This window comes from Myotis daubentonii, chromosome 2 (assembly GCF_963259705.1).
Source record: "Myotis daubentonii chromosome 2, mMyoDau2.1, whole genome shotgun sequence".
NCBI lineage: Eukaryota > Metazoa > Chordata > Mammalia > Chiroptera > Vespertilionidae > Myotis > Myotis daubentonii.
In genome coordinates, this window is record NC_081841.1 from 139,557,206 (window position 1) to 139,629,294 (window position 72,089).

Sequence of the window (72,089 nt, forward strand, 5' to 3'; positions counted from 1 at the left end):
GATGGAGGGATCAGAGCCCCTACAGGGAAAAATAATGTGACAAGCTGTCAGAACATGGCGAGTGGGTGACTCCTGTTCCCTCAGTGGCAAGGGGGCCCTGTCGAGCCCTGCATCCTTCAGGGCTGGGAGCTGGGAGGAGGGAACAATATAGGATGTGTGATGAATTACACACCTTTCCATCAAACCCCAGTGGAGGCGTTTGCTGACTTCTGGAAAAGAAGGAGTGGAGTGGCTTTTTCTAGGAGTGGAATGTTTTGAGTAGAATATTTGGGAGAGGGATTTTAACGATAAGGAGTCATGGGATCTGTAGGGATCAGAAAGGCTGTCCCCTGAGGTCAACTCTAGAGTAGGCCACTAGGAGGAAATTCAGGGGTCAATAGTAAAATATAGCATGTTAAGTCTGAGTAGGAGTTATTTAACTTGGGACAATTGTATCAGTCTGGATGGACCAGGTTGTGCTTCAGTAACAAACAACCGCCAAATCTTAGTGACCTAAAACACCAAGTGTATTCTTTGCTCACTCTGTATGTCCATCACAGTTGGGCTAGGGGATGTGCTGTATGCTGTCCTCATATGGGGACTCAGACTGATGGAGTAGCCACCATCTATCTACAACTTTCTCCTGCTGCGGCAGAAGGAAGAGGGAATGCAGCAAATTGTATTTTGGCTCTGAAAGTTTCCACCCAGATATTACAAACATCACTTCTGCTTACATTTCTTTGTCCATTTCAAAGTTCTGGTAATGAACTCATTCTAATAGCCATTAGAAGGCAAGCGTAAGGGAACAGAGCAGGAGAGCTGGACAAAGCCCTTAAACCAGTGGTCGGCAAACTGCGGCACATGAGCCACATGTGGCTCTTTGGCCCCTTGAGTGTGGCTCTTCCACAAAATACCAACTTCTGTGCATGGGCCACGAAGTTTCAATCGCACTGTACGTGCGCGCCCGCACGTGGTACTTTGTGGAAGAGCCACACTCAAGGGGCTCTTGCGGTTTGCCGACCACTGGCTTAAACAGACTGAGTGCCAGGGCATGTTCTGTGAGCTTTCTCTTCTTAGGTTTTGGACAAACAATTACTTTTTTTTTTTTCTTCATCAGGAAAATAGCAGTTGGGAGAATTGCTGGTCAAAGGCACACATGTTTCTAAATTTAAGGAAGGTCAAAAATAAGTTAGAAGTGTTCTCATGTGACACATTCCTTAAAGTATAGGCTAAATTACAGTTTTAGACTAATTAGTGAGGAAACCCCCCAAGAGTGAAAGATTGATTATTGGTAATGGGAGTACATGTCCTTTTGCTTATATTTGGAAAAAACTTGCACAAAATTGTCTTCATTAATCAGAGTCCTACGGCTTTTACTTTTATCAACTAATTACCAGGATCAAAAACATTTTACTAAGCCTCTTTCAGAGTGTGAAACTATGTTCTTTGGAGTGCTTTACAGTTGGGTTGTATCACCTGCTTTTAGGGGCTCACAATCATGTGGATGGAAGTACTCAGGCAGCTAAACAAATATGGAGAACAACATGAATGTGAATAAATGTTTGCTTGTTTGTTTTTCTACCACCTCCCCCCCAAGTATTCAGTAGAGAAGAGATCATAAGCAATATTTAGGAAGAATGGAACCAGGAGAATTTAGTTCATTACTGTGTGCCATACGCAGTACTAGGCACTGCATATAGGCTCTTGCTCTCTAGGACATTACAGTCAGTGGGGAAGGTAGCTGCACAACTTTAGTGATAAATTTAGTGACAAATGCCCAGGAGAGAGGATATGATTCTAGGAGCTCACTTATGAAGAGGAGGAGATGGCTTAGGGAACTCCTTGTGAGAAGGAGGAGGCTATTTTAGACCAAACATTGGACTTGGGATTAAGTATAAGGCAGAAATAATTGCCATTGTGTACCTCCAAAACTCTATTTATAACTACCAATATCCAAAAGACCCAGGAACTAAAATATCTCCTGTTAGATATGAATATGATCTAATATTCACATTTTTTTGAAGTAGGTGGGATATAAGTAATTATAAAATAACTAGAGGCCCGGTGCATGAATTTGTGCACCAGTGGGGTCCTTTGGCTGGGCCTGCGGGATCGGGCTGAAACTGGCTCTCTGACTTTCCCTGAGGGGTCCTGGATTGCAAGAGGGTGCAGGCCAGGCTGAGGGATTCCACAGATGCATGATCGGGACCGGGGAGGGATGCAGGAGGTTGGCCAACTAGGGAGGGACCATGGGAGGGCTCCAGGGAGTGTCCGGCCCATCTTGCTCAGTCCCTGATAGGCCAGAACCCATCAGCAAGCTAACCTACTTGTCAGAACGTCTGCCCCCTGGTGGTCAGTGCACGTCATAGCGAGTGGTTGAGCAACCTTAGCGCATATCATTAGCATATTACACTTTGATTGGTTGAACGGATGACCAGACGACTGGACACTTAGCATATTAGGCTTTTATTATAAAGGATACAATAGTTCCATGTAGGATTTAGAGAATTTGAGGAGACAGGATGCGATGCTGAGATTCTGGTCTAAACACTGCTTCCAAATTTATTAAATGAAGTGGAAGATGCTTGCTCTACCTATCTCAGAATTGAGGTGAGGGTTCTATGACATAAGAAATGCAGAAGCATCTTGTGACTGTAAAACATTATATACATCAGCCATAGTGCTGATAGGATGCTTAAACTAGAGGGAGATGGAGCCAGCTTTACAGATGTGTGGTGAGTGGGAGATGATGAGGGAAGGGAAGCAGTGTGGAGTAATTGCTGAAAGGCTAGAGAAAGGCTAGATCTGAAGTTCATGGGGGCAGATGCAAAGGGAAGAAGGGTAGAGCTCAGTCCAATTGGGGACAGTAGGAGCTAAGGCTAGACATGGGTTAGAGAAGACTTTGTCATTGCTTTATCCTCAGTGCCTGCCATAAAGAAGTCAGCAATAAATATGTGTTGGTCTAATTGAATGTGTCTGAAATAACCATCCCCTTCAGTTGTACCAGGGGCATGAAAAAGACTCCCTGACCCACACAGGCAAGAGACTCCAGGTTAATTTTTTTTTCAGTATGCATGCATATATTTATTTATTTAGCTTTACCCATCCCTCAGCCTTGTCATTTGGCAACCATCAGCTTGCTGTATATATCTATAGGTTTTTTTTTTCTTTTAGATTTCACATATAAGAGAAATCATACGATATTTGTCTTTCTCTACTTGACTTATTTCACTTAACATATTACCACAGGTCCATCCATGCTGTTGTAAATAGCAAGATTTTTCTTTGTAATGCTCAGTAATATTCCACTGCATATATATGTCACATCTTCTCTATTCATTTATCTATCAATGGACACCTGCATTGCTTCAATATCTTGGCTATTGTAAATAATGCTGCCATAAACATAGGGGTCATTATGTATTGAATTAGTATTTTTGTTTTCTTCAGATAAATACCCAGAAGTGAAATTGCTGGGTGGAATGGCAGCTCTATTTTTAATTTTTTGGGGAAACTTCATATTGTTTTCCATAGCGGCTGTGCAAATTTACAATCCCACCAACAGTGCACATGGATTCTTTTCTCTATATCCTTGCCAACACTTGTTATTGGTTGATTTTTTTGATGACAGTCTTCTGGTTAATTTTAGAGAGTGTGAATTGAGAGAGGTGGCCAGGCAGACCCAGTGTCCAAGATTCAGCTCAATGAGCATCTCAAGACCAGTCAGGCTAAGACAGGAAGCTGCTGCAGCTTGGACAGCACTACTGGGAAGTCATGATGCCACAGACACAATGCCCCAGTTCCAGACTGGAATGACACCCTGCCTGTTCTGCTTGCTCCAGGTTCCATACCTATACACATTTGGCTCCTGTTCCCTGAGAGCCCCCAGACAGATGCCAGTTTCCTAAGGCGGGCCTGGCTGCCTACCATCTGTCTGCTCAACTCCGGGCTGGCCAAGGCAGCGTCAGCCTCTGGGCTTCATCAGCTCTTCCTTCTTCATCAGGATCTCTGTGGCATTCCTCTTTCCAGCCTTCAGCTCTCCTGACACCCAGCCCAGCTCAGACGTGATTCTAGCTCATTCATAGATAAGCTTATATTACATGTCATTTATCAAAATCACAATTATATAGTACATTCTGTCTCTAGGACAAAGGAACATAGTTCTAGCACACATCTTGGGAAGGTTGTTACTTATCATACATCCTTTCAATATGTCCTGGCTGGCTTGTCTTGTCCTGGTCTAAAGGCATTGTCCAAGGCTGCGGACACAGTCTGCTCCTGATAATAATCGCAAAACTATTTCCAATACTGGTCACAGGTGTTGAGCACTTGATTTTTGCCACACATTGTGCTAGGCAGTTCACATACTTAACTTATTCTCTCATCAGTTCTGGAAAGTAGGTACTATTCTGACAATTAAAAAAATTAAATAATGTCTGCAAGGAGTTCTAGGTGACGAATGGCAACGAAAAACTTAAATCCAATTCTGCTGGTGCAAAAGTTCACGCACTTTCAATTGTATGAAGCTACACCCCAGTTTCACCACTGTCTTGCTCTCCAGGGAACCAGCCGCTCTTCGGTTCCTCTGTTCTTCCTCAGAGGCCCTCCTAGGTTTTCAAATGTGCAGGACTCCAGCGTTTCCATCTTCAGCCCTGACCCCTCTCCTGAGCTCTATTCTGTGCCTTTTAGTGGGACATTGGGTTTGCTACCCAGCTATAATTTCCCAGGCAGCTGGCAGAAAACAAAATTTATCCCATCACTTCTCCAACTGCTTCTTTTTTTCTGGTCACTGTTGTTGTCAGTAGCACACTGTCTTCAGTTTTGTTTTGTTTTTAAGGTTGTGTTATGCTCCAAAATGCCACTCGCATCTAGTTCCAACTTCCTAGCTTATGGTCTCCACCCTTGGTCAGGGCTCTTCCACTTGGGCCTGGATGATTAAAAAGCTTCTAAGGTGAGCCGGCTGCCAGAACGCACAGCACCTTAGTGTATGTTAGAAAAAGGCTCCATTTTCTCTGGAAGAATGCAGTCCCATGCCAGGGCACATGGCTTGGCAAGCAGGGCCATTGCTGGAATTTGGTTCCTCAGGAGGGAGAGCTTGTGCAGTGAACAACCTGCACAACTGTGCATGGTGACCCTGGGAGAGAGGCCTCTCCCTGCCTCGTGTTTCCCCTTCCAAACATCCTCCAGGGGAACCAAGATGGTGGCATAGATAAATGCCTGTACTCGCTACCTCTCACAACCACATCAAAATTACAACCAAAATACAGAACAACCATCATGGAGAACCGCCGGAAAGCTTGCAGAATGGATGTCCCACAACTAGAGAAGTTAAGAAGAAAGCACACTGAGGCTGGTAGGAGGTGCCGAGGTGCAGAACGGGCGGGTCTGGCACCCAGTGGGCCACTTTTTTAATAGGGAGGGAGATTGTCTCTGTGGAGGCCACCCGGAGGAGCAAGGGATCCCAGTCCCACACCAGACTCCCAGTCAAGGGTCCCAGAGCTGGGAAAAGAAGTCCCCTTAACTACGGGCTGTAAAAACCAGTGTGGATTGGAGCTCTGTGACACAGAAGCTGCTGGAGACCCAGCTGTTCCTCTTAAAAGGCCAGCACCATAAACTGAACTTACAAGGTCTTGCCTCCTGAGCTCCAGCACCAGGGTGAGGCTCTGGGGGACACATTTGTCTGGCATCAGGGCAGGAACTTGGGGGCGGCTTTCTCCCAGATGAAGGTACTCCCAGGGATCATTGTTCCTGTGCTGGGACTTCCCCCCTTGGCAGCCATTTCTGTTTGCTCTACCCTGTTGATTCCTTAAGACCCCACCTCAGCCAATTTACAACCCCACCCAAGCTTCCTGCAGCTGCTTTTGTATATAAATGGCCTGTCCTTGAAAATCTCAAACAAGCTGCAGCTGGGTCAGGGAGCCCCAAACCTATCAATAAAAGGCCTAAGGCCAGCACCAGTACCCACCTGCCTTGCTTCACAGGTGGGTCTCGTCTGGGCACTTCCAACACTGATACAAACAGGAGGAATCTGCAGATTTTTCTTTAGCTCCTGCTGGGTGGCCCCAGGTAGTGGCTGACTTTGCACCTCCCTGGAGACCCAAGAGCCAGTGTACCCAGTGGTCAGTGTCAGACCATACCAGATTACAACTCTACACATCCATAAGTGACACACTCTAGGCACAGACTCAGTGAGCACCAAAGCCCTACTGAAGCAAGTCCTGCTCCATAGGGGTGTCTCCTACATAGCAACTCTTCCACTGTAATAGCAGCTGTTCTTCACAGCAAATTGTCCTGGAGGTCAATTCCTCCCAATGACACCAATAGAAATCAAGTCTCGACTACAACAAGACTGTGCTCACAGCCCACAAAGGGGTGCACCTAGAGTGCCCAGCTCAGGTGACTGGGGAGGCTGAGCCACTGGGCCCTATAGGACACCTAATACACAAGGCCACTCTACCAACTCAAGGAGACATAGCTGCTCTACCCAATACATAGAAACATAAGGAAGCAGCCAAAATGCAGAGACAAAGAAACATGTCACAGATTAAAAAAAAAAAAAGGAGGAAAGCAAACTGCTGAATATAGAGTTCAATACCATAGTTATAAAGTTACTCAAGAATCTTCTAGAAACCTCTAAGGGACTTAGTGAGACTTTCAAGGATCTTAGTGAGAATGCCACACAAATGGAAAAGGACCAGTCAGAAATTAAGCTTACACTGACTGAAATAAAGAGTGGTATACAGGGATTCGACAGTAGAATAGAGGATTCTGAGAATCAAATCAGTGATTTGAAATATGAGGAAGCAAAAATCCCCAACCAGAAGAGCAAAAAGAAATAAGAATCCAAAAATATGAAGATAATGTAAGGAGCCTCTGGGACAACGTCAAGTGTACCAACATTTGTATTATGGGGGTGCCAAAAGAAGAGAAAGAGCAAGATATTGAAAGCCTACTTGAAGGAATGACAGAAAACTTCCCCTACCTAGTGAAAGAAATAGACTTACAAGTTCAGGAAGCCCAGAGAGTCTCAAACAAGAGGAACTCAGAGAGGACCACACCAACATACATCATAATTAAAATGCCAAGGGCTAAAGATGAAGAGAGAATCTTAAAGCAGCAAGAGAAAAGCAGTTAGTTACCTACAAGGGAGGGGCCATACAACTGTCAGCTGATTTTTCAACAGAAACTATGCAGGCCAGAAGGGAGTGGCAAGAAATATTCAAAGGGATGAATAGCAAGGACCTATAACCAAGATTACTCTATCCAGCAAAGCTATCATTTAGAATTGAAGGTCAGATAAAGCACTTCACAGACAAGAAAAAGCTAAAGCAGTTCATCACCACCAAACCTGTATTATATGAAAAGTTGAAGGGTATTCTTTAAGAAGAGGAAGAAGAAGAAAAAGATAAAAAATATGAACAACAAAATGGTAACAAATACATACCTATCAACAATTGAATCCAAAAATCAAAATAAATGAATAAGAAATGTGATGAACAGAATAAACTAGTGAATAAAACAACAGAATCAGAGGCATGGAAATGGAACAGACTGACGATTCTCAGAGAGAAGGGAGATGGGGAACAGGAAGAGATTAAACAAAGATCTTATATGCAAATATGCATTACCTATAGTATCCAAAGGCCTGGGGTGGGGTGAGAATTGCCTGTAGGGTGGCAATGGGGGGCGGGGGAGGGGAAAGAGGGACATCTGTAATACTCTCAACAATAAAGATTTAAAAAACAAAACAAAACAAAAAGAAAAACATTCTCATGTAAGGTAATTTAAAAATATTCAGCAACTAGTCTGACATGGGCATTGACCAATCAGAATGGAGACTGGCCTTAACCTAGGAGCAGAATCTACAGGCTTCCTGCTGAGTCAAGGCATTGCAGGATGGTGGGAGAAGTTGAAGAGATGGCAGGAGAGGGATTAGGGTGGTACTTGGGAATTCACTGCAGTGGATGTTTACCAGCCAGCATGGCAATGTTCTAGTATTTTAATAGCTGGCACAGGCTTCTGAGTATGTGTGTAGGCCAAGCATGTCAAACTCATGGCCCGTGGGCTGCATGCAGCCCACAACAAATATCTTTGTGGCCCAGCCAATATAATGGTATGTAAGAAACATTTTAATAAAAATTTTGTAACTTAATTTTTACAATATCCTGTTAAACATAATTACTAATAATGAACTACAACGTTCGCTAATGACTGATTACTATAATTGTGTTGCATTCATTTCCCTGAATGCATCTTATGCACAGGTGCACCATTTCTCTCCACTAATACTAGCAGCGAGTATTTTAGCAGCCGATTGCCATGTCATTAGTCTTGGACTGACTTGTTTGGTGTGTGCAACAGGAAATATTTCACTTTTGGAGAACAAGAAAAATAGGTTTATTTGCATTACACTTATTAATTTATGCAGTTTTTCAGTGTCTAGTAAATTAATGTTCAAGGAAAAATATTAATTTTTATTAAAATGTTCTATTATTTTATATGAATGATTTGTGGGAAATTGCCTATTGTCTTCTCTAGCAGAGAGGTGTGGACAAGGAGCCCGGAATGCTGGTGACCCTTGAAGCCCTGGCAAAGGTCAGGGCTAGGCACATACTCTTTAGTCCAGACAATGGTAGCTAAAGCAACTTTCCCACCAGATAGTCATGTAAATCCTTACTAATAAGATAGTCCATCTGTTACTGGAACTTGCTTGCCTGAGGGCTATAGGTGTATCCCAAATTGAATAAAAGGATGGCAAGGCCTGAGCACAAGTGGAGTCCTTACTCTTGGGATGGGCTTGCCTGGCCCCCCAATTTCCAAATTATTGTTTCTTGTCTTGTCTCTTTCATCTGCGTGCGGCCCCTCTTCCAGAGCCTGAACCCTGAACCACGCAGGACGTGGGATCACTTCACAATGATTGCTCATTTATTTCAGTCCTTTGTATTCAGCATGTCTCTATCAAAATAAACCTATGTTTCTATGAAAATTGAAGCTTTTGTTTTTTTTGTGGCCCACTTAAACTTAAACCTTGCTTATTTGGTCTGTGTTAGCCTTTGAGTTTGACATGCTTGGTGTAGGCTGAATATTAACTCTGCTAATCCTACTCTGAGGAACTCTCCACAGATCTTGGTCCAACTCCACTCATCCACAGTGTCTCGATATTTGCCACTTAGCAATCACCAATTTCTCTTGACAAGGAATACAAGATCAATGACTGCTTTAGCATAGGCTTAAATTTAGGTGTGGTTGTCATCAGAGCGAGGTCAGGCTATTTCCTGACTTACCTCAAGGGGTCGCTCAAGATGTCTACTTCTTCCCAAAGGACCCAATTTACTACTCTATCCACTCCACTTTCCTCCCTGCCCTCCAAAAGCAAGAAAACCAGCCTGGAGTCAATACCTAAAGGTATCCACAGAGTCATGCACATGGGCTACAGAGTAGGGGAGATACACAGAATTAAGTTTGGCAGATGTTTAACACAGATGCTATATCTCTATATCTCTCTACCAAATATTAAGTTTTACTCTTTTTCTTAATATTTCCCATTCCAATAGGTAGTCAGACTCTTGGTATTTTCTTGACTGTGATGTTTTTTATTGGGCTGAAAATAGAAACTGCTTGAAGAGCAGAGTGGGTGGAGAGATAGAGGTATATTTCTGGGGGTGTGGCTGGAGTTTTTCCTGTGTTAGGAAGGAAACAGGTGGCCATGTCCTGGGGAGAGGGCAAGACCTCAGAGGAGGTGGCACATCTGGGAAATCCGGTTCTCCGGCTCTTCCAGCCTCACCGGAAGGGACCCCATGGTGTCTTAGGTACTTGGTATCTGCAGAATCTCCTGGGACCTTTGCTCAATCTGGGAGATGGTCCCCCGTACTGATTACTGTGAATTTCTGACCAGTTCAGCAGGATGGTGTTTTATTTTATTTTATTTTAAAATATATTTTTATTGATTTCAGAAAGGAGGGGAGAGGGAGAGAGAGAAACATCAACAATGAGAGAATAATTGATTGGCTGCCTCCTGCATACCCCCTACTGGGGATCGAGCCCACAACCCAGGCATGTGTCCTGACTAGGAATCAAACTGTGACCTCCTGGTTCATAGGTCAATGCTCAACTACTGAGCCACACCAGCCAGGCAGCAGGATGCTGTTTTAGAGTTAGATTTAATAAAGAGAATAAAGTGATGAATAGTTCTTTCACATCTGTATTTACAAATAAAGTTTTATACCTGCCTTAAAGTTTTCTTCAGGTCTCTCGCATCTCTTCCTATCTCTGCCTCTGTCTTCCAACTCATCTCCTTTTTACTGCTTCTTCTTCCTTCTGTGGCTGGTGTGATAGTGTGGATTTGGATTGTCTGTCTCAGAGGGGGGCCTCTGTATGAAGTGAGCAGACACCAGCTGTGAGTGGTGAGGGGCTCAGAGCACAGGAGCATGGAGCCCTGGGCTGGGAGCTCTGCCACAGTCAGTGTAGGGAGGGGCTCCCCTTAACTCAGGTCACTTTCCATGCCTTCTCCCCCTGTCTGAGGATTGACATCTAGGGGCCAAAATCAGTCATGATCCTGGGGTAGAGACCAAGAAACCCAGTCAGCCTGTCTCTGTCCAGCCCGGAGTCTGATGCCCAAAAGAGGGTCTCTCCATAGCAAATTGATCTCCAAATCCCTCTCCTCTTCTTTCTTCGTAATACAACCTGAAGTTTTATCTGGGCACATGACCATCTGGAATTAAGACTACATTTCTCTGCCTTTCCTGTAGTTAGGTATGCCCACGAGACTAAAGTGTGGCAATGGGATGGATATCCTGTGTTATTTTGGGGAAATGGCCTGAGTTGCTGTAACCTTATTTGTCCTTCTTTCTCTTTTTGTCTGGACTAGCAGTTGGCATACTTCTGTAAAGAACCAGATAGTAAGTATTTTCAGCTCTGTGGGTCATGTGATCTCCGTTTTCAATTCTGCTGTTGAACTTGGACAGCAGCTACAGAGTATACATAAATGAATGGGTATGGCTGTGTTCCAATGAAACATTATTTGCCCAAACAGGTAGAGGGTTGGATTTGGTTGTGGGTAGTTTTTTGCCTATCGCTGGTGGTGGCTGGAGTGAGAGCAGCCATATTGGACCAAGAGGTAGAAGTCATGTACAGCATGGCAGGAAAATAAGCTAGAAAGACCCTGAGTTCCCAGTGTTCACAGAGCTACCCTATGAGCCCTCTGGATTTCATTTATATGAGAGAAATAATTTTCTATCTTGCTTAAGCTACTGTCAGTTGCAAATGAGCCTAATCCTGACTAATACACCATTCATGTGTGGTTAAGTCCAACTCACCAGATAGGAGTCTATTGAAGAATATGGCACGAAAGCTCTAGCTAGGAACGAAGCAGGCATTTTCCAGCAGTGCATTCCGTACTCTGTATACCTCCAGAATTCTCCACCCATCTCGGGTAAGCAAGTCCACAAATAAAACTTTGCAGTTGATTTTGTGAGACCCACGGGATGGGGAGGGGCATGCAGAGAAAGTCCATGCAACTGACAGGCCGAGGACTGGCAGGATGGAACATTTCATGGCGGCAGGCAGCCTCTGTCAGCTCCGCACACTGGCACCCAGCTCTGACACATGCTCATGAGATTTACAAGGTGCAAATGCAAGTGCACTGAGTTTAGCGCTTTTTTGGCTGTCAGCCGGAAGCTGTCCTTAGAAACAGTAGTATTGGGAGAACCTGTGGCATCCTTTAGTAATTCTTTCAATGATTTGGTTTCTTGCATCCAAGGGACTGACTCGGTTGAATTCTTTGGGGGAAATCCAAGGCCCAGTTCATAGGATATGCGAGTCTGACACAAACGGAAAGAATCACAGGGTACTAGGAAAAAAGCTATGAAAAAACTTGGCTCTGATTCCAAAAAATGTTTCATTTCCCTTAGTGGTTGGAAAGTTGTAGCTGACCCCTTGCTAGGAGCCTTGTCCACTCTTCTCATTCCCCAAGCAATGCTGCAGTGGCTTCTGGGGGCAGACTTGCTTTATGGAAGGCGTGGGGTTGTTATTTCTGGAGAAGAGAAGGCAGAGTGGTATTGATGTGCCCACATACTATCTTCAAGCATTTAAAGGTGTATGTGTGGTGTTTAATGAAGCAGTTGTGGGCAAATTATTGCCTGTATTTCAGGAAAGCGGGGATGGAGGAGTTGGGGGGGGGGGGAGAAGGAGGTGAGGAATAGGCTACTTTCAAAACAAAAGACATAGATTTGAGTAGACTTAAAGAAAAAAATTTTAGCCTTCAGAGTGATGAACTGCTCCACTGGGAAGCTGAAGTGAAGGTGCCAAATTCCAGATCTGATATGGCGCTGGGCTCGGAGAGGAGCACAGACTTCAGAATCACTCACATCCTGGCACAGTCTCCCGTTTGCTGATTGGCCTTGGACATGTTGCTCTGTGCCTTAGTTACCTAACTCATGGGTGGTTTTGTGATAACTGGCGACTCAAGCTTCTTCTATCTTGTTTTTCTGCCATCCTCAGTAGGTACTTTCATCTCCTGGTCCAAGATGGCTGCTCTCGCTCCAGCCATTACACATGCATTACAGACAAAGAATCAGAAAACTACTATCCATAAGCCAAATCCAATCCTCTATTTGTTTTGGTGGGTAGATAATATCACTGCTAACTTGCCAGGGATGACGTAAGGAATGGATGCAATAATGTTCATCACAGTGTTTTATCCAGAACAAATGCTCAGAATATATGAAATGACAGGTGAAATCCCATCAGCCATGTGAAGTTCACATGTTCAGCCCAAGTGAGGCAGCGTAATGACTGTCTGGTGTCTGTGCAGGCTGGATTGCATTGAGGACCAGGACAACTTCTATTGTGAAGGCCTTTCTGGCTTCCTTCCTTCATGTCTTCATCTTCTGGATCTCAGGTCAAAGCTTTCGCTGGAAGCCTTTCCTGGCTTCCCTGGCTTGGTCAAAGCCCTCACCAAACACCCTCAGCACCCCGTGGACCTTGCTTTGTGGCACTGTCATTGGCAGCTGCTATTCATGGCTTGTAGGATAATTTAGTTGATGCCTGTCTTCCTTACCATGCTCTAAGTTCCCCGAGGTCAGGGCTATGTTTTTTCTCATCACTGTATCCTTAGCAGCCTGCAGAGCACCTGGCGCATAGTAGATGCTCAATAAATGTTTGTAGGATGAATGAATAAGTGAAGGCTGTGTCCTTTGGGTTGTATTTACATTGGTTCTTTCTGTTCTCTCAGATCGATTTGCAAAACTATTTTCTTAACATGACCGGTTTGCCCTTGGCCCCCAGCTTCAGGTGCCTGTCACGGGGGCTTGTACCTCAGAGAGCTCCAATACATCTGGCTGTGAAGGCAGGAGAGGCTTCCAGAGGGTGTAGGGTCAAAGGCTGGAGCTGCCAGGTAGCTGGAGAATTTTGCTTTAGCTGGGCTGCTGCATAATTATTTCCTTTCAAAGGTTTTGGGCTAATCAGAATTTCAAAGGATACTTTTAAATGTAATACGATTCTACCTGAAAGAGCAATGAGTGAGGCGGTGGAGCTGTTTATTCCTCTAGTTGCTATTCTAGGCTTGTAGCAAAGAGAGCTAGGGCCTGGAGACTTTATTTTTATTCCTGCACAAAAATGAAAAATCAAATGGGATGGCAGGGTGGCGGTGAAGGCAAGCCCACAAAGAAATACTCCACGGGCACCTTGCCTCAGTTATTCTAAGGAGAACAGAGGCGCACAGAAAGCAAACAGAACAGCGTCATTCTTAGCCGGCTGGTTCCATGAAGCAGAGGTCGAGTTTCCTCTTCATCCTCCAAAACAGCCTTAGTCGGTCTTCGTGGGTTAGATAGACCCTCAAATATAGACAGGATTCCACGTAGAAAGTGTTGAAAATCCACTTGAAAGTTAAAATCACTACTATTAGCACTTTTCATTGTTTTTATAATTGTGTCTTTTGACCATAGTAGGCTTGGGGGAAATTGTGTAGAAGATAAAAACACAACCACCAAACAACCCCTTCTCAAAATTGTGGCAGCGGGAGTAGGGGACCTGGGAACTCTCCCAGTAGGCAAGTACATATGGCATTTGAAAAGATCTGCACCTGCTTTTCTCAGAGCAGCTGGCAGACTATTCAAAGAAAAGTACTGTTCTTTCTGGAAAATACTCAGGACTGAGAGCATCTGCAAAGGGCTGATAGAAGCTTTCTGGGATCGATTGCATGAAGATTGTGCCAACTGTCATTTTAGAAATTTGAACAGGTACTGTGCTTTAAAGAGTGGTGTTGAGGCTTTGACACCCTGTACGCTTTGCATATTCCCCAAAAATGGCAGCAGCAGCACACGGCTGCTTCACACACAAAATTGTCATTTCCAAACTCAGTTGCTTTATAACCACGTTCCAGGTGCTACCCTGAGATGCAGTGGAACAAGAGTGTTGATCGGCCCCTCTGAACAGCAAAACATCAGGCAACAGCCGGGGAGGTGGCCTGTGCCAAGTCCTAAGTGGGCCCTGTCCTGCTGTGCCTCCAGGCCCAGCATTCAGAGAGTCAGTTCATTGCAAGAGGCCTCCAGGTGACCCGCCTCTCACCCCTGGGCCATCCTGGAGCCTGCATCCTTGATTCTGCTTCTTGGAGTCTAACCTCGTGGAGACAGTTAACTGAAATTTAATGGAAAGCACATGAAAAGAATGATGTATTTAGGCCAATTCAATAGCTATCTTAAAAAGCTGTGCCTGGGCATTATTCCTGAGAAACTACACTTAATTCTCATGGAGCACACTCGCCTGAAGGGTACAAAATAGCCAACACTGCTACTTAGCACCGCCCAGGGCTCCTGCTGTGCCTTTTGTTGAGTGCAATTGCATTACCTAATGAATAATCAATGTTTAGCTGACACCTAAGGGTCTAAATACTAAGTCTGAATTAAATTTACTGATTTGTTTTCTGTTGCTAATCTTTACCTTATTCTCCTAATGTTGAACCCCTCTTTTGGCACTGACCTTCAGCCCACCAGTTTCAGTGGACATCCAGAGACCCATGTGACTGTGGATGTTACAGTTTAGGAAGGATATGTGCCACACACACACACACACACACACACACACACACACACACACACACACACACTATTGGGCCCACCTAGGACTTTAACCTGCTATTACCAGTAGCTGCTTTATTTTTTTCTCACTCATTCATTTATACCCTCATTCAACAAATATTTCTTTGCCAGGGACTCAGCAGGTGCTGGACCTGAGGAATGATTTATTTTCTGTCCCTGCCTTGGGGAGTTCGAGGTCCTTGCAGTCCCAGGATGTAGCAGTAACTCACCTCGGCGTTGGGCTTTTTCTCTAGGTTTCAGATGCTGGCATGGACCAAACCTGGAGACGTAGGGTCAAGGTCAGACTGTCTGGGATATGCAGTTTCTCCATGAGCTCAGTGGTGTCGCACTGCCCGGTGGTGGCAAAGTCCTCACTACAGAAGCGAATGTTTTCATCTTTTCACTCGTAGAAGTCCAGCATGGCATGTCAGAGCACCAGAGGAAGGACCATCTTCTATTCATCTGTGCTTTCTCAGCTCTGGCACAAAGCCAAGCATGTAGTAGGAGCTCTCAAAATGAATAAAATGTGAACGGATACATCTGCTCAGAGTGTAGATCTTACTCCGGGATCAATGCAGTCATCTTCTCAGATGAAGGGAAGCTTTATTGTTCCAATGGATTCTTCAGCTTCTGAAATGCAGACAGGAAAGAGCTATGCATCAGCTCCCCACGGATGCTGCCAAACCGGATGTGGCGAGAGGTGCCACCTGGCGGAGTTCTCTGTTCTGTAGGAAGTCCATGGACATTTGCTGCAGATGGAGGTTGGCAGGAAGTGGCTACACTTAAAGACTGATCGGAAGTTTGGGCACCAAAATGGACACCAAAATGGTCACTGGTGTGGAGTCCCTACTGTACCTCTCTCTCTGGATCCAGGATTTCATTTGTTCAACAAGTAGCATGTGAGGTCTGTTCTGGTTATTGGGGATATAATTGTGAGCAAAACAGACACACACACAAAAAAATCCCTGCCTTCATGGAGCATTTCATAGAGCATTCATGTGAAAGTGTGTGTGTATGTATATGTGATCAATAAGCATAATAAATACTTAAAGGAGTGTAGTAGAAAGTTTCAAGTGGCAAGAGGATATTTTAAATAGAGAGGGCAGGGAAGTCTCATTGAAAAGGAGATGTGTGGGGAACAGATCTGCAGATGGGAGGGGTTGAGCCGCATAGGTTTCAGGGGAAGGAGATGGCAGGCAGAGGAACAGGAAGGGTTAGCCTGTTATAGGTCGTGCCTCAGTGTTCAGGAGCAGCAAGGAGACCAGTGTGGCTGGGGGTGAGGGGAGGCAGACCAGGAAGGGCCTTTGTGGGAAGGAGAGGAGCAAACATCACCCATGAGTCTCTCCTCACCAAATTCCTGCAGCTTGTGTGAGGACCTGCACAGGTCGGTCATCAGGGAATCTGAATCAAAATCTGCCAAAAAGAGAAAAAGAGGCAGTCGGTGGCCTGAGATGGGGACAGAATGCTGTGATTTCTCTGCTCCCAGGCTGGTGCTGTGTGGGTTGGGTCTGGGAAGGGAGGTTGGCACCCTTAAATTAGGGGCCTTGAGGGGTTTAATAAAGGGCCACTTACAAAGTGAGGGTAGAGGGTACAAAAGTGAGAAGGGAAAGTGCCGTGTCCAAGAGGTCAGCCATATCGGGAGCCCATACCACTCCTACGCCCAGAGGAGCAGGGGAGGGAGCAGCTGCTGGCAGCAGAGAGGACAGCCGTGCGGTGAGGCTCACCTTGTAGAGCCGCGATCTTCAGTTAAAGGCATAGTCAGTGCATGGTGACTGACACGAGACAGTGGAGGTAATAGTTGCCCACACTCATTTTCTGCTTTCCTGCTAGTGCTTCCCATGGGCTGACTTTGATGGACACTGGAGGGCAAGGGAGCTCTGGATATGGTCCACATGGGTCCAACTTCTGGGTACAGAGCTGGGTGGAGGAGCATGGAGAGTGGATCTGAGCGGGTGAACGGAAGGCATCTGACATGCACACTCAGGGCTCAAGAGAGGAGGGGGATATGGGGCGAGTATAAAGTGACACAGAGAAACCACAGTCTCTGCCTAGTGGCTAGCCTCTTCCAGGTTGCTGCTCAGAAGCCAAGTAGCCTGAGGTGGTCTCACTGCTGCCCAGGAGGACCACCCGTCACCTGATGCCCAGTGAGCTCGCCTTTGGAGTGATGCTCCTCTATGCAGAGACTGTCCAATGACCCATCTGCTCATCATGTATGGAAAACAACCAGTATACTTGTTTGTGCCCACATATGGGAGGCAGAAGATTTAGACCCGTTTTTTAAACTTGCTTTTTTTTGGTTAATCTTCACCCGAGGATATTTTTCCATTGATCTTTTAGAGAGAGTGGCAGAGAGAGGGAAAGACAGAGAAATATTGGACGTGAGAGAAATACATTGATTGGTTGCCTCCTGTAGGCACCCTGACCAGGGCCCGAGCTGGGGAGGAGCTTGTAACCAAGGTATGCGCCCTTGACAGAATCGAACCTTGACAGAATGCACTCTAGCCACTGAGCCAAACTGGCAAAGGTTTGTTGTTTAAATTTAATTTAATTAAAAAATAAAAACTGCATATATTTAAGGTGTACCACATGATAATTTTATATTCATATCTGCAGTGAAATGATTACTAGTCAAGCTAATTTACATATCAACTCCACATAGTTACTTGTGTGTGTGGTGAGAGCTCTTGAAACTATTATTCTAGCAAATTTCCAGTGCCCAGTTATTAGAATACTGTATTATTAGCTATATTCGCCTGCTGTACACTAGATAGCTAGGTTTTCTTGAGAGGTAATGCTATCATGAAGGCAGAGCCTCATCCCCAGACCAAGCACATTTAGCAGAACTGCAGTCAACTATGCTGTTTCAGGTATCGGGATGTAACCAGGCACATTCCTGGGCCAGACAGGGCAGCTCAGAGCTGCACTGGGGGAGGGTTATAGTTCCTATAAATTGTCAATGGCATTAGGGATTAGGTAATGTCTCAACATCGTGGATGTATTCTCTTTGGTTACAGAACTGACTTTGAAATTGATGACATGGAGGACTGGAAACCTTTCACATTTTATTACTCCAGATAGAACCCCAAATCCTTAGTATGACCTGGCCCCTACCTACTTCACCACAGCATCGTGTGGCACACTCCCCTTGCTCCCTGCACTCCAGCCGCCTTGGGGTCTTATTGCTGGGCCTGCAAAAGCCATGTTCCTTTCCACCTCTTGGTCTGATTCCCTCTGCTTCCTCCTTTGTCTCCTTCTCTAGCCACTTTGCTGCTTAATTTCTACTCAACTCAGAGTCACTTCTTCGTGGAAGCCCTCCCTGTCATCCTGGGCAGGACTGGGCCATCACTTGCATGCTCTCAGAGCATCTTTCCCATCTAACACTTCTCACAATTGTCATTAAATCATTAATTGAATAATTACCGTTGCTTAAGGTCTGCCTCCCTCCCTCCCCCCGACTTGATTGTAAGCTTTGATTTGCTGTGCCCAGTGCCTATGATAGAAGAAGGCACTCTGTAAACATTTGAGGGAATTACTGACCTAAAGTTAAAAATGAATTAGAAGTGGGTGTACACACTCTGCACAAAAAATAAATAAGAAGAAAAAGGACATACTCACCCGCCCTCTCCCCACCCAGCCTTTCTTGGTGCTGGGAATGAGGAGAAGTCGGAGGCAGTGATAGAAAGCAGTGGAAATGGGGAGCAGACACAGGCAGAGTTGCCCAATCAATTCCCCAGACACCTGGGGACGGTGAAGAAAAGCTGTTGTCAGATGTATCAACACTGATCTCCTGTTCTCTAGCAAAAGAAAACCCAGCCGAGCAATATCCACAGAAGAAAGCTTTAAGAATGCGAGACTAGTAAACCACCCACTCTGCTGACTGATTTGCAAAGGTCTGGGCTAGCGGCCTGAAGTGATAACAGGTTCAGGCCATCAGAAATTATTTTAACTGGTGTCCTGACATCTGGGGAATTCAAGAGCCAGCAAAACAAAGTGGGCTATTTATAAACTGTTTGTAGCTCTCTAGACCATCAGAAAACAAACACATCACGGCAGCCGTGTATTGTTGCTAGAATTCACCCAAATTACAAAGTAGTCAGGAAAAAAAAACCAAAAACAACCACAATAAAATGGCAGGATTAAAACTTAAATCTTCATTTCTTGATGGCAGATTTATAGTTGTGGGATGGAATGGTCTCTGTGGAAAGGGTCACATTATAAACTTAGGCCTGACAGGCTCTAAAGAAATAATGCCTGGCCCCAAAGGAGGATAGAGTTTATAGGGAGCCCAGAGAAATGATTTAGGGCACCTATGAGAATGTCAAGAAAGAGACTGGTAAAATAGGTAAAGAATGCGGTGGGAAAGGGAGTGGGAATAGGAGAGTGAGGCAGATAGACAAAGGAGACAAAATTGACTGACAGGTACATGGTCATTGCAAATTCTCATTCACGCATGCAGGCATGCATTCATTCAATTCTTGTTTTTCCCTCCTACAATTCTGTGTTTAAAGCTCTTTATTGGGGTATGATGAGATACAGAAAGAATACTAGTAGATATTTAATGTATATAACTTGATGTGCTTGGAGATTAGGATACAACTATGAAACCATCACCACAATCTTATGTCATAAGCATTCAGCACTTCCAAAAGTTTCCTCTCATTCCTTTGTTGTTGTTGTTTTATTGTTTTCCTTTTGTGGGTAAGAGTACTTATCGTAACATTTATCCCCTTAGAAAAATTTTAAGTAAACAATACAGTACTGTTAATCATCAGCCCAGTGATTATTCAGAACATACTTATCTTACATAATTGAAACTTTCAACCCTTTGATTGAGACAGGATAGAAAGAAGTTAGAGAAAACTCCCAACAAGTGGAATGAGGAAGTAGGAGCAGACCTCTGAGGCCAATAAGTACTAGGTTCTCTCATCAGAGCCCCCACCTCCACACATGATCAAAGGAAAGTAGTTTATGGCAGGAAACTCCCGTGGTGGTGGAAGAAGTCAACAACAGCAAGGACTGGCTGAAGCCAGATTAATCAAAGATGGAGGAAAAACTGAGCAGAGACTGACCCCAAAGCTCATTGTTACAATGAAAACTGAGATCACAAATGGAAGGGGCTCAGGGGGACGGATGCCATGAGACTTCCTGAACAGACCATCACCCTCATCACAACCAAAAGGGGAGTCAGAATTTGGTGCCACAACGTTCAGAAACATCCTACCCTTGGAAACACATAAAATCCCCCAAACTGATGATCCCGGTGTGCAACCTGTGAGTTTTCCTGCATCCACTTGGATATGTACTTTTGTATCTTTCATAGCTGCACATCCTAGCCTCTTTTTCTTTATCTACATAAAACTTGTTTTCAATCTCACTTGGACTCATTCTTGAGTTCTTTCCTGCATGAGTCAGGATCCTGGAGGTCCCTGACACTGCTGGGGCAGCCACTCTGCTGGGGCAGGCATGCCTGGCTCAGAACCTGTCCAGGACATGGTCAGCACTCCTCATCGCCTCCTCCCTCCTGTCCCTGAAACCACCATTCTACTCTGCTTCGATGTGTTTGACAAGCAAATTCCTTTATTTTTGCTTTAGATTTTGAGTTTATGTTTACTAATCATGACAATGTTATTCCTTTCAGTTTACATTGACCTGCTAAAGGGCCTAGCGTCTAAGGATTGATTAAGATCCTTCTGTCCCTTTTCACTGTGCTGACTCTTGGGACTGCTCCATTCTCTGCTCATTTCTGTTACAGGCTTTTTTTCCCCAAAGCTGTAATAAAAAAGGCTCTGATTTACAATAGTTGATACAATAATATACAATGGATTAAAAGATATCATATCAGACCATCTGCGTAGTTTTAACACATTATAATAAAACAGAATTCAAGATATAAATAATATGCAATAGAATACATAACAATATGCAGTAGAATGTAAAAATAAAGTCTATTCTTATTTATCTCAGATAATATGGTGAAGAGGAAGTTCTGGTAAATTGAAGATTTCGGTATCTTCAGAATTGGAATCAGGCCTGGACACCTCCATCAGCTGAGCAAGATATCACTTGTATGTGTGACTTCAGCAGATAGTGGTAGAAATTTCTACCCCCAAATTCAACCTCCATAGCCTTTGATTTAATCTTTTTGGGTCTCAAGTCTTATTTGGGAATCGTTAGTAAATTCCATACATCCTGGAGTGGGGTCACGACTTCAGTATTTATTCCATGACCCTTTTATTACCACTTTCTACCTTCCACGTTCCAGTTCTCATTTCCTATTTCAAACCGGAAAATTCACAGTTCTTACTCCTTCAGGTGCCTCTGTGGAAGTATGGGGGGAAGAGGGAGAAAACTTGAATATATTTTTTCCCACTTTGACTCAGTGCCTAGTACTTTTCCCCTCCTAGCCTTCCCCCCTCTCCTTTCCCCAGATTCCAAAGTATATAAAACTGCTGGAGTCTTTTGTTTGGGGCTCTCCCAACTGTGTGACAATTCCCATATCTGCTCTGATGCACCTGACTCTCAACTGGTGAACCTTTTCATGGGGAAAAATAAAACTCCTTAGCACTTCCTTTAGTTTTAGCTTCTTGCTTATTCCATCACATTGAATGATTAAAGACTTAACTCTTTTATTTTTATTGTTTGTTGCTTTAATCTGCCACTCCACTTGACAGCTCAGATCTCTCTCTCTTCCAGCACAGCTGAACTCCTGACATTCCCTCAAATACTTTTTCTTCCCATTCTTATCTTCTTCTCCTTACTAGAGGCCGGGTGCACAAAAATTTGTGCACTCGCGGGGGTGGGGGGGTGGGGGGAGGATCATTCAGCCTGGCCTGCGCCCTCTCGCAGTCTGGGACCCCTCGGGGGATGACCACCTGCTGGCTTAGGCCCATTCCCTGGGAGATGGGGCCTAAGCTGGCAGTCAGACATCCCTCTGGCAGCCAGGGAGCCCTTGGGGGATGTCCACTTGCCAGCGGGGAACAGGCCTACACTGTAGTCGGACATCTTTAGTGCTGCTGAGGATGGGGGAGAGGCTCCTACCACCACCGCTGTACTAGCAGCCATCAGCCTGGCTTGTGGCTGAGCAGAGCTCCCCCTGTGGGAGCGCACTGACCACCAGGGGGCAGCTCCTGCATTGAGTATCTGCCCCCTGGTAGTCAGTGTGTGTCATAGTGAGCAGTTATTCCCAGTGGTTCTGCTGTTAGGGTCAATTTGCATATTACCCTTTTATTATATAGGACTAGAGGCCTGGTACACAAAAATTCGTGCACTCGTGGTGGGGGGGAAAGGGGGGTTCCTCAGCCTGGCCTGTGCCCTCTCACAGTCTAGGATCCCTCGGGAGATAACGACCTGCTGTCTTAGGCCCGCTCCCGGGTGGCAGAGGGCAAGCCCAATCCCTAGGTGCCTGCCCCGCAGCCCCTGGTCAGGCTCAGAGCAAGGCTGATTGGGGAGTTGGGGCACCGCCCCCTGTCATGCACAGAGCAGGGCGGATCAGGAGGTTGCAATGCCACCCTCAGTCACGCTCAGGGTAGGGCTGATTGGGGAGGTTGTGGCGACACCCCCTGTCACACACAGAGCAGGTTGGATCAGGGGGTTGTGGTGCCACCCCTGTCACATACAGAGCTGGCCGATCAGGGGGTTGGGGCGCTGCCCCCTGTCATGCACAGAGCAGGGCCCATCAGGGGGGTTGGGGTTCCGTACCCTGTCACACACAGAGCAGAGCCCATCAGGGGGGTTGGGGCTCCGTACCCTGTCACACACAGAGCAGGGCCGATCAGGGGGTTGGGGAGCTCCCCCCTGTCACACACAGAGCAGGGCCGATCAGGGGTTTGGGGAGCTCCCCCCTGTCACACACAGAGCAGGGTCAATCAGGGGGTTGGGGAGCTCCCCCCTGTCATGCACAGAGAAGGGCTGATCAGGAGGTTGTGATGCCACCCTCAGTCACACTCAGGGTAGGGCCAATTGGGGGGTTGGGGCGCCGCCCCTTGTCACACTCAAGGCATGGTCGAAGGGGAGGTTGGGACACCACCCCATCATGCACAGAGCAGGGGCGATCAGGGGGTTGGGGAACTCCCCACTGTCACACTCAGGGCAGGTCCGATGGGGAGGTTGTGGCTCCACCCTGTCACACACAGAGCAGGGCCCATGGGGGGGTTAGGGGGCCACACCCTGTCACACACAGAGCAGGGCCGATCAGGGGGTTGGGGTGCCTTCCCCTGTCATGAACAGAGCAGGGCAGATAGGGAGGTTGTGGCCCCGGCCCCTGTCACACACAGAGCCTCAGGGTGATCAGGGGGTTTGGGCGCTGCCCCCTGTCACGCTGATCCCGGTGCTGGGAGGCATATTACCCTTTTACTATATAGGATAGAGGCCTGGTGCATGGGTGGGGGCCGGCTGGTTTGCCCTGAAGGGTGTCTTGGATTAGGGTGGGGATCCCGCTTGGGTGCCTGGCCAGCCTGGATGAGGGGATGATGGCTGTTTGCAGCTGGTCACACCCCCTTCAGGGTGGGGGTCCTCACTGGGGTGCCTGGCCAGTCTGGGTGAGGGGCTGAGGGCCGTTTTCTGGCTGGCAGGTGACTGAAGCTCCCAACTGCTCCTTTTTTCCTTTTTTTTTTTTATTCTTGGATTTATGGCTGTCACTGGAGCTGAGAGCCGGCTTTAGCTGTGAGATCTCGCTGCTGAAAGCAGGTTTCTGGCTTTGTTTACTTTCTGTATTTGAAACTTTGTTGTGACTCCAGCTCTGAGATCCCGGCTGACTGAAAACAGGTTTCTGGGGTTTTCTTTAGCTTCTATATTTGTAACAATGTTTCTTAGCAGCTCAAAGCCCAGCAGCGGCAGGTGGGGAACGTTGGAGTCCTCTGTCACTGAAGCAAGCAAGCCTCCTGTTCGTGTCAGTAGCCTGGCTGCCGGCCGCCATCTTGGCTGGCAGTTAATTTGCATATCGCCCTGATTAGCCAATGGGAAGGGTAGCGGATGTATGGCTAATTACCATGTTTCTCTTTTATTAGATAGGATGGCACTCCAATTACACCTGTTAGAGTGTTTAATATTGTCCTTAGATCTCTGAGGCTTTTATTTAATCGCTCTTTTCTTTAGATTGGATAATTTTTGTTGTTTATCTTCAGGATCATTGCATTTTTCTTCTACTACTCTCAATTTGCTGAAAACCATGCAGTAAATTTTTCAGTTCAATTATTGAACTTTTCAGTTTAATTATTGTACTAGTTTCAATGGTTTCCATTTTCTCTGCAGAGATTATATACCTTTTCATTCATTAAAACTATTTTTCTTTATGATTTGGACATATTTTCCTTTGTTTTTTTGAATATATTCATAACAGCTTATTTAATAAATTACATATATAGAACACCTCTAAGTTGGTTTCTGCTACCTGCTTTTTTTTCTTGACTATGCATTACATTTTACTTTGGAGTGTGTGTCTAGTAATTTTGATTGTATACTGGATGTTGTGGGTGAATCAGTGTAAAGACTGGATTTTGTGATATTTCTGTATTAATTTTTGTTTTAATAGTGAGATTTCTGGTAGATCACCTTGAACTTATGTAGGACTGATTTTATGTTTTTTAAGAGCATGTCTGTGAAAATTCCAACATATTTTCAAAGAAAGCCTTTTTAACTTGTTAGACTTAATCTCCAATCTCTGTTTCTTCTGATATTATAATCTTGTCAAAGCTTGGTTTTACACTTTGGTAGGTAGGCCTATTGTAAGCTTTACTCTGGAATATGATTCTTATTCCCAAGGAGCTGTATTTCTGGTGTTTCAGTTGGATATCTGGGCTCTGAAGGGGTGTTATCAAGGTCTCTCCACTTTTTTTTTTAACCCTCACCCAAGGACATGCTTAGAGAGAGGAAGGGAGAGAGAGAGAGAGAGAGAGAGAGAGAGAGAGAGAGAGAGAGAAGAGACATTGATCAGTTGCCTTCCCTACATGCCCCAACTGGGGATTGAACCTGAAACCCAGGCACATGCTCTACCCAGGAACCAAACTGACAATGTTTAGATGACAGTTGAGCATCTCAGTTGGAGACACTCAACCAACTGAGCCACTCTGGCCAGGCAGTTTCTCCACTCTTACTGACATTGTCCCCCAACACTTTTTAACTTCTCGTATTTCTGTTCTGCTCTCAATCCCAGAATAGCCAAGTTCTGTTATGCCTAAACTCACCCTACATATGTATAGTTCAATCTTGGCTAAGTACCTGCATGACTTCTGAGGACCCCTCCACATGTGCTTCCACCGCTCTGCCCCACCTCCCAGAATCCACCCACTCCAGTTGCCCAGACGCTGACCTCTGCCCACTCAGCTCACCAGGATTTCTGTGCTCTGCTGGGTCTCCAGCCTGCTGCCACCAGCTCGGGACTCAACTTGTGAATTTCCTTTCTCTCAAGACATCAGTTTTGTGATTTCTTTATGTGATTTGTGAAAACTATGACATCATATGTTTTGTCCAGTTCTAAGCTGTTTTGGCAGGAGGACTAGTCTAGTATTAGTTATAGGAAATAGAAGTCCTCACTGTGGATTCTTAAACAAGAGGTAATGAAAGGGTGTTGATGGATAAGGATAATGGCAATCTAACACAAAATGGGTTATAGAGGGGAGAGCTTAGAGTTAAGACCCTGAGTAGGAGGCTGCTCAGTCTTCTATGCTGAGAACTAAGGTAAGGATGAGGTTAGCATATTAGCAAACAAACAAAAGGGAAAAACCATGACGGAAAAAGAACTATTGTTAGTTATTGATAAACGAGGGTCTCAGCGCGAGAAATCATGCGAGACCTGGGACCCAGAGTCCCTTGGCTTGGCGGGACCCAGAAAGAGTCCCATGGCCGCTGCTGCCACCGTGGGAGGTGGGGCCCAGAAACCTGCCCGCACCTCCGGTCAGGTCCTCCAGAGTCAAGTCCCCGCCCACCTCACACATGCAGCCTCCTGCTCATCAGTCCTTATGGCCTGATGGCGTGCCAACCACAGGCTTTTTATATAATAGTTTGGATGTGAAGAGTGAAGAAGCTCAAAAAATGGTTCCAGAGTTCTTATCTGAAGATGAGATAAGAACTCTGGAAGATTAATACTAAAATATTTATGGATGAATTGATATAATGCCTGGTATTTGATTCAAAATAATCAAATATAGGAATGAGGGTGGGGAGAAGGAGGAGCTATAGATGAGACAAGACTTACCATGAGATGATAATTGTTGAAGCTAGGTTATGAGTACATGAAGATATAGTATATGGCTTTTTCTACTTTTTCAAATATATTCATCACCTTCAAATTTAAAAATTAAAAACAACAACAAACAAACATATGACATGACCAGGGTTATGAAACTGGAAGATGTAGTGGGGAGGAGTGCCCAGTTTGAGGTAAGGGAAAAGGGATAAGCCAATGGCAGTTTGTTAATGTCTAAAACAGGCTTTTATGCAAAAAATGTTTTTAAAAAATGCTTTGCTCACTCTGGTTCATTCTGCTCCTTTAGAAGTGTCATCAAGTGCAGGATGTATTTGATTATCCACTTGAAGATGTGAGTCATATGGCACATGCTGAACAAAGGCCATGGTATCTAAACTGCTCATTTACCCAATTTTGGATTCAGTGCTGGCTGCTTATATTCACTGTTAAAGCCCTGTGTGGTCCAGTTCAGACAAGAAGGACAGGCTTGGTCAGACTCTGGCATACATCTCCCTGAGTGGTTCCTGCAATGATTTCTGGAGGCATTTTGCTGTGCTCCCCTTTCTGCGCCACCTCCCTGGCTAGCTGTATATGCCTGGAGCCTCCCTGAATCTTTCTTGCTCTCACCTGCTTCCTCCAACTAACTGTGGACTCCATAATTGAGCCCAAGAGAGGGGCCTGTTCCCATAGCCTAAGGAGTTTCAGGAGAAGTAGAGAGACTTTTCTACAAGTTAAGAAAAGAAAGAAAGAAGAAAAGCACTCATTCTCCTTTCTTACTTTTTGCTTTCTTTTCTCTTTCATTCAGCAAGTTGTTTTCCATGCCTGCTATGTGCCAAGTGTTGTGTTAAGAATCAATTGGGGTCTCAAAGGTAATTAAGACACAATTCCTTCCTCAAGGATCTACAGCCTGGGAGGGGAGGGAAGACATGCAAACAGAGTGATAGAGAAGTTACAAGTGCCATGCTCAATGTTTGTACAGGGACCAGTGAGGCATAAGGAAGGCATGGACAGTCATTACTAAATTCTCTCTCATTGGGTTTGGGTTTTCATACTGTCCTTGATACCTATGCATAATCTAGAGCAGTGGTTCTCAACCTTCTGGACCTTTAAATACAGTTCCTCATGTTGTGACCCAACCATAAAATTATTTTCGTTGCTGTTTCATAACTGAAATGTTGCTACTGTTATGAATCATAATGTAAATATCTGATATGCAGGATGGTCTTAGGTGACCCCTGTGAAAGGGTCGTTCGACCGCCAAAGGGGTCGCGACCCACAGGTTGAGAACCGCTGATCTAGAGTATCTTTGAATCTCAATTTTCTTATTTTTAAGTAAGACTAAGAGTACACCTATTTAGAGCTATTAGAAGTGTCATATTAAAAAATATCTAGAAAGATTTTTGCAAACCATAAAAGTTGATAATGGGTATTGTTACTATCATTCCTTCTTCCCAGGCACACCAGTGATAGCCAGGAGTCCATTTCCCACCCTCTCCCCCTCCCCCCCCCCACCCCCCCCAGGAGACAGTCAACAGATCATTGTCACCTACTCACTGAGCCAAATGAAGAAATGCTGGGGACTGCAGCCATTTCCAGGGAAGATCCATAAGTAAAAGAAAACTTCTTTCTCCATGTAGGTAATAAATCTTCTGCCTATTGACTTTTAAAAGTGTACAGCCAAATGTCCCTTTTGTCTGTTAATACCAACCACCACCTTAACATTTGTTTTTCTGCACAGTTTACAAAGTACTTCTACAGCCGTAAATCATTCGTGTCTCATAATAACCTTTGACCTAGTAGAATAACTTTCATTTTGACCCTTTCTTATAGATGTGGAAAATATGGCCTAGAGAACCTAAAAAATTTGCCAAGATTCACAGTTAGTCCAGGCAGAATTCTGGTCTTCCTAATCCTTGAAGCCATCAGCTCCTCCCGTGTAAGTATCTATAGCATTCAGGTGTTTCCCTGATGTCTTTAAAAGGTTTCAAAATATTTTTTTTAAATGTTTAAGAAATTATTTGTATCTTGACACATCAGAGATACCTGAAGCTCCCAGCCCCTCCTGCTGTCACAATAAATCAAACAAACAAATAACCATCTCCATTGTTTTGTGGATTATTTCCCCATGAGGCAGATGTTTACTTTTTACAAATGAAAGCTCATTGTTGTCAGGAACATTTAAGAGGCTTAACCTGTCTCCTCCGGCATATGGCACAGGCTTTTCATGATAAAACTGGTTGTGTGCAGCGGCACACCACACAAAATTGCGAGCCTCTCTCTGAAACCTCATCAGTTGCGATTGCACAGCAACATTGCTTTCCTATGCAGGAGCTCGTCTGGGCCTCTTCCACCGTGAAAGGGGAAAAAACAACACCAGGCTGTTTCCTTTGGAAGAAAATACTCATATTTTAATGGGTATGATGTCATGAATTATTAAACTAGCTTAACTTTAAAGCTGAGCTGAAAGAACACATAGTGAAGAATGACCTTGAGACTCTTGAAAAATGGGAACGTTGGCGGTGCCTGCAGACTCCGAGATGGATTTCTACTTTAGTTTATATTTATGCAACTGTGAAACTTGTTCCCTTGTTCCCAGAGAAATCCTTTGTGCAGCCGTGTGGAGAAAGTTATTACATTTTAGTGCGGAGGAGCTGTAAAGTTTCTTTCCTTGTGTCTCATGAAAACGAGAGTGCAGGCGATCTTTGTGCTGGGGGATCCGCCCTGAGGCATGACAGGCAGTCTCTCAGAAGGCAAAAGGAAACAGACAGACATTGTTCTTTGAAAAAGAGCCTAGCACTAGGTTCTTATAAGGGATTTGTGCAGCCCTGGCCAGTTACAGTGCTCTCTTGTTTCTGATTCCAGGTGAATCAAAGAACAATTGGGCCCACAAGGACAGAGACACCTGCCAGCCCCACAGTAGCCTGACCACATGACCTTCACCATAACTAGTGCCCTGGGAGAGTGCCCTAGAGCACCTGCTGCAGACGCTCTTTCAAAGCTTTGGGTTTGGCCACTCCTGGCTCATTCTCTGGCTATAGATTACTGGGCAAAATCACGGACCCTAATAGTGGGATGAGGTGCCCTGTAATGGGTAGACACAGCTTCCCGCCAATGGGAAGTCACCCCCAGAGATGAGTAACTCCATCTCCTCTTCTGTCTTCTATGTAACACAGTTCAGTTAATAGTCTCTGAAGAAAGGAAAGGAGTATGAAGTGAGGAGGGTGGAGAGACCCATAATTATTGAGAGTCATTAAATGGTTGGCTCTGTCTTATTAAGATTCATCATGTAGGTGTGTGGTATCATTCGCATTTACAGGGGAAGGAACTGAGGCTCAGCATGTGAGATTTCCAACATCACAGTTACTGACAAAGCTGGGCTTTATTTGCACCTAGAGCAGTCTGACCTCGGAGGCTTATACAAACTTACATTTCTTACTGTGAAGTTCTGGTTTGACAGAGTTTGCCCTTGCTTCTTGTTTGAACTCCTGGTTTTTATATGCTGATGTCTTCTGTTAGTCCCTTCAGATCCACTCTTGACTCTGCTCTTGAGCTGGAAGACTGACCTATCTTGACTGGTGCCCTTGCTCTTTGGCTTACAGCTGGGTCTGCACAATGCGAGGCTCAAACAGGGCATGGGCAGTAGGTGGGAGGAAGTGGGATGGGGGTGTTTATTTCCCCAGCTTTCTCTCTGTTGGCTTCTCTACTGAAGGCTGTAGCTCCTATCAGGCAGCCCTCTCTGGGCAGCTCCCCTCTCTGGGTTTAAATAACAGCTCTCACCCCTTGAGGCTTTTGGGGGTGGTAACATTAGGGAACAGCTCTCTGCTAGTGCTAGCTCCTGGCTGCTGCACTGTACCTCATGCCTTCCTAAACACTGCCCACACTTTTATAAATGAGCCCCTGCATTAAGACAGTTGGATTGTTCGGTCTGAGTGTGTCATTTGCAACTGTCTGAGACCTTGACTGATTCAGGTATACATCACTTTAGTGCTGTTGAGTCAATGTTTTAGTGTTGCTCCCATTAATGTGTGTTCACATGGGGGGGTGGAGGGGGTGGGTGTTGGTGATTTTTGTCTCTTCTTTTTCCCTAAGGATTTCCTATTTTTAACTTTCAGAAGGGCTATTTTTTCTTTCATCTATCACCTTCCTTTTTGCCTTACTACTTGCTCTCTGAATTTCCTCTTTTCCCCTCAAATCAAGTCTGCAAGCCCAGGGAAAGCCAGTTTCATTATTATTTTCTAAGATTGAGTTCCTCTGGTCTCCAGGGCCTTGTCTCTATTCTTGTATAAGCATTTCTTTGCAAAATAGTCTGTTGAGAAAACAGTCTTGAAAAAACTATGCACACTTTCTAACCTCCTAGGGAAAATTATTATTTCTCCAAAAAAGAAGGGAAATAATGAAAGTATGTTTAGTAAGTAACAGGCAGGATAATAAAGAGGAAAAAAGGCAGGAGATTCAGAATCAAGGTCAGTTTCCTTGGTTGTTGGATTACAGCAAGCATTTAATGGTAATAAAATCTTTTTCCTGTATAATACATTTTATATGAAAACTGCAGCCATTTAAATGAGGGATTTTATGTCTGCACAACCTTTATTGAGCATGAAGGATTAAAAAAATGCTTTTTTTTCTTTTCTTAAAAAAAAAAAAAAATGCCTCCCGGGCTTATTGCCTCTCAGTCCACAGAAAGGAAGATTCAGAGGTGGGGAGTGTCCAGAGTGGCTTGCACAGTTCCTTGCTGATGCTATTTAACCTCAGACCCTTGTTATTCTGGGCCTCCATCTCTCCTGAATAAGCAGTAAATCTTTCCTGATGGCATGGCAGCTTTATGATGTGGATTCCTGCCTGTTTTCAGAGGAGCACGGGAGAGTCTTTAATGTATTTTCTCTCCTTTGGCTGGTGATTTAGCCAGAACCTGTGTCTGTCAGCGGGGTAAGGCTGGTGGTTCAGCCCATCTCTGGTACAGGGCAGATAGGGTTGACTGTGGTGTTATTGTATAGGTTGTCTTGAAACAAATTAATTCTTCTGCTGAAGGTTTATTGACTCCTGATTTCCCAAAGGCTTGGAATGTGTGATCTACACCGGATCTTAAGATAGGAAGATAAGATATCGGGACATAGATAGGTTTTCCTTCTACCTCAGGATCAAGCAGGTGAAAGTTTGTTCTGCTGATTTTAAGGCTTTTCATTTGGGCAGACTGGAAGTGGTCTCAGAAGGTTCAAGGATGCGTGGTCAGTAGATATAGCAGGAGGAAAAACTCAACAGAGCAATCACATTTTGTCCTTGGTCATTGCTGATATTCATGGGGTAAACTGTTGGACTGGACTATTCTTGGCCATGAGTATAGTAGAGGAAAAAAAACCACTTGGTATACAACCTCTGAGTGCTTGAAAAATGCATTTGTATAGGAACTTATCTGCCAAGGGAAGTAGACTATTGTTGGTGGGGATCTGCCCTATAGCACAAGATGCCTCCTCACCTATAAATAGCCGCTCTTTGAGTTGGAATGAATTACCTGAAAACGGCAGGCTCCACATTTTACATCTTAAATTGCCAGAGCTGCATTCCCCATTGGGTGGTTCACAGCACCTTTTAAAATCTGCCTTTTCCTAGTACATTGACCTGATCTGCCTGTTCTTAGCCACAACTTTAACAATGCTTTAAAAATAGCCCTGAAGCCAGCATAGTGGAGAGGCCATTTACTTAAACAACTATTTTTTCCCCCCTGTAATGTCATGTAGATCTAAGCCTTTTCTGTACCTTTCCACTACAACGGCAGCATATGGTCTATTGTTACAATCAGATATTCTTGTGGGAAGCAAGAGGCCATGGGTGAATGGAGAGGATATTATTGTCTAGTCTAGTCTAAAGCTATTGTTTTGAGCCCTGAACTAAAGTTTTCTGCAGTTTCATTTTTTTTAAAACCTCAGCCTTTCAGGAAGGTTTGGCTGATGTGCTCTGATTTTTATTTTTGATAGTGTGGGACTAATGTTTACTCCGGACTCCTGAAAATTGGTTCAGTCGACTTTCCTGGAGGAGAAAATGTGGACAAATACTGTTAGTTTACTTTGTGCTGAAAGCATTAGCTGGTAAAGAAAGGAGATGACAGTTCTGTGAGCCAAAAAGTCATGATCTTTTTGCTCTTGAAGTATATATTCCTGAAAGCCTTAGGAAAGGCCGGTGAAGACGGAAATGAGGGCAAGAGGGCTGAAGGTAACGCAGAAAACCATCTGCTGTGCCTCAGGGAGAATCACCGCGTTAGAAGACAACATTTTATCAAAACAATGACTTTTTGTTACATGGCACAGAATAAAGAATATAATTTCACCAAGTAGACACCCGGGCACACACACTTATTTGCACAAACACACGCACAAAGGGAAGGAATGCTGAAGCAGAAGCGTGTTCGTGTGCTTTATAATTCTGGACTTGTTTTTCAAGTTTTGAATTAATTAGATACCATGTTGAATTCCAAATGTGATAATTAGGCAAATTAATGCTGCAGTGAAGTTATTAATGAGGCAAAATATGCTAATATGCTTCTGATAAAGAGCTCTTCTTCTGCCTTACCAAGAAATTGGCAAACATCTTTTATTTGGGGCCAGACAGCTTATCTCAAGTGATTTACTAAAAAGGTTCTCGGCCGTATGCTGTGAACAAGTGTTGTAAATAGGGGTTAATGTCTAAATTTTTGATATGTATAAACCTCGACGTGGTGCAGCAAGTCCCTCGACACTGTGAGCCTGGCTTCTGAGCAGGCCCTTTAATGCCCGTTTGAATGCAGCACACCCCACCATTTGCCGGTGTCGTTGTTATTAACACCGACATTCAACGTGAGGTGAACACTGCTGCCGACCTGCCGACCTGCTGGTTTCTTTTTGGCAGACTTGGTGTCTCCTTTGGTTTTTAGATGTTCGAAACTCCTAGCCCAGAATCATTAGGGAATCCATTTAGTGGTTTTAAAGTGACACAGCAGAATTTTCTCTTTCCGATCTTAACTCTGCTATTCAGAGCTCACTGTGCCTCAGCGGCCCTCCTGAGACCAGGGAGGAACACCATTTACCCAGGGGGATCTGGCCGTTAAAAACAACATTTATGGAAAAATGAAAAGAACTTCCCCCAGGAACATATCATTATTTTACTTCTTTTAATCACACACTCCATGAGTATGGCCTGCATGACTGTGATTCGTTCAGATATCATTTTTGCTAACTGAGTTTCATTCTGCACCCCAGGTAGGAGAGCTCTGACTGTAAATTGAGGAGGGAAGATGCAGATGTTTGTTTGAGTGGGACAGACCAGTTGCCAGTTGTTGGTTAGTGAGTGCGGTTGAGGTGTGTTCTGTGGCAGGAGACACCATTTATTAACTGGAAAGCATGCACAGAAAGTGGATTAGTTAGAACTGCGTTTGACTGCAGGTTACAGAGAACCTTGCAAGCGGTGGTTTTAGCAAATTAAGAGTTTATTTTTCTCCCATAAAAAGCAGACCGGGTAGGTGGTCCACAGCTGAAACGTGTCTCCACCATGTTGTTGAGGTTCTTTCCATCTTTCCATTGTATCATCTTAGTGGGTGGCTTCTGTCAGTGTGGCACAGGGCGGCTGCTGGGGCTCTGGATATGACTCCTGGGTTTCAGGAAGAGGCAGGAAGAAGAGGAAAGGGTCAGCCAGTCTGTCTCCTTTGAAAAGGTTTCCTCGAACTTCCATTTATAGCTCATCGATCAGAATTGGGTCAAATGGCTGCCCCTAACTGGAAGGTCATAGATGAGTTTGGATCAGTCTTTGTTATGCTTCTTTTCTTGGGGACCATGATCCTGGGAATGAGGTTGTAACCTCAGTTACCTGCCCTCTAGGGTGCTCACCTGAAAATTTGGCTGCCTAGACAACATTTGGCTGCATAGACAAATCTGATGTTTGCCTTCCCTGACAAAGGAAAGTTAGGTAATAAAGCCATTTTACTGTTCCTAGACCGAAGGTAGGGTCGTGTGATGAATAAACCTATGGACTGTAGATTGAACTATGTGATTTTGGACACATGGCTTTCACCTCTCTGACCCGGAGTTCCCCTATTTGTGAATTAGAGAATGTCCTGGATGCTATTGTTAGGAAGTACTTGGTGTAACACTTTTAAAGTATCTAGCTCATCATATTTATCTTTTTAGCTCGTTAATAAGTAGTAGCTGTTAAGGTGGTGAATTGAATTCAGCTTGCATTCATAATGAGCTAACGTGTGATGGGAAAGAATGGTTACACATAGCCCTTTACCTTTTAAGAGAGTGGATTCTGGTGGGATTTTGCTGAGTGGATCGATGATCAGGAGGATGTAAGTTTGAATGGACAAAGTCTGTAGACAAAAGGTGAAGAAATTGAGAAATGTGGGAAGGAAAAGAGCCCAGATGAGGCAGGGAGCCCAGAAGCAATGCTGGACAGAGATGGTGGTGAGAGAAAGGCAACCTGACAGCTGCAAGGTGCAGCGGGAGGCCCGAGAAGGGTGCCTAATGGGGAATTTTGCCAGAAATATGCAAGGTGCGTGATGTAAACCCTCTTTCTGACTCACCTGAAGAACCTTCTGGAAAAGATGTCTGACTAATCTTTAGGCGAATGTAAAGAAATCTTAGGGCTCACCTCAAGCTGGTATGAAGCTACAATTGACACATAGTTTCTGGAATATTTATTTCACACAGGTCCCATCACTAAGTAAGTTAGGTTTACAGGTGACAGGTACACAGAATGCATATGGAAAGGACTCATGTGAATGCAGCGTTTGGTTGTCTGAGAAACAGAAAATGACAGTTTAAGTTGTGGGTGAGATTTATTCCCCTTCCATACCACTCATGAGGGTCATCCCATTAGATGGGAAGACACGGCTCAGCGCTGCCCTTCCTAGGTCCCAGTTTCTCCGCGTGATCAAATCATAACATGTGTGTGACTTTAGCATTTGAAAATAAAATACTTGTTTTTTAGTTTTTTTGGCACAACACACTTCTAAACAAAAGCCAATTACTATATTTGGTGCTTGATTGGAAAATGCAAACCAGCAATCTGTTTCAAAGCTGGAGGAAAAGCTGGCTGCTTTGAATGCATTGAGTAATGAGTAAGCCAAGAGATTTTCAAGGGTACTTGTGAATGTACAGTTGATTCTTGAACAACATGGGTTTGAACTACACAGGTCCACTTAAATGTGGATTAAAAATAAATAAATACGTGCAATACTATACATGTATTTTCACTTCCTTATGATTTTTAAAAATTTACCTTTATTGTTGAAAGTATTACCTATGTCTCCCCCGACCCCCATTGACACCCTCCCCAGGCCTTCACAGCACTATTGTCTGTGTCCATGGGTTATGCATATATGCATATAAGTTCTTTGATTAACCTTATGATTTCTTAGTAAGATTTCTTTTCTCCAGCTTTATTGTAAGAATACAGTATATAATACATATAACACACAAAATATATGTTAATCGAGTGCTTATGTTATTGGTAAGGCTTCCGGTCAGCAGTAGGCTATAAGTAGTTAAGATCTGGGGGAGTCTAAAGTTATATGAGGATTTTCGATTGCTCAGGGTTGGTCTCCCTATCCCTTGATGATTGGAATGTCTCGTGAAGACACCCATTCATTAAGAGCTTGAAGCGGTGAGATAACAGCAGGTACCAGAGGGAGCACCTGAGACCCGGTTTTCACTTTATGGGCTAACTTCAGGACTGAACACTCGAGTGAAATATCCCTCCACTTGATATTACTTGACAAGCAATAAACACACTAATATGTAGCAAATCACTATCACTGCAGAAGTTCTCATTTGTATCCCTGTCACACCCAAGTAGAAACTTAGTCTGAATCAATTCAGAGTCTCCTCTCCCTTCCCTGGAGTCGGGGTCCAAGTTTGGGCTGTGGGTGGAGGGGCTTTGTGTCCTCCGGGGAGTGGGAGGGAACTTCTGGCCTATTTGCCCCCTGCCCACACACTTGCCAGGACATTCTCATTTTACGTGGTGACCAGCGGTTTGTTCAGTTGGTCACTCCTTGGAGCTTTGTCATAACCCCATCCTTTCCCAGTCTGCCTCTCTTTTAGCTGCATTTAGCCCTCTCTAGATGGGCATGACTGTTCTCCTTGGTCCCACTGGGGCCACAGGAAACTCACAAAGCTGACCTGGACCTTCCACCTTCACACCCCAGCAGGCATGTGCTCCTGGCCTCTGCAGGCACTTGGTGGCCTTGCCAGACCTTTGGGCACAAGGCAGGCTGGGCTCTGGGTATACCTGGTGTTGGTTGATTTGGACAGGGGCAGTGGCTAGGGCAGGGGACAGAGCCCTTCTCAGAGGCTCAGAGTTGTCTGAACTTCTGAGAGCCCTTTCTTCTTTCTCTAGCTGGGGCCAACTTCACCCACTCTCAGGAACACTGACTCTGACTGATCACATTTCACTCCAAATCTTTTGTTTATGCCCCAAGTCCTAGGCTTTTGAAACTTAAAACTCTTTTTTCTCAAACTATTGCTCTCATTTTCTTTTGTGTCAGGCCTTCCCTGAGGAAACAAACGCAGAATTCTCATCTGCCTGAGTGGTAGAAAGTGTGGCTGGAAATACTGGTGAACACCGGTTAATGTTTCAAATGATTACCTGGGACTGACGAACATTTAGCAGAAAGAACCGGAAGTGCTGTGCCAAGGTCCCGGAGGCCATCTCTGCCTCCCTGCTTGCCTCCACCACCATCTTAGCTCCTGCTTTTGTGAGCCTCACCGGGAAAGCCGGTCAGTCGTGGTACTCTTGAGGGCAAGAAGCAGACATTTCTTCTTCTCACACTTTTGAAGGCTTCCCTCACGATTCACAACAGCCCCCTGCGCACCTACAGGCAGGCAAACAGCACTTTTATTTATGGGCTGCTGACAGTTCTTTTTGCGATTTCAAAAATACCGAGGGCTAATGACTTAGCATCTCAGGTGGATGCAATAATTTCCGTAAAAACATTAGAGGGAGCCGGGCAAGCCTAACCAGGAGAGATGCTGTGACTCCCTCTCAGAGCCCGGTGAACTCCGGGGAAGTCTTTCAGGTCTAGGAGTGATTGGAAGGTGCCATGGAAAGACACATTCGTTAAGAGTTTGAAAGAGGTGAAGGCCAGTGAGTAGCAGAGGGGGCACCTGAGACAGGTGTGGCAGCACTATAATTGTGAGAGAAAGAAGGGGATCTGGCAGCCAGGGGATGTTCTCCTGTCCCTAAAATTTGCTGTTTCAAGAGAAAATCAAGGACTCAGGAACTTTTTAATTTTAAATTTTTTTATTTTGCAAAATATACATAACAAAAATTATCACTTAAATAATTTCTAAGTGTATATTTTAAAGGTATCAACTGCATTTGCATTGTTGTACAACCATTAGCACTGTCCATTTCCAGAAATTTTTCATCAGCTTGTATTGAAACTCTGTACCCATCTATAATAATAAAAGCGTAATGTGCTAATTAGACTGAATGTCCTTCCAGACAATGTTCCGGATGAAGCTGGGGCTGTGAGGGAAGTCCAGGTCCCAGGCGCCAGAGGGAAGCTGATGCTGGCAGCTGGGGGACGGAAGGCCTACTTTTGCACAAATTTCATGCATCGGGCCTCTTTAAACAATAACTCTCATTCCCACCTCCAGCCCCTAGTAGCCTCTATTATAGATCTGTTTCTATGAAATTGACCATTTGGGGTATCCCCTGTAAGTGGAATTAATATAAAATTTATCCTTTTGTGTCTTATTTCACTTAGCAAATTTTTTTCAAGGCTCATCTATGCTGTTAAAGGTTGAATAATATTCCATTGTACGTATATATCATATTTTATATACCCATTCATTTGTTGATGGACATATGGCTTGTTTCCACTTGTTGGCTATTGTGAATAATGCTGCTAAGTATATGGGTGTATAATGTCTAGTCATGGCCCTGCCCCTGCTTTCAATTCTTTTGGATATATAACCAGAAGAAAAATTGTTGGATCATAGGGTAATTCTATGTTTAAATTTTTTATTTTATTGTTGATAGTATTATACTAGTAAATGTCTTCCATTTTCTCCCTTTTTGCCCCCCTCCACCCAACCCCTGTCCCACTCCAAGTCTTCCCCATGCTAGTTTCTGCGTCCATGGGTTATGCATATATGCATATATGTTCTTTGGTTAATCTCTTCCTGTCCCCTCCCTCTGGACCTGTTTTGTTCATCAATGTATTTTGTTCATTAGATTCCACATATAAGTAAGATCATGTGATATTTGTCCTTCTCTAACTGGCTTGTATCACTTAGCATAAAGTCTCCAAGTCCACCCATGCTGACTCAAAGGGTAAGACCTCCTTCTCTTTTACAGCCACGTAGTATTCCATGGTGTAAATGTACCATAGCTTTTTTATCCACTCATCTACTGATGGGCACTTGGGCTGTTTCCAGATCTTAGCTATTGTAAATAATGCTGCTATGAACATAAGGGTGCATATATTCTTTCTGATTGGTGCTTCAGGATTCTTAGGATATATTCCCAGAAGTTATGTTTAACATTTTAAGTATCCTTTATACTATTTTCCACACCAGCTGTATCGTTTTACATTCCCACCAGCAACTCACAAGGATCTAATTTCCCCACATCCTTACGAACTCTGGTTATTTTCTATGTGTGTATTTTAAATAATTGCCACCCTAGTGGGTATAAAGTGTCATCTCATTGTGCTTTTGCTTTGCATTTCCCTAATGATTAGTGATATTGAGCATCTTTTTATGTGTTTATTGGCTATTTGTATATCTTCTTTGGAAAAATGGCTATTCAAATCCTTTGCTCATTTAAAAAATTGTGAAGTTAGGTTTTTTTGTTGTTGAGTAAACCTTAGAAACTTTAAATTCCATCCCTCTTTCTTCTCCTTAATAAATATGGTCATATATCAATATGTTTGTTAAAAGAAGAGAGTAATTGAAAAGGGTGGAGGATTCCCGGAAGAGAGATCACCAAGGTTCTCATTGCATAGGATCATATTCTACTTCCTCAGCATATGAGGCCCTTTCCAACTCAGCCCCATCTCCTTGTCCAAACTCCTGCCCTGACCAGCCCAGCAGTCCACTGCATTCATTTACCTGCCCAAATGACTCTCACACCTCCAAACCTTTGAAGAACTCCTCTTCCCTGTGAAGACTTTCCTGCTCTGCCTCATTTGTTCTTATGGTATATCAATTGTTCATTCATTTATTCATTCATTCAAGAAATGTACATAGAACTGTTGGTGGGAATGCAGGCTGCTGCAGCCACTGTAGAAAACAGCATGGAGTTTCCTCAAAAAATTAAAAATAGAACTGCCTTTTGATCCAGCAATCCCACTTCTGGGAATATAATCCTAAGAATCCTGAAGCACCAATCAGAAAAAATATATGTACCCTTATGTTCATAGCAGCATTATTTACAATAACCAAGATCTGGAAACAGCCCAAGTGCCCATCAGTAGATGAGTGGATAAAAAGCTGTGATACATTTACACAATGGAATAGTATGCGGCTGTAAAAAATAAGGAAATCTTACCATTTGTGGCAGCATGGGTGAACCTGGAGATTATTATGCTAAGGAGAACAGTGTAGTGTTAGCTAGAGGGAAAGGGGGTAGGGGGAGGTGGGCAAAAGCTTCCATAATGCACATCCTCTCCTCAAAAGGAGTAGTTCGCAATTAGGAGGTGGTTTTCCTGCACACTGGGGATGGAAGAGACTTTGCTTGAGGCAATGGGCACATCATGCAGTGTGCAGATTATGTTTTGTTGAGTTGTAAAGTTGCAACCTGTATGTTTATGTGAACCAATATCACCCCAATGAATTCAATAAAAAAGGAAATGTTCATTGAGCACATACTGTTGCCAGCGTAAAAATTAATAAGCAGAAACTTCACTTAAAGTGGAGTCTGGAGGCTAGAAGTCACAGAAGTGTCACTCAGTGCACACTCCTGACCCCAACAGGAAGACATGTACCTTGCATCTAGAACAGGAAGTGATACTAGTTAACTATCTCATTAGAAGAAAAGATTCCTCCTTGCCCAGTAACAGTTCAACCAATGGGAGACTGCCATACTTAGCAAATCAAAAGTCACTATATTTTCAACTTTCAGTTTCCTCTGTCAACATGAAAACATTCAAACCTGTAAAGAGTTTTTGTGAGTTTATTTGAGCCAAACTGTGGACAAATGCTGGGAAGCAGAACCTCAACAAATTGAGGCAATGCTCCAGAGAATGGTGGGTTACATCTGTATTTATACATTGCAATCAAAGGAAGGGACCTAGGTGTGTTACATGGAATCTGTTGGTGATAGACTAGAGGAGAGGCAGGAGAAAGCAAAGCGTCACGGGTAGGGGCAGGGTGAAACCCCTAGGATTGGATAAAAAGTAAAATGATAGACACATTTAGGTGGGTGCAGGAACAATTAATATGATAATAATGAAAGAATTTGCGGCATCTGTCCTGGCACCCAGGCACATTAGGTTGTGCCCCAAGGGGTCTAGAATCTAGAAAAAGGGAAGTTACATGTAACCCAGACATTTCAAGGGTATGTTATCATAGATGCAAAAAGACACATAGGCTCAGTTAAGGTAAAGGTTGACCTTGTCAGTGAAGATACCGGCCTAGGACGTAACTACCCACCATAACTGCTTTGAGTTAAAGTTTAATTTCAGACCATCCTTTGTGGTTCCTTTAGGTCCCTGAGTTTGCAACACCACCATGCAGGCCTTCCCTGAGCTCCTCAGGTTAGCGTGTGGTCCCTTTCATCCATACCTCCAATGGACTCTTCACTTACAAGCCTCTTCCAAGTCTTTAAGAGTGTTCTTCTCTTTCTTTGGACTTGTGTGGCCCGCCATTAAACCATATGTTCCAAACGACAATTCTTTGTTCTTCCCAAATAAACTCCTTTTGCCGGAGAAATATCTGGCTGCCTATTTGTTTAAGGTCTACACCAGGAACAAAGCACAGTGCCAGAGACTGGGGATTCAACAGTCAATTAAGCAGTTTCTGCTTTCAAGGAACTCATGCCTAGTGGGGGAAATGGATAAGTTATCTGTCAATTACAATTCCCTGTGAATAAGAGCAAATGCAAGTAAAGAGGGTGAGGAAGATTATCTTCCTGAGCTGAGAGCTGGAGTTAGAATTTATATATTGTTGTGAACATTCTCCTCTCTGCAAATTAAATGTGAGCTTGTGTTTTATTATTTTTATTTTTATATCCCTGAACAGAGTCATTTGTAAACAGCCATCGGCTGGCTTCCATAATGCACATCTTCTCCTCACAAGGAATAGTGTTGCAATTAGGAGGTGGTTTGCCTGCACACTGGGGCATCTGAAGGCTGCAATTCAGACTGTGTACGTTCAGGCAAGCATGGAGGGAAGTGTCTGGAGGCTTGTAGGCCTAATCCCTCCCTGACCGGGCTTACTGCAGGTGTACGTGTTGAGTTATGGAAAATCCATTGTCCATCCTGGCATCATGCACAGAGTGTGTATGGCACAGAGCAGGAGCTCAATAAATGCTTCTGATATTATTGGACTCAAAGTATCAAGGAGGAAATTTTATCTCCTTTACCAACAATGAATCCATAGTCTAGGGCAGGAGGGAGTAGAGCAGTTTGAAAGGTGAATCATCATATTGAATTTGATTCAGAAGAAGCACATGGTGAAGTATGTGTTGCTTTTTTGAGAAACAGGTTGCTTATCTGGGCGTTGGCAGTCCTAGAGGAAGGTAAAGTGGGCTCTACAACAAAGGTAAAGGGAAAGGACTGCAGAAGCAGAAACCTTGGGAGGGACAGGCCAGACCCATTGTTACAGGGAGAGATTTACACTTGAATGCAGGGTTTAACTAGGAGCAGGGAAAGGACACTTCTGGGGATTACTGAAAAGGAAGAATGAACAAAGTATGGATTTTGAGGGGAAAAGAAGAAAAAGGATTTAAGATATTGGTTTTAGGATTTAGAAGGGAGGATTTAATTTGGAAGATAAGGGCTTTACTGTTAGATATAGTGACAATTAAACACTGAAATCACACAGTCTGAATTGCAACCTTCAGATGGCCCTTCAGTGTCCCAGTGGGAGGGAAACCACCTCCTAATTGGACTACTACTCTGTGAGGAGAGGATGTACATTATGGAAGCTGATGACTATCTATAAATGAGACTGTTTGGGGCAAAACTCCCCTTTTAGCTAAAATCTGTTACTTAAGGGATTATTTATTCAAAAGTTTGAAATAGCTCCTTCCCTACCGCTGTCAGGCTCTGCTGCCTTCCCATCATCAGTACCACCAGCAGGATGAGAGGCCTGAGATCAGAGTGCAGGAAGCCATCAGCCCATTGAGCAAGTGATAAATCACTCCTAAATGCATATTGAGCAAGGATTTGTGATATCTCTTAAAACACAAACAAAACTCTGGTTGGGTCTGCCTTTCCTGGTGCCTGAGTCATCGGGTCTTGTGGGGGACATCAGGAGGCTTGCAGGCCTAACTCCTCCCAGACCGGGCTTAGCATGTGCAAGTATCTATGTGCAGGCAGGAACGAGGCTTTCTGAGACCCAGCGCTGATCCTGAAGAGTGTGGACCATGGGGAAACAAACACAGTTACCTGGGTGAAGGCTGGAAGCAGCCTTGGCAGTTTGCCTCCCTGTGTGATAGGAAATTTGGGCACCTCCTTCTCCCACCCCTGCTGCTAATGGTTGTTCAAGGTTCATTATTCATGCAAAAGCCACTTGGCTGTGCCCTAATGGAGAGGAAGACCTGGGTAAAATCCTGGATCTGCCTGTTAATAGCCCTGAGGTTTTGGACAAGGTGCTTAAGTCTCTACTTTGGTTTTCTTATTTGTAAAAGTGAGAGAGTGTTATTGAGAGGAATATGTAGGACAATTTTTATAAAGTGCTTGGTACTATGTGCCACCCTCAGTGGCTCACACATAGTAGGTGATTTACAAAGGAGCAGCTGCAATACTTACCATCAATGGCAGTGATGTCACAGTCAGGTGTGCAATGATGTAAAATGTTCTTTTATACCATAATTTATTTTAAGCCGCTATTCAGATTGCCAGGGAATTTATTCTCCATCAATTCAGAATCTCAGCCCACTGGCCTCCTGGGGGAGGTCTGGTCACTGGTCACTGTGCCTCATGCCTACTTCCCCTTCCATGTTCCCATCAACCTTCTGGGCTTCTGTCAGCAAAGACAGAGGCTGCATTTTCTCCTCCCATCTTCAAGGCCTCTTCAGATCCATCTTTTATGTGGTTATTTCTGCTCTTTTCTTGGACAATTGGAAAACCTGCCTGTTCCCCACATCATGCTGGGAGTGTTGAAAGGCTCTCGTGGTCTGGTTGCCTACAGTCCCCACCCAGCCACCCCCGGCTACCACGGACGACTGTGTTGGCTTCCCCGGCAAGTGCTTCAACCCATAGAATCCTAGAGGTCCTCGTTGGGCTCTCCACTGCACCTGCCTGGGGTTGTGGTGGAGATACACCCCAGTGTCCTTGACCTTTACCACCCCTTTGCCTGCACACATTTTCTGTGAGACTGTTAAGACAATAGCTTTCTCCTGAGCTCCTGGAATGCAAAAATCTTTGCCTTATACTCAGCTGTGAGTTTCAAATTTGAAACTCCCGTATCAAGAATTGACTTTTTCTTTCTCTCAGCATTTCTGTTGTGCCATCCATTTCCTGAGGCACTGCGTGTGGGATTTGGAAGTGTCTGCCTGGGGAGAGAGGGGTGGGTAGAGGGAATGAGGGTATTTCAGGGCATGAGAACCTTGGTTAAAATCTCCAAATATTTCTCCACTACTACACTGCTATTATTATATGCATCCTCCACACAGTTTTAGCCCCATGGGGCTGAGTTGCAGATTGATTTGGTTTAGTGTTGGAGCATTCAAGGATGATTTCGTTTTGACCTGTTGTTGGTCAAATGAAAAAAAAAAAACACACAAAAATTAAAGAGGCAGATAGTGATGCCAAGAAGAAAGTTTGACACAATTCCTGGTCTGTTTAATGGGGAGCTAAATGCAGCTCTGGCCTCATTCTGTGTTTCAGTCTCCCAAAGGTCAGGCCACTTGATCTGTTTTCCTATTTCCTCCTTCCACAGTCCATGATTGGATGCTTGGCTGCCTAGGCAACAGCATTCAGGGCAGCTCTCAGCAACCTGTGCCTGGAGAATGTTCCAAGTTCCATGCGTGGAGCATTTTGTGTAATCTGGGGTGTGTTCTTAGTCTTCTTATTGTCAGTTTATAGCTTGTGCTGACTCAGAGAAGCTACTCAGACCCACTTGTGTATCTTTTGGGGTATGGGATTTGAGAGGAAAGAGTTATCTATATTTCAGAGATGTTATCACAATCATGTTCAAGGGACCATACTGATGCTGGTGGCATCTCACTGTGTCGCCTTCCTTGTAAGTGTCTGATCAATGTTCTTTTGAACTGTGCTATGTTGTCAGCTGGGCACTTGGGACAACATCACTGACTTTCACTTGCATAGCAACCATAGGAAAAATGCAAGCAACAATATTTATATGTCTGCACAGATTCACCAGCTACGATAAAACGGGATTTGTAGGATTGAACTATGGAAGCAACACTAAAAAGTTCGCCACCACTGCCACCATCATCACCAGTAATAACAATAGTTGAATTTTTTTAAAAAATTAAATCTTTATTGCTCAGATTATTACAGTTGTTCCTCTTTTTTCCCCCCATAGCTCCCCTCTACCCAGTTCCCACCCCACCCTCTGCCCTTACCCTCCCCCCACTGTCCTCATCCATAGGTGTACAATTTTTGTTCAGTCTCTTCCCCCCACACCCCTTTCCCCACAAGAACTGTCAGTCCACTCCATTTCTATGCCCCTGATTCTATTATGTTCACCAGTTTATTCTGTTCATCAGATTTTTTATTCACTTGATTTTTAGATTAACTTGTTGATAGATATTATTTATTGTTCATAATTTTTACCTTTACCTTCTTCTTCTTCTTCTTCTTCTTCTTCTTCTTCTTCTTCTTCTTCTTCTTCTTCTTCTTCTTCTTCTTCTTCTTCTTCTTCTTCTTCTTCTTCTTCTTCAAGAATACCTTTCAGCATTTCATATAATACTGGTTTGGTGGTGATGAACTCCTTTAGCTTTTTCTTATCTGTGAAGCTCTTTATCTGACCTTCAATTCTGATAGCTTTTCTGGGTAAAATAATCTTGGTTGTAGTTTCTTGGTATTCATCACTTTGAATATTTCTTGCCACTCCCTTCTGGCCTGCAAAGTGTCTGTTGAGAAATCAGCTGACAATCGTATGGGTACTCCCTTGTAGGTAACTAACTGTTTTTCTCTTGCTGCTTTTAAGATTCTCTCTTTGTCTTTTGCTCTTGCATTTTAATTATTATGTGTCTTGGTGTGGTCCTCTTTGGATTCCTTTTGTTTGGGGTTCTCTGTGCATCCTGGACTTGTAAGTCTATTTCTTTCACCAGGTAGGGGAAGTTTTCTGTCATTATTTCTTCAAATAGGTTTTCAATATCTTGCTTTCTCTCTTCTTCTGGCACCCCCATAATTCAGATGTTGGTATGCTTGAAGCTGTCCCAGAGGCTCCTTACACTATCTTCATATTTTTGGATTCTTTTTTCTTTTTGTTTTTCCTGTTGGGTGTTTTTGCTTCTTCATATTTCAAATCTTTGACTTGTTTCTTGTGATCCTCTAGTCTGCTATTGGATCTCTGTATAATATTCTTTATTTCAGTCAGTGTATGCTTAATTTCTAGTTGGTCCTTTTTCATATCCTTGAGATTTATTGAGGGTCTCACTAAATTTATTGGCGGTTTCTAGAAAATTCTTGGAAGACCTTATAAGTGTGGTTTTGAACTCTATAATCAGTAGTTTGCTTTCCTCCATTTCTGTCATTTGTGACCTGTTTCTTTGTTTCTGCATTTTGGCTGCTTCCCTGTGTTGATAGAGTGGCTTTCTGTGCTAGGTGTCCTATAGGGCCTAGTGGCTCAGCCTCCCCAATTACCCGAGGTGGACACTCTTGGTGCACCCCTTTGTGGGCTTTGTGCACAGTCTTGTTATAGTTAAGCTTTGATTGTTGTTGGTATCAGTGGGAGGAATTGACATCCAGGCCAATTGGCTGTGAGAATCAACTGTGTCTGTGGTGGGAGAACTTCTGTGCTGGAGACACCCTTATGGGGCAAGACTTGCTTCAGAGGGGCTTTGGTGCTCTCTGAATCTGCCCCCTGAGTGTGTCCCTTATGGATTTGAGGAGTTGTAATCTGGATGGCCCCACTCTGACCACTGGGTACACTGGTTATTGGATCTCTGAGGAGGTGCTTAATTTAGCCTCTGCCTGAGGCTACCCAGCAGGAGCTATGGAGAGATCTGCAGATTTCTCTTCTTTGTTTGGGGTTTGGAGATGCCCAGATGAGGCCCAGCTGTGAAGCAATGCAAGCTGCTGTGGGGCCTTGGGCCTTCTTTTGGATATTCTGGGTCTCTCTGACCCAGCTGCAGTTTGTTAGGTAATTTTAGATTGCAAAGGGCCAGGCCACTCATATGCAAAAGCCTCTGCGCACAGCTTGGTTGGGGCAGGGTCTCAGGGAATCAACAGGGCGGAGCAAACAGCTATGGCTGATCCTCAGCCCTGCCCTAGAGTCCCAGGGTCTCAGTGTCTCACGGTAACCGCTGCAAGCACCTCTGAGAGAAAGCCGCCCTCTAGTTCCGCCCGCTGCCAGACAGTCCAGTTTCTCCCCATATGAGTCTGGGTCCCCAGAGACTCACCTGGAACTGGAGTTCAGAGTAGTCGGGAGCTTGTGACTCCCTCCCGACTGAAAAAGACAACTGCATCCTCAGTTGCCAGCCTTTTCTGCGTACGCCTCCGTACCTCTGCACTTTACTTCCGCACCTCCTCTGAGTCTCAGTGTGCTTTTCTCTTTCTTTCTAGTTGTAGAATTTCCACTCAGCCAGACTTCCTGTGGTTCTGGATGATGTCCATTTTGTCTTTTAGTTGTATTTTTGAAGTGGTTGTGTGAGGCAGCAATTTCAGATGTTTACCTATGCCGCCATCTTGGTTTCTCCCCCACATAGTTGCATTTATGAAACAACTCTTTTGTGCCTGAACTGAGCTAGATTCTTTTGTTTGTTTGTTTGTTTTTTTAAATTTTTATTGATTTCAGAGAGGAAGGGAGAGAGAGAGAGGGATAGAAACATCAATGATGAGAGAGAATCATCCATTGGCTGACTCTTGGGGATCAAGGCCATAACCCAGGCATATGCCCTGACCCGGAATCAAACCAGTGACTCCTTGGCTCCTGGGGTCCTGGCTCAACAGCTGACCCACACCCAGCTGGGCCTGAGCTAGATTATTTACATACATTATCTCATTTAATTTTTCCCAACAAGCCTAGAAGGCAGGCACTGCTCTCCCACTTTATAACTAGGAAAATGAGTTCAGAGAGATTAAATGTTTTGTCCTTGGTTACATAGAAGGTGAGTGGAGTAGAATTTGAACCCAGATCAGTTTGACTTCAGTATCCTTGCCTGTTAGGCTGAGATGGCACCATGATGGCATGATTGCTGAGCATCTTGCATTGGCATTGCTGAATCCCTAGCATTGGTCCGCGCCTAATGCATAGTAGGTGCACAAGCACACTTATAAGAAAATGATCAATTGCTCACATTGGAAATTAATGCTGTGTCCTGCTGTGTTTCATTTCTGTTCTGAAGAAAAGTTATGTAATAGGTGCAGGTCCTTCTTATTCCAGAAACCAACAGTTCTTCCTCAGACCCACCCAGGTATCTCCAAACCACCCTTACTTCCTGGTTTGGCTCACAATCATCCCATATCAGGATACTGAGGCGGCTACCCAGCTCATCTTGCTGATGCTTGTCTTTTGTTTTCCTCTAATCTAGGCTCTACTCAGTAGCCAACGTCATTATTCTAATCTAGACATCTGCTCACAACCCTTCAGAGATTCCCCATGAGCTACAACGTTTGACTCCTTCACATGGCCTTTACGATTTCTCACAATCGGATGCCTCCTGCTTCCTGGACCTCATTCCTCGCCATCCCTCAGGTCCACATTCCACACCATAGGTACCCCATCTTTTGCCTCCTTCTGAGCCTTTTCACGTGTGTTCCTTTCATTTAGGACACTGCTCTCCTTATCCATTTACCTGGCCAACTTCTGCTCATCCCCCTACATCTTGGTTTGTATATCCCCCTCCGAGCAGCTTTCCCTGATGCCCGAAGCCTGGGGAATAGCCCCTTCCATGTGCTCCCACAGTGCCCTGCACTGCCTGCTTCAGAGCCTTGGCCACCCCAATCACACTGTTCTCATCACCCTCCCTCCCCACAAGACAGTAAACGCCACAGTGAGTGACAGAGTCCAGCTCTAGGCCTGGCATTGAGTCAGCACTTAATAAATATTTGGTGAATTAATGAAGAGTTATGTTTAATCTATTTCGTAGAGGTCATTTTTTTGTTTTGTTAATCCTCATATATTTTTCCATTGATTTTGTTTTTTTAAGAGAGGGAAAGAGAAGGGGAGAGACACACAGAGAGAAACATTGATGAGAGAGACACATCGACTGGCTTCCTCCCACACATGCCCTGTCCAGGGCGGGGATCAACCTTGCAACTGAGGCATGCACCATTGCCCAGAATTGAACCCAGGACCCTTCAATCAGCAGGCCAGTGCTCTATCCACTGAGCAAAACTGACCAGGGCTGTAAGTCATTAATATATATATATATATATATATATATATATATATATATATATATTATTGATTTCAGAGAGAAAGGGAGAGGGAGAGAGAGATCCCATACTGGAGATCAAGCCTGTAACCTGGGCTTGTGCCCTGAACCACCCTGACCGGGAATCAAACTGTGACCTCCTGGTTTGTAGGTTGATGCTCAACTACTGAGCCATGCAGGCCGGGCTGTCAGTCATTTTTGAATCCGAATAGCTTCCTGAAACTTTGGGCTTTGGAATGTCATTATACTTGGGGTAACCCTTTCAAATCAATGAATTAGAGATGGCTTCAAAAGTCCTTGATTCAGTCTTTCAGGAACTGTGCGGAGGCCTTTGTTAGTTTATGGAGGTTTAACTGTCTTCTGATTAAAAAAGGTAAGAGATGCAAAATATCATTTTAAAGCACAGACCCAAGGACTCTACAAGTGTTCACTTTTACAAATTGGGTTGTGACTAACATTAGACAACAGAGGAAAACCACATTTTAACCTGCTTAATGAATACTCCCATTAGCATTTCACCAAATATGAAAGAATAGAACTACATCTCCTTGTTGCTTTCTCATTTCCTCCCTGTCCCAGTCAGGCTTAAGCTGCTGAAAAACGTCTGCTCTGGCTTTTCCTTTTCAGAGGAATTGTCAGGGCCTTGAAAAGACTCTGATTTGCAGACTCTCTCTCCTGCAGTGGAAGGACCAGATGGGGCTATTGACGACATGGGGGAGCTAAGAGTTCTAGTCTCTTGGCTCTTATCCTTACTCTCACACAATTACTTGCTGGATTTTCATACCAATTCATGCTCTCCATGCTTTTTCCTCCTGCACCCCCCTGGCTCTTGATCCAGGGATTATCTTTAGCAGTTCAGGTTTCCCAGGCTTCAATATTTGTGTGCATTTGCAGGGCTTTCCCCGAAAAGGCTCAGTTCTGGGCTGCTTTTTGTGTAAAGGCCATGTTTATATCCATTCCCACAGGTTCCACTGCTGCTGACACAACCTTCCCTGCCCTCCCTTCCTCTCCATCTCAGACTCTTTGAAGGCTGGGCACTGCACTCTTGCCTGAGCAGAGGGTGAGCAAACAGACTTGGCTGCATTTAGGGGGGTGTCTTTGGCACCATCTGCCACATCCATAGAGGTTATTGGGACAAACTGATTTGCTAGACAAAGTGGTTAACAACTCATGAATAAAACTTAGAAAAATTCTCAAAGAGATGTGGGTACAACTCTTCTGAGGCCAGAGTCCTTGTGTTCCTTTCATGCTCCTCCCCTTCTCTCACCCAGCAAATACACCCCATCTGCGCCTTGGTTCCAGTAGGGGGCAGCTGCCATCAGGCTTGGGGAGAGACCCCTTTTTATTTTTAAGGTTGTGTGTGTGTGTGTGTGTGTGTATGAAGTATAACATATCAACAGAAAAATTCAAAGCATACATATAATTAAAACCATATGTAGCCACCGCCCTCAAGCCAAGGAATAGAATATTGCCCATGCCTCATGTATGACTCCCAACCCCTCCCACCCATCACAAATACTTCCTTCCCTCAGATATATTCACACTATACTGAATTTTGATAATAATTTCCTTGCTTTATGTTAATGTTTACCACACTCAAATGCATCCTAAAACAATAGGGTGGTGTTGGATGTTTTTGATATTTCAATGATTTTGAACATCATCAAAATGGAATCATATTTTGCATGCTCTTTTGTCTTTCACATTGTTTTTGCTCAAGATTACGATGACTCATTTTCATTGCTGTATAATAACAATGGTAAAGGCAGTGATTGCCTTTACCACAACTTATTTATTCACCCTACTGCTGATGGGCATTTGGGTTGTTTCGTGTTTGTGGTAATTGTGGGCCACGCTACCCTTGAACATTCTATTCTATGCATTCTGGCACATGTTGGTGTGTATTTCTGTAGGGCACGTTCCTCAGAGTGCGATTGCAGGGTCACAGGAAATGGGCATCTTCAACTTTCCTAGATGATGATGTACAGATTTCCAAAGTGGTCGCTCCAATGAACAGGTTTCTCAGCAGAGAATGAGTTCTAATGTGCCACACATTAGACCAATACTTGGTCTTGTCAGACTTACTAGTCTTTGAGGCTAATGTCTTTTCTTCAGGGTTGGCCCACTGAGTGGCAAGAGCACCCTTGTTAATGGCTTCCATATGTTCTTGGAGCAAGAACGGGCTTCCCGTCATCTCCCTCAGACACAGATGGCAAAACGGCATCTTGGGATGCTCATCCGTGCTAAACACAGGCAGTAGGTGGCTCGTCAGAGAGAAGAGTTATCTCCTCTCCTGGCTGATTTGCTCTCCTCTTTTGGAATGCACTCTCGGTGCTAACAATGGCAGTCAGACTCCCCAAGCCATCTGGAGGGCTGGGGCTGCCCTGGGCAGGACATCTGCTGGTGGCTGCATAGGGAGAAAGATGAGGCACGACCCAGCGGCTGCTCACTTGTGTGGACCTGCTGCCTAAAGCCAGTTCCACACAAAACAAAAAGGCTTCCTCACACATTTTATTTGCTCAAAAAGAACCACCAGTGGACACCGTGGGAGTTCCTAAAGGAAGGAGATGGTAGTTATTCCTAGTTAACGGACCCAGCCCAATCAGCCCAGCTTTTCATCAGGTTCAATTTCAGCATTGGTTGCTGTCGCTGCTCTTGTGAAGCCTCCATATAGAATTGGACAGTGTAACCCAGCTTCTGTGCTGTTGTGAGAGTGAAATGAGAGGCATGTGAGAGCTTTTTGAAAATGATCAAGGTATTTGAGTCTAGAGTCATAGATTCCTGGATGAGGACCTTGCTATAGAGACTTTCAGGAGGAATTGTGGTTTTAGGTAAAGTTTCTCCCACTAAGACCCGACCCTCCAAGGATGATAGCAATGGGAAGAGTTTCCATGGGGGGAGAAAGGGAAGACGGAACCTTGCTTCATACTCTGTTCTCCTTCTTGGTTAGTTCTACTTAACTATTGGGGGGTGGGGTGGGGTGGTGAGAAGTGGGAGGGGCATATTTAACTGGAGTTTGAGGACAATTAAAAAAAAAAGGTAGAAATGGAGGAAAAAACACCCATCATCACTAATTAGATGATTTGGTTCTCAGGCAGGGTTTACCCGTCCTCCCTTTCAGCTCCTGTGTCCTCCCTGTTTATCACTGTCTGTATCAGCGTGGCAGAGGCCGTCTGTAAGCCTTACTCTCATCAGAATGACCTACAATGGGTCCTCTAAGACACCTGGTTAGCTGGGGACTGTCTTGATTTACACCTATTGTCCCAGCATAGTTACTAATAAGTGCCCCTTTTAATTCTGAAATACATCCTAGTTTGGGTGATAAATTATATGCTTTCCTAACTGGGACCACCTTTCTTCCAGGAGAACCTGCTCTCCCTGCCTTTAGGAGAGAGGCCACTCGCTATCCACAGCAGCGGCCTTCCCAGCAGGAGCCTCTGGTGCAGCTGTGTGACCACCCTGCCTGGATCCAAACCCCAGCTCTGCTCTCTATTAGCTGCATAATTAGGGGGCAAGTCACTTGAGTTGCCTTTGTCTGTTTTCCCAAGTGAAAAGTGGGGGTAATGATAACAGTGCCTGGCATGGAGTAGGTGGCCAATACCTGTTAGCCAATACTATGATTACTTCAGGGCAGGGCAGCCCTGCAGACAGAGCCCAGCCTGCTAATACTTCTGTTTGGCCCCCTCAGTGTTTTCGGTTTTGAAGATGAAAGCCTTTAGGAAGGAGGGCTCACTTCAGAAGGTGGAAAAGGAGTCATCATCCGATTCATGCACTGACCACACGCTACACTCCTGCATCTGCATTTGCAGCCCCTCTTCAGGCCTGGACAGGACAGGAACATCAGGCTGCTGTAGGTTTAGACTAGGCCCCATGGATGGGTGTTACTATATGAGCATGTTCTCGCCCGTCCACCTCCCTCTCTCCAAGTTCGACTCCAGCTCAGGCTCACAGGAGAAGGCAGTTCCTCCTTGGCAATGGTCTCCTTTGTGCCAGAGGTATTTCTTCCCACCCCCATGTTCCTTAGGAAAGGGCCTCTCAAACCTTAATGTACATAGACACTGCTAGGAAATTTATTAAAAATGTAGATTCTGGTTCCGGAGGTCTGGGGTGGGGGCCTAAGATTCCGCATTTCCAACAAGCTTTTAGGTGACCCTGATGCTGCTCAAGGATTTGGGGAGCAGGTGGACCTTGGGAAAGTGTTTCTACCTGAGGCTGAGAGTGAGGCCTCTTCCCAGAGCAGTCTGAACACTTTCTGTGAGCAGTGAGTACTTAGCTCTCTTCACCGAGCGGCCCTCCTACCTCCAACCAAATATCCATAAATGAATGGCCACCAGGAAAACACCCATCTCTCCACGCAGAGGCTGAAATATAGTTAGGAGACACTGACTTTCCCTTAAGAGTAGGCCCAACCTTTGAGAATTTCTGACTGCCTCTTCCTCCATTCATTATGTAGATGAGAACTTTCACCTGATCTTATTTTAGAAATTTCAGTCAACTAGAAACTTGCTATTTTTTTATTTATTTTTTTTTACTGCAGTCTCCACTTATTTGAGGTTTCACTTTCCTCAGGTTCAGTCAGCTGTAGTCAACAACAGTCTGAAACTATTAAATGGAAAATTCTAGAGATAAAGAATTCATAAGGTATGCAGCCTCTTGTCAGACCTGGATAGGACAAGCACATCAGGCTGCCGTAAGTCTGGACGAGGCGGCATGGGTGGGTGTAACTCTCTGACTATAATTTATGAAGTGTGCGCTGTTCTGAGTAGTTTGATGAAATCTTGAGCAGTCCCGCTCCATCCCGCTCCATCCCGCAGGGGGTGTGAATCATCCCTTTGTCCAGCATATCCATGCTGTAGAGGCTCCCTCCTGTTAGTAGGCCGCTAGGTTATCAGATCTGCTGTCACAGTGTCGCCACAACTCTTACTTTACATAATAATAGCTCCAAAACACAAGAGTAGTGATGCTGACAATTTGGATATGCCAAAGAGAGGGTGTATAATGTTTCCGTTAAGTAAAAAGGTGAGTACAGTAAAATAAGATATTTTGAGAGATCGTATTCCCATACTTTCATTCAGCATATTTTATCATTGTTTCATTTTATTATTAGCTATTGTTAATCTCTTACCGTGCCTAATTTATAAACTAAACTTTATATAGGAAAAACAATACATATCATGCTCTCTGCAGTTTCAGGTATCCACCAGGGGTCTTGGAATATATCTGCCCAAGATAAGGGGGGACTTCTGTACTCTCAAATGGAGTGGCTCTCCAAGCATGGTTCTGGAATTTAGTAGCATCAACATCTCTGGGGATTTGTCAGGACTTCGAATACTGAGGCCCCACCAGCAATTGTGTCTAACATGTCCTCCAGGTAATTGCCATGCATTCTACGGTCTGAGAACCAATGTTCTAAGCTGCTAAATTCCTTAGGTGAGTTTCCAGGAGAAAGGGCCCTGGGTCCTGGCAGGCTGTGGGGTCTGCCAGAGTTTCTGGAGTGTGTTGGTCAGTGGATGGTTTCAGTTGTGAGTCAGGGAGATGATTCTAAGAAAGGGGCTCAACGATGGCAGCTTCGGGTGAGGAAAAGCAGGAGCAAACGATCCACCTTCTGGGGATAATTGTTTGACTTCATGCAAATGTTCTGAGCAATAAAACCAGCCGGTGATGTGCAGGAAATAGATGCTCCCCAGGCTGAGTGGTCTAAATAGAGCGTCATCAGTGATTGGGCTTCAGAGCCCCTATTACACAAAGCCTAATGACATGAAGTATATCACAGCTGCTAAATGAAACGCACACGGGGATGTTATGCGAGTTTTCAAGAGCATTTTATTTTGCATAATATGTTTTTTTTCCAGACCAGAAATGAGATATTAAAAAGTCAGCAGGTATATAGCTTGTTTTAAAATTATTATTACTTTACTCTGGCTTTGCAGACTTTTATTTTCTTCCTCCAGCTGCTATTGCACAGGAACATAGAATATTCTATCCAGAAGGGACCCTGGAGCTCAGTAAGTCTATTCTCTGCAATTCACAGGTGAGCAACTCAGGTCTGCAGAAATGTGAGATGGCTTTCCCTGAACAGGGCTTGGGCTGGTAACCAGGACTCTTGCTTCTCAGACCCTGGGAATCCCATGGATGTCTTTCAGGAATGCCAGGCCAGGTAAGGGTCCTGGGAAAGTAGCCTCATGCATATTCTTGCTTGTCTACAGTATTGGAGGAGTGGAGGGAGCAATGATGTCACTTACCTGGGTGCACAACCCAATAGAGCAGCCAAGAGCATTTTGCTCCCTGCAAGGTCACTTCTGAGGCTGTAGTTAGTCAGATACTCCTTCCACTCATACCGAGGGTTTGAGCTTCAGTCCCTTGGAAGCCAAAACCACTACTGCTGCAGCCCAAGTATCCTTGTGTGTTGGGGGTTGTGGGGAACATGCCTCTTCCCAGGGCCAGCTTCATGGGCTTAGGACCTGTGCAGCTGCCCAGCACCCTTTGCTCACAAGAACTCTGCACCTGCTTTAAAGCTCTGTGGTCACTGTCTTAAGAGTCTTAATACATTCTGAAAAAGGGGGACCTGTATTTTCACTTTGCTTTGGGCCCTGCAAACTATGTAGCTGGTTTTCTGCACATCTCTTACACCAGGGGTCCTCAAACTACAGCCTGCGGGCCACATGTGGCCCGCCGAAAACATTTATCCGGCCCGCCGGGTGTTTTTGCCGCCGCTGCCTGTTGCTTAGCAGCCGACTCGTCCAGGGCCCACAGTGTGCATGTGTGGAATGTGCGCCGCACTCTCCGACTCCTCTCCTTCTCTCTGTCTCTCGACTCCTCCTCTCAGTCTCGGGTGTGATCGGACGAGTCACGAGCTTGCCTGTGCAGAGCCTGCTGCTGCCTGAGGACCGAGGTAAAAACAAGTTAGGATTTATTTTTTTTTTGAAGTTAGGAGGTCTATTTTTTTTTTATTTTGCAGTTAGTAGGGCCTTTTTTTTTTTAAGTTAGGAGAGCCTTTTTTTTTTTAAGTTTTGTTTTTTTACTTCAAAATAAGATATGTGCAGTGTGCATAGGAATTTGTTCATAGTTTTTTTTTAAACTATAGTCTGGCCCTCCAACAGTCTGAGGAACAGTGAACTGGCCCCCTGTTTAAAAAGTTTGAGGACTCCAGTCTTACACCCTCCCCTGCACCTCCTTTGAAACTCATTTTCTCCAAGAAGTCTTCTCTGAGTATCCTATCTAATAATAGACAAACATGGTAATTAACCATACCTCCACTATGCTTCCCATTGGCTAATCAGCAGGATATGCAAATTAACTGCCAACAAAGATGGCGGCTGGCAGCCACACAGCTGAAGCGAACATGAGGATTGCTTGCTCCAGTGATGGAGGAAGCCAAGGTTCCCCACCTGCCGTGGCCCAGCTCTGAGCTCCGGATGCAACAATGTTTCAATTATAGAAGCTAAACAAACTCAGATACCTGCTTTCAGCCAGTCACGGCCTCAGAGCTGGAGCCGGCTCTCAGCTCTAGTGACAGCTATAGAAGGTAAATAAATCCCAGAAAAAAAAGAAAAAAGAAAAAAAAAAGAGGTTGGTAGCTTCAGTCGCCTGCCAGCCTGAAAACGGCCCTCAGCCCCTCACCCAGACTGGCCAGGCACCCAAGCGGGACCCCCACCCTGATCCGGGAAACCCTTCAGAGCAAACCAGCTGGCCCCCTCCCACGCACCAGGCCTCTATCCTATATAGTAAAAGGGTAATATGCAAACTGACCCTAACAGCAGAAAGACTGGGAATGACTGGTCACTATGACACACACTGACCACCAGGGGGCAGATGCTCAATGCAGGAGCTGCCTCTGGTGGTCAGTGTGCTCTCACAGGGGGGAGCTATGCTCAGCCACAAGCCAGGCTGACGTCTGCCAGTACAGCTGTGGTGGTGGGAGCCTCTCCTGCCTCCTCAGCAGTGCTAAGGATGCCTGACTGCAGCTTAGGCCTGCTCCCCGCTGGCACGTGGACATCCCCCGAGGGCTGCCTGGCTGCCAGAGGGATGTCTGACTGCCATCTTAGGCCCAATCCCCCGGGGAGCAGGCCTAAGCCAGCCAGTGGTCACCCCCGAGGGGTTCCAGACTGTGAAAGGGCACAGGCCGGGATGAGGGACCCCCTACCCCCGAGTGCACAAATTTTTGTGCACTGGGCCTCTAGTTCTATATAATAAAAGCCTAATATGCTAAGTGTCCGGTTGTCCATCAATCAATCAAATCATAATATGCTAATGATATGCTAAGGCCCCTCAACTGCTCGCTATAATGTGCACTGACCACCAGGGGGCAGATGCTCTGACCAGTAAGTTAGCTTGCTGCTGGGGTCCAGCCAATCTGGACTGAGCAAGATGGGCCCGACATGCCTGGGGCCCTCCCACAGTCCCTCCCTGGTTGGCCAACCTCCTGCATCCTTCCCCAGCCCTGATCGTGCACCAGTGGGGTCCTTGGCCTGGCCTGCACCCTCTCACAATCCGGGACCCCTCGGGGGATGTCAGAGAGTGGTTTTGGCCCCATCCCACTTAACACAGGAGCTGCCCTCTGGTGGTCAGTGCACTCCCACAGAGGGAGGGCCGCTCAGCCAGAAGCCGGGCTCATGGCTGGCGAGCACAGCGACGGTGGTGGGAGCTTCTCCACCCTCTGCAGCAGCACTGAGGATATCTGATGGACATTCCCTGAGGGCTCCCGGACTGGGAGAGGGTGCAGACCAGGCTGATGGAGCCCCCCACCCCGAGTGCACAAATTTTGTGCACTGGGCCTCTAGAATTATATATCACAATATTAATGTTACTCTCTATCATTAATTGCTTTCCTTCTGTAGGTCAACCCCATGAGATTGATACTATTATTGTCATCATACCCACTTAAAAAATGAGGAGACCAAGGCTTAGAGAGAGATGAACTGCTTTTAGTTTACACACTGAGGAATTGGGGTTAGAACCCAGGTCTGCTTGAGTTCAGAGAACAGAGACTGACCCACTATGCTGTACAGCTTCACTTTGTTGTCTATTTAGTGCTTAACACTCTGTGATGTTTCCTTGCTTCTTCCATTTGACTGTAGGGGAGAGACTGTGTCCTTTATTACAGAGGCTGTGTTCTTCATTCAGTTTCACGCAGCCTCACGCCTAGCATGGACAGGTACCCAGTGAGTATTCATGTAACAAAGGGCATTTGGCTAAATTTAACGTATGTTTAGCCATGTCAGGACTTCCTGCAAACCAAAGAGACGTCCAGGTTTGTGTTAAATTTCTCCTGTGAATGAAGCTGCACAGTATGCGTGGTGAGGGCTGAGAGACACCTTATATTTGACTTCATGAATTATTTATGGAATTAACACCGGAATCATCATTAATTTGTGGAAGGAGAGAAGTTGCTGCGTGGCTCAGTGCCTGTGCTTCTCTGGCAGGGTGCAATTACCTTCACAATGGCAGCTGGGTGACAGTCGCACACTGGTTTCCAGGGGAGACGAGCACTTCAGCCCCCTCTTTCCTTCTCTTTCCCTCAACTGAAAAATCCAGACTAGCAGCAGTGAGCCCACTCACCTTCCCTCAGCATTTAGTTAACACACCTTTGTTAAGCACCTACTGTGTGTGCAGGGCATATGCTAGAGCTGGGAATACAAAGCCAAGAAAGCATGTAAATAATTACATTATCAGGTGATGATTGATAAGAATGCAGTGTGAAGAAATTCCTGGGTGTGTGTGGAGGTTACGCCTAAACCACGTCTTTTTTAAACAAATATATATTTTTATTGATTTCAGAGAGGAAGAGAGAGAGGGATTGATAGAAACAGCAATGATGAGAGAGAATCGGTGATTGGCTGCCTCCTGCATGCCCCCTACTGGGGATCAAGCCTGTAACCCCGGCATGTGCCCTTCACCAGAATTGAATCTGGGACCCTTCAGTCCACAGGCCAACACTCTATCCACTGAGCCAAACTGGTTATGGGCCTAAACCATGTCTTACAGGGAAAGAAAAAAAATTTAGCCTATCAGAGGGGGTGGGGTGGGGTAGGAGAAGTGTAGAGGGACAGGCTTTCCAATCGGGAGGAGCCCTGCAGCAGTCTGGAGAAGGAGCTGCAGATAGTAGAAGTAGCTGGTGTGGGAAGAGAGGCTCTGAGAGGTGTCTTGTGGGGACTCAGCCAGAAACTGGGGAATGGATGCTGGCCATGCCTACAGGCTTGGGTTTTGTCCTAGAGCAGTGGTTCTCAACCTTGGCTGCACATTAGAATCACCTGGGAATCTTTTTAAAATCCTGATTTCTGGGCCTCATCCTCTGGAAATGCTGTTTCTTTGTTACTAATGTTGTGGCCTCACCCCATAATAAAGAAACAGAATTTCTGGAGGATGAGGCCCAGAAATCAGGATTTTAAGAAGATTCCCAGGTGATTCTAATGTGCAGCCAAGGTTGAGAACCACTGTCCTAGAGGCTGAGGGTGTTGATGGTGGATGGATTTGCTCGGTCAGTGGCCAGTTGGGGTATCTGTGCCATCATTTGGGTGATTCCTCGGGGAGCAAGGCCTCGCCTGTTCCAGATGGGCAGTGGTTTGGGGGGCCAAGGCCCCTGAGGCCTCATGGTGAGGGGACGTATGCTTGCCCAAGTGGGAAAGTGGAGGGACTGTGGCTGAGTGGCTCCCCAATTCTGCCCCGTCAGCAAGTTTGCTTTCTGAGACCTACTCTACTGTACTAGTATAATAGCAATCTCTTTCCCATTTCCTTCAAAGCATCAGGAGGAAATATAGCTGCAGCTGGGTTCAGCAGCCCTCGCTTTTGAGCAATAAACTACAAATGATCACAGTTTACTTTGATGCTTTCAGAATTCCCCTACTAGTCACTGTGGTTTCTTGCCATTTACTAGCTGGAAAGTCACTGGCCGCACACGCTCTGCCTTCGGAATGAGCCCTTGCTGCGCCGAGCTTGTCTTCAGCTGTTATTTATTCTGCAGTTCTTCTTTGGGCTCCAACAGTGCCCTGGGCTCTGGGCTGCCGAGACCACACTTGAGTCCAACCCTGCTGCCCCAGCCTCTGGGGGAGGAAAGATTGTGCCGACTCTATTTATTTACAGGTAGAAAGGAATCAGAGAGCCCTGCAGGGTGAAAGCAAAGACGAGGCACTCCAGATAAGTGTTTTTCCTTCCTATTACTTATTTATTAAAGCCAGTGAGGCATAACTAAGAGAAGGGAAAGGAACCAAGGAAATAGAGAATACAATGGCCCTTAGATTTAATGGGAGAGATGGCTGGAAGTGATTCCTAAATTATTAAATAAATCGATTGGGTTCTTGAAGCCGGCCTCCAAGGTATATTTGTCAGTTTCATTATCATTGTCTTCAAGGGTAGGAAGAGTCACTCATGGAGAAAGTTTTATTATTTCCACCCCTCTATTTTATTTAGAAGGCTGCAATTCATGACCCCTGTCCAATTAAACACTAACTTCTTTATGTAACAGGAGCAGCGTTTTTTCCATTTTTATTTTGGCCCTCATTCCTGACCCCATTGGGCTTACAGGCCCACAGACGTGTAACAAGATTGGGTCAGTGGTAGGGCACACACACTTTGGAGAATCCCGGTCCCATTTCAGTTATAGGACCGTTTGGTCACAGACGAGCTCTATGGATAATTTGTCCACATACAAGAGTCCTGTCATTTAGCTATTTGCCTAACGGAACCTACTGAGTGTTGGAATAATAGGTTGTGCTATCTCAAGTGCCAAGAATACACCTTAATGCAAATAGGGGACTTATGAGATTTTATTCTGGGGCTTTGGTTTTGACTGCAATAGTGTTTGCTCCTTTCTCTCCCATTTCCCTCTCTCCCACGAAACATTTCTACTGCCTCCAGTCCAATGGTGAAAAAAATGCCTGAATATCTACATTCTTTTTCTTAATTATCCTCCCGAGGAAAGCGGGCCAAGCACCGGGGTGCAAAAAAATTTAAACCATAAATAACAAACTGAAAGGAAATAAAAGAAATGACACCAGAATAAACTAAGCTATGAACTGAAAGCTTTACATCACTATCCTCCTTGGGCCTGAAAAATCTAAGGGAAGGTGGTTAAGTATTTATTTTCCGAAAAATGTCATTACAATCGGCAGCAATTAAAAATGGATGAAGGAAACGTTTCCCCCGCCATTTCTGGTGGTCCCCCAGGCATTGCCGCATGAAGCATTTTGGGTAGCCTGGTTCCCACTCCTTTCCTGAGGACAAATGGTGCTGAAGGACAGATCTGGGTCCTTGGGGCATCACCCAGCCTGGGTCTGGGGCGGAGGGCACGGGTGGGAGAAGGGACATGAGCAGAGGAACGGGTGGGTAGGGGTTGAAGGCTTCCAGAGCTACAGGAGCCCTCCTCCCCAGGTCGCTGCATAATTGTTTCTTTCTTCTTGGCACATCTGGTGTAGCAAGCGCCATTCACACCTGCAAGCCTGTCAGGTTTCCAATTATGGGCTTGCGGCTCAATTTCCTCGATGCTCCCCCCACCTTGCGGGTGAGGAGAACGTGCCTGCGTGTTCACAACGCAGGACACGGAAGGTGAGGGCCCTGCGTGTGCGGGTGCAGGGCGCACGGGTGCGGGAAGAAGTGCGCTCTTTCTCCGGTTCACGGAGGCAGCCAGGCTGACGCTGGCAGAACCCCTCAGCCGCCTGGAGGCCTGGGGACTCCTTGTGGCTTCTACTCCGCGTTGCCAAGCAAGCCAGGCTCACTTTGGCAGCGGGGACTGTACAGACCCCCAGGCGTGCGGGCGGGTGCGCGTGTGCATGAGGCTGGCGGGGGCACATACCAGCTCTCTTGCCCCTGGTCTCCCGCCAGCCCTCCAAGATTGTGGGGGCAGAAGGGGGCTCAGCGTGAGACCCAGAGAAGGCTCGGTGCCTTCATGTGACTGGAAGAGTGAGGTGAGAAAAGCAAGATGCAGGAAAGTGTGCATAAGATCTCAGTTTTGTAAAACAAACCATGACAAGCCTCAGCTCCGTGGGTGTGATAAGAAGGGCTGTGCTGGATTATGTAAGTTCAGAGGGAAATCTAGGACACATGCTGAGTTCTTACAATGAGTTATGGGGCGGGGGTGAGAACGGGCTGAGCGCGCTGATATGAGATGGGGTAAGGCGTCCATGATGACAGCATTTCACCCCCTTTACGCAAAAACGGATGTTTATACTGTATATGTATTCAAGTTTCACTGTTTTACCCTGCTCTGCTGTCTTTCCTCCAAAAGTGCGTCCTCTGAAAACCGCAGGTGCGGTGGGTGCGCAGGGCTTTCATGTGGGCCCTTAGCCAGCATTCCAGGCTCATGCTCCGCAGCTGGGTTTATGGCTGAGCGAGAAGGAGCAGGGCCACTTGCCTCAGGGAAAAACCTCTATTATCTGCTCTTCTTGTGTCCCCTCCCCTCTGTCTGATCAAGGCGGAGAGGTAGGAAAGAGGCTTTCTCAAAAAGCCTGACTCCTCTTAAAGGGCTCAATGCCCTTTGGGCAGGCAGATGCCATAGGGAGGCGCCTCAGCCGGGCCTGTCTGGCTTCTAAAGGCTACTGCGGGCACCCCAGGCAGGGAGCAGACTTCGTGGCAAACAAAACTAGGATCTGAAGATGGAAATGACAGGGCAGCAGTTTTCAGCTCAACATAGGAAGAGCTTCCTGGTCACCTGAGCTGACACTGGCTAGGCCATTTTGCAGGAGGAATAGGGGTTTTCTTGGTGGTAGGGTCAGAGCCTGGTGATGCTTTGGTCAAGATTCTTGCACCCCGTGGCCCTGGATTATAAGGCCTCAAGGGTTGCACTGTACAATATGGTAGCCTGGTCACATGTGGCTGTTGAGTTCTAGAAATGTGGCTAGTGCAACTAATTTAAATTTTAATTAAAGCTACATATACAAAGGAAACAAAATCAGTATCTTGAAGAGATATCTGCACTCCCATGTTCATTGCAGAATTATTCACAACAGCCAAAATATGGAAACAACGATGAGTGAATGGATAAAGAAGATGGTATATTATATCACATCTTCTTTTATCCATCACATATATAATGGGGTATTGTTCAGCCATTAAGAAAATGTTGCCATTTGCTAAAGGGTGTCCCAAAATTCACGCAAGAAGTAATTTTGATAGAAAACACAGGTTTATAATTAAAAATTGTAATTTTTTTATTGATTCATAAAGTATATAGTATAAGGTTATGTATGGAATAGCAGATAGGGCAAAATATCCACAATGTGTCACTGTTTGGCGCGGATTTTGGGCTGGAGGCATCATCGGACCATTCTTCTTCGAAAATGCGGCTGCTCAGGCAATAACAGTTAATGGTGCTCGCTATCACGACATGATAATCCAGTTTTTTGTGCCTAAATTGCAAGATATGGATGTGGACGACATGTGGTTTCAACAAGACAGTGCCACATGCCATACAGCCCGAGAAACAATTCAATTATTGCATGAGTCATTTCCTGGTCGTGTAATTTCCAGTTTTGGCGATCAGAATTGGCTGCCCAGATCATGCGATTTGACGCCATTGGACTTTTTTCTTTGGGGTTTTTTTGAAGTCTAAGGTTTATGCCAACAAGCCCAGGACCACCCATGCCTTGAAGGAGGAAATTGAGTGCTGTATCAACGAAATTCAGCTACATTTACGCAAAACGGTCATGGAAAATTTCAACAAAAGTGTGCATATGTGCCAGCAAAGCTGTGGAGGCCATTTACCTGATATGCTATTCCATACATAACCCTATACTATATGCTTTATGAATCAATAAAAAATTTACAATTTTTAATTATAAACCTGTGTTTCCTATCAAAATTACTTCTTGTGTGAATTTTGGGACATCCTTTACAACATGGATAAACCAGGAGGATATTATGCTAAACAAATAAGCCAGACAGAGAAAAGCCAGTATTGTATCACTTATATATGAAAATCTAAAAAACAAAAATGTTGAACTTATAGAGACAGAGTAAAATGGTGGTTGCAGGGTTTAGGACGTAGGGAAAATGGGGAGATGTTGGTTAAAGGGTACAAATTTTCAATTATAAGGTGGATAAGTCCTGAGGATATAATGTACATGATGATGATATCCTATATAATAAAAGGATAATATACAAATTGACTGAATGACAGAATGACCCATGGCTATTATGTGCACTGACCACCAGGGGCAGAAGCTCAATGCAGGAGCTGCCCCCTGGTGGTCAGTGCGTTCCCACAGGGGGAGCGCTACTCAGCCAGAAGCCAGGCTCACGGCCAGCAAGCACAGCAGCAGTGGCGGGAGAGGCAGTCGGACATCCCCCCGAGGGCTCCTGGACTGTGAGAGGGTGCAGGCCAGGCTGAGGGACCTCCCCTCACTCCCTAAGTGCACGAATTTTGTGCACTGGGCCTCTAGTAGTTAATAATACTGTATTGTATACATGAAATTTGCTGAGAGAATGGATTTCAAGCATTCTCACACACATACAAAAAAGGTAACCATGTGAGTTGATGGATGAGTTAACTAACCTGATCATGGTAATCACTTCTCAATGTGTGTGTGCGTATGAGTGTATAGCAAACCATCATACTGTATACTTTAAATTCACACAATTTCATTTGCCAATTATGCCATAATAAACCTGGAGGGAAAAATTAAATTAAAAAACCAAAGCAGTAAAAAAAAAACCCACCCCCAAACCAAAAACCAAACCCCCTCTCCAAAAAAAACCCCCAAAGCAGTGTAAAATATTCTTTCTGTTAAACACACTTCATTGTTTTGTAGGACTGAATTTCATTGCACCCATTGAAAATTTAGCAGTCAAATGGAGATGTCAGTAAATGTGAAATACTCATCAGATTTTGAAAATAGTATAAAAAATACTCTAAACTATTTCATTAATATTTTTTGTATTAATTACACATTAAAGTCATTTTTAGCAAAAATTGGGTCAAATAAAGTCTATTGTCAAAATTAATTTCATGATTAAAAAATGTGGTTACTAGGAAGTGTAAGATTACATATGGGGCTTTCATTGTATTTTTATGGGGTAGAAGTGCTCCAAATTTTTGCCAACATTGGGAGTTTGTGATTCTGTACAATTGTTCTTGTCCCTGATGTGTATTCTTACCTCTCTTTAGGTAGAGAGACACTCCATAAAGATTGTGGCTTCCCAGATGGCCACCCAACACAATTTTTATTGGTGATGCAAGTGCAAATCATGTGACAAGTGCCTGGATTTCAGAGAAATGACCAGAACAATGGTGTTGGGAGCTCAGAGAACTTCTGGTGCTATTTATTACACAAGAGCTGAGCTTGCATGTTCAAAAGCTGGTGTTTAAAATAATAGGATGAGGTTTCTTTTAAAAACCAGAATATATATAACCTGACTTTTATTCACTGCTATTCTCAAGCAGTTAAAGTTGAATAAAAATCTTTCTTTATTCCGTGTCATTAAAACACATCCCAAGAAAGGCCTAGAAACACAGTGGTAGACTCTAAATTAAGCAATAAGATATGCACTTTTAGTTTCCCTAATTACCCACCATTGAAAAAGTAGGTTGGAACTAAAATAAACATGTTGCCTTGAAATGAGAATTAATATGTGCAAGTACTGCTGGGGAAAGCCATATTATTGAATTGAATTTTGAAATTATATATATATATATATTGTCCAATATATATATATATATATATATATATATATATATATATATATATATATATATATATCAACAAATCCAAGGCATTCTTCCCTTTGGAATTGAATCTTCATTTAGAGTTTTTAAAAATTACTTGTTCATGTATTTTACAAAGTGCATTTATCAAGCTATTATGACATTTTGTTCATTATGTGCTGAACCCTGTCACATCCTATGAAGGAAATAACCACCTTCTCTGTTGCTCCTTGAGAAGCGAAGTGTAAATATAGCCATGACTCCATGGGGGAAGAGCTGTATTAATTATGGAACATATTGTTGGGAGTTCTGGGAAATACTTCCCTTTGTCATTCTACTAGGGATAAGTGGAGAGAGGGGAGAGGGAGAAGGGATGAGCAGAGGGCAGGAGGGAGGTGGGATGGGGTGGGGGACACTGTGGGATTTAAACCCAGCCTTAGGGTTCTAGCCCTGCTCGCCCTCTTGATCCTAGCTTATGTGATTTTCAAATTGGGTATGAATTCTAATCTCATTGTCCAAAAATATATTCTCCATTTAGAGTAGGCTAGAGCAAAGACGGATCTTATTATAAATGGGGGCTGCTAGAATCAGGTCAGGATCTGAGCATGAATGGTTTGGAAGAGAAAAGAATCTCCGAGTCTTGAGCAGGTCCTCATTTCTGTCACCAACTGGGAGAAGAGCAGGCGAAAGGCAATTTGAGCACAATCCCAGAGCCTATTATCAGGACGGAACAGGGGAGGTGTTGATGTTAGGGCTGAAGGAAGACAGTTTAACTATCACCTTTTGCAAAGAAAGTTTTAAAAGGCAATTTAAGTATCACCTTTTAAAATGAAAATGCTAAACAGTTTAGCTTAGGCTGCTATCAGGATCACAAATGGCATCTTTTTAAAGCGATGAAAGACAAACACCACTGCAGAATACCTACCTGCTCCACAAAGTAACAGGGGCCTCAAATCGTGACCTCATTGTTCTGAATACTCTGACCCCCAGGGAGGGAATTTAAAGCCCTTTTCCGTGGGTAGCACTTGGGGCTTTATGACATAATAGAGGAAGGATCAAAGGCCCCTGTGGGGTTTCTAGGATCCATCCTCCACCTTCAAGCTATTATTTCTACTAAACGACTGTGTGTGACCTAACCTCAAAAGTTGCAAGAGAGAGGGATTTCCTATTATAGTCCTATCATGATTCAGGGGAAATAACTACTATGTGTCAAGGGCTTCACATTTTCTGCCTTTGAAATGCTCACAGTAGCATGTAAGGTAGGTGTTATTGTGTCCATTCTGGAAATGAGGACACTGAGGCTTTGAGAGATGAAATAATGTGCCCAGAGTTAAATAGTCATTGAGCAGGGGGGTTGGTATTTATTACCAGGTCTGTTCAACTCCCAAACCATGCTTTTTCCTACTACAGTATATTGTTCTTATTAAGTTCTTATCAATATCTAATCAGTATCTTTTCAGCTGTAATTTAAGCTCATTACCTCAGTGCTTGGTGGAAATGGTGCAGTTATTCTCAGTTTTCCATTCTAAGCCTTTTGTATATTGTGGGATGGCCACCTGAGCCTCCACTTACCTTTTTCTTGCCTGTTGCACAGAGCTGAGGGAGAGTGATGTGCCCCTGAAATGGCTTGTTTCTTTTAAGTGGCATTTAATATGTATCTATGCAGATGAGTCTTGCTTGTAGGAAACTGGCTGGAAGTCCTATTTCATCTATTTTTTATTCATCCCTAGGATTTACAATGCACAGGCTGTCTGCTATGCACTGGGTTAGATGCTGGACATTCAGAGCATAAGCCCTGTGCTGGAGCATAGAAAAGAGCACCTGCCTCTGTTTGAACAGGATGGAGAGTACTTCCTAGGGCTGGAGGCAGGAGACCTGGCATGGGTGGATGAAGAAAAAGACCGCCAGCAGATGTGGGGCTCCAGGGATGCAGGGCAGGCAAAGGGAAACTTGCGTGCAAAGTCATAGGAGCTGTTCACACCACTGTGTAGGGCCGTGATGGCGAACCTTTTGAGCTCGGCGTGTCAGCATTTTGAAAAACCCTAACTTAACTCTGGTGCCGTGTCACATATAGACATTTTTTGATACTTGCAACCATAGTAAAACAAAGGTTTATATTTTTGATATTTATTTTATATATTTAAATACCATTTAACAAAGAAAAATCAACCCAAAAAATGAATTCATAGGTTCGCCATCACTGGTGTAGGGGAAGAGGAAGTGTTTTGGTATGGCTGGAATATGGAGGGTGTACACAGGAAAAAGGGGGTAGATGATACAGGGCAAGCATCAGATCACAGAGAGTTTCTATGTCAAGTTAAAGAGTTCATATTTTGTTTTTAATTTTGAGAATTAAAAAAGTATGAAGAATAATTTAATAAACATCCATATGTGTATTTTTACCACCTGGAAGTAAAAATCATTAGCATTGCTCTGCCTGGTGTGGCTTGGTTGGGTGTTATCCCATGCACAAGAGCCTGGGTTGTGGGCTCGATCCCTGGTTGGGGGTGTGCAGGAGGCAGCTGATCGATGTTGCACTCTCACATGGATGTTTCTCTCTCTCCCTTTCCCTTCCTCTTCCTCTCTCTAAAAAAACACAAACAAATAAACAAACATTAGCATTTAACCATATTTTAATCTTAAAAAAAAAAAGAAATCAAACACTATAGATACATTTAAATCAGTACCTTTTGCCTAATACTCTTCTCTACACCCCTCCCCTGAGGCAGTGATTGTTCATTTGTATTTATCCTTTTAGATAATTTAAAGCACATTTTACACACATCAGTATTATGCTACCATACATCATTCTATATCTTGCTTTTCTCTCCCCTCAGTGTTGTTTTTGGCTCTATCCATGTTGATAGACCAATTCATTTATTTTAACTGTTGCATTGAATCCCATTTTATGAATACAGTATTTTATTTATCTGTTTGCTTATTGATAGTGATATTGGTTATTTCCAGTTTTATGCTATGAAAAATGATGTTGCAAACAGTATCTTTATCCTCATTTCTCTAGGGGACAGTCTCTAGTTTTCCTGATGATGAAAAAGCCGTGTTGAAGAGTGGAGGATTTATTAAGAACACAAATTTTAAAACAGTAAGCACAAACGGATCTCCAGGCCTTTTCCCTGGAGATTCTCACTCAGAGAGAGAATCTGGTCATATTTGGGGGAATATTTTTTGGTAACAATTCTCTAAGTGATTCTTTTCATTTAGGGAAGTTGTGAAATGGGTACAAAGTATGTATACCCATGTACTCTCTCCTGGGAGGGGTGGGGGCCATGACAGGGTTTTATGTCAAGAAGTGCCATGGTAAAGTTTGTGTTCAGAAATATTACTTTGGTGACAGTATGAACAATATACTGAGCTCGAGTTCCTTTGTAAGGCAGTCTTCTGATAGGGATGCAAATCGGAGAAATACGTGGTCCCTAATGGCAAATGATTTGCAATCTACCAGAGTATTTTACAGAAATGTGGGTCAGTGAGACCCAAAGCCTGAAGGCTTTTGATCCACAGACAAATTGTTTCCTGGCCCAGGAGTCTGGAAGGGATCATCCCTTCAAGGACTGACTGGTCAGTATCAGCATCCATGCTGCCCTGTTGTCTGTCCACCCGGAAGGTGATTCTTCATGTTTTTCATATCTTTGTTCTCCTAAGTTCTTTTTCTGGGAGGAAAGTTAGAAAAAATATCAGAGTTTGATGTATATATTTCATATTTCCCAATTTTCCATAAATGTGAAATATTAAGATCTGTGATAGTTTTAGAAAGTTTCCAACTCACGCAGAAGCAATAAAAATAATTCAATTCTTAATAATTCACAATTCATTTCAATATTAATATCCTTTTCTGAAGCCGAAAGAAGTGATACTTCTAACGCACTACATGAGGGTAGATATTAGTTTTATATATTAGGAGTCTTGGAGGCCATCCTATCTCAACTCCCTCATTTAACCAAAGAGAAAACTAACATCTCAAGAAGAGAACAGGTTATCCAACACCACTCGAGGTTTAGTGGTGGAGCCAGGACTGGAATGATAGTCTCTTTACCACTGTTCTTTGTACACACTTATAATGATCTATGCTACCAGATGGTCTGCAATTTCTACAAATAAGCCCCACCCCTTTCCATTTCTAGGAGACAGTGGCCGGGAAATCACCCCATCACCTTCTGGATGAGACCTACAGTAACTCTCGTGTCATTTTCCCTTCAGAGTTGCCACGCTGCCCAAGGCAGTTCAATGTCTGTCCTACCCACAGAGCTCTCCTGCTAGCCTGTGCTGGTTACAGGACCAAGCACCCATTTTTCATTGTGTTCCTGCTTCCTGTGGCTAATGGAAGCTCAAAGTTCCTTTTGAAGTTAATGGAGGAGCTCCGCTTTCAGATAAAGCTTTGAGGGGAATGAAGCAAGAGAGTACAGAGAAACATACTCCAACCTGCCAAGGAGAGGGGCTATTTTTAAGTCAGGAAAGGAGACATTACTGTTGAGTGAAAGAATCCTTTGAGCCTTTATTACTGCCTCTTAGAAGAAAATTCTTTTATGTTGAGTGTATTGATACAAATTCAGTGCCCAAGTGTAGAACTTTTATTTTCAGAGAGAAAAAGCTCTCTCAGGGTTTTTATTTCCCCACTACTAGTTATATACCACCAGCCTCTCAGAAAAGTATTACTCTGTGTAGTGACAAAGATGTATTTGACTTGACATCAGAAGAACAGGTTCAAGTCTTGGCTTTGCTACTCACTAGCTGTGTGCACATTGGCAAGTCACTTCTCCTCACATCCAGCTCAGTTTCCTAAGTCTGATATGGCAGTGGCTGGGACCTGCATGTTGGGGTTCATTCATTCATTCCTTTTAATGCATTTATTTATTCACCTGTTATGTGGCAGGCACTGTGCTAAGTGCTCGGAATGCAAAGTGAGACATGGCCCCTGCTGTCATGCAGTTTACATTCCAAGTGAGGGAGAGAGTCAAGTCATCACATTAATGAATATGTGATTGCACTCCCTAAGGGCCAACAGTATGGTTCTATGAGAGAGCACAGCAGGGGAATTGGCCTATATGAAAGGGCGGAGAGAAGCTGGAGTGGGAAAATGTTTAAGGAAGGGTTTCCCAAGGAAAAGAAATTTGAACTCGGATCAGAAAGACACCATAGGTAAGAGTAGATAAAATAGCATGTGCAAAGATCCTGGGGTGGTGGGGTGCATAGTGCCTTTCAGTAAAGGGGATGAAAAAAATGCCAACATGACTGGAGCTGAGAGATTAAAGGGAGAATGGGAGGAGGGCAGGCTGGAAAAATAGGCAGGAACCAGAGCAGGCAGGGATTTGTAGGCCATAATAAGGATTTGGTGTTTATCCTAATAGCAATGAGATGTTTAAAGTTGGTGTATGCATGCATGTGTGCACATGTGTATTCATGTGCATGCATGTGTATGTGTTTAGGTATGTGCACTTATGAGTAAGGGTACTGGTATGTACATATATGTATACATATGCATGGATATGTATGTGTTTAGGTGTGTGCATGTATGTGTGTATGTGTGTGTGCATGTGTGTGTAGAGGGGTGTGTGTGTGTGTGTGTGTGTGTGTGTGTGTGTGTGTAAGGCCTACAAATGAGTCAGAGTGGATGTGGAGAGACCAGTCAGAGGCATTGGAATAGTCACAGCAGAATATTGGGCTAGGTCAGTGGTAGTGGGGAGAATGAGAATAAATACATGTGAGATCTCTTGCATGTCACTGAGGAGGTGAAACTGAGTGAAGTAGGAGGTTGATTCGATGGAGGGGTGATGGAGAGGATTGCAGCCTTCGTTTCTGATTAGTGGAGGGGATGGATGATGGTGGCATTCTCTGAGATGGAGAACCATGGAGAGGGCCTAGGATTTTTAGGGGAGAAGATCAGAAGTTCAGTCTTAGACATGGGGAATTTAAGGGCTTTTGCGACATCCAAGAGACAGTGTTGAGTAAGCAGGTGGAAACATGGAACTGAGGCTTGGAAGTAAGGTCTCACCTGAAAATATAAATTTGAGAGTCAGGCGATGGTTACTGAATCCATGTTTGTGGATGAGATTGCTTGAGAAGGAAGTGTGGATTGAAAGGAAGTGACCAGAGAGAGAGGAAGAAAGTCAGGACAATGCTGTTTTATGTGAGCCAGGAGATGAGTGTGTTTCAAAAAGGAGCTTGTGATTAGCAGGGTCAAATGCTGCTGAAGGAGGCAGGATGAGCACTACATGTGTCTGGTAGATGTAATGGTGGTGACAGTTAACATTCCTGAGAACTGCTCTAACACCTTAATGTGTAACTCATCATCCCCATTTTTCAGGTAAGGAAACCGAGGCACAGAGAGCTTATGTAACTTGCCCAAAGTCACAGTAAGTAATTTGAACTGAGGAAATATGACTCCAGACCCCATTTCCTGAATCACTCCCCTATGCTGCTTTCTCCTAGTTATATAGAGGTCATTGCTAATTTTGAGAGCCATTTAGGTCACATTCAATTGGGAAGAAGCTAGACA